This window comes from Dreissena polymorpha, chromosome 4 (assembly GCF_020536995.1).
Source record: "Dreissena polymorpha isolate Duluth1 chromosome 4, UMN_Dpol_1.0, whole genome shotgun sequence".
NCBI classification, from domain to species: Eukaryota; Metazoa; Mollusca; class Bivalvia; order Myida; family Dreissenidae; genus Dreissena; species Dreissena polymorpha.
Genome location: NC_068358.1, coordinates 80,019,490 through 80,091,578, shown reverse-complemented (window position 1 = coordinate 80,091,578; position 72,089 = coordinate 80,019,490). Strand labels below are relative to the sequence as shown.

Sequence of the window (72,089 nt, the reverse complement as noted above, 5' to 3'; positions counted from 1 at the left end):
TTCGGGTTTCGTTATAATTGCTTAAAAAGTGTGTAATTTTATATCGCGGAAAGGTGGCTACATATAATAATCACACATACGCAAATAAAAAAGCGTTTGATAATTATATTAAGCTCTGTGAGCACGACAAAGATTTGAAGTCAGGTTCAAAATCCAATTAGCCACAGGAATGCCGAAAACGTAAAAATTACGTTAATTAATAAATTTTCAACGTGAGCATTCATGTTTAATTTCTTTCGTATTCCACATAATCTTGTATAAACCACCATAACGATCTAATACAAATTATCAAAGTTTAACCCGATAAAATTGAAATTATAAATTAAGACGAGCGACTATTGACGTTTGTGCACTCGAAAAAAAGGAGCTAGATGCATTAAATTGTGTAGCAGCATGTTTGCGAATGTTAGCCTTGCATATCTTTATGTGCAGTGTTTAATTATAGTACAAATGTTCTTAAGCAAAATTTTAAAGGGTTAATTTGTTCAATTACGTATTATTTTGTATTTATTATTGGAACTTACCTGGACACATTGGGAATTTCGTAAAGTATTTATTTTGCAAGGTTTTACAAAAGGACATGCAAAACATATACAACTTCACTTTTAAAATATAAGCACTAACATGAACCATTATTAACCGTCACTCTGATTAAAACATAAGAATACGAAGGATTGAGCAATATGACTTGGGAATCGATCTTACTTCCTTTTTTAACCATGTTCAATAAAACAATCTTTTGGATCTATAAAACTAGAGTGGAGCTGTTAACATATCGTTCACCACATTCCTGCTTCTGTAGTATACAGTTATAAAAAAACGTATGCACTTCACATTATAATAGGTTATTGTTGAAAAACACATTGTTTATTCCTCATTGATTTATCCACACCACATAGCCTCCGATAGTGTTGGAAAACAATTAACTATAATTGTAAACCACATTACAGATTTCTGGCGTTCAATTGTCGTATTCAAACTTAAAGCTAGGTAACTTTATTATATTCTGAACACATATTTTCAAAATTTTGCCGAATGCTAAAAAATTGAAAAACTACAAACAGTTTACTAATACCACATCATCAAGATGTTAACAAAATAAAAATCGTTCTCAGAAATACATATTTATTACAACAAATGTGTTGGAGAGATAATAATATTATAATAAGGCTTGCATAAGACTACTGATTTATTTCCTAGTACTTTTTTTCAAAAAAGACAAGTTGTGTCTAGGAATTGTTGCATATAAATAAAATTATCATACTTTTATTAAGTATTCTTAAAATAATATTGCAACTTTATAAGCATTGTAAAACAAAAGAAGATTTATATCGTCTATACTGAAAGGTATTTTTTCGTAATCAATGGGTCTATGTATTGTCTTAAGAGATATACTTGAATTCTAGTTGGTCTATTGAAAATCCTTTTATCTCATAATTGTTTCATATACGTGTTTAATAAACTTTTTATACAACTAACAAGCGAACAAGCAACTGTTATGCAATAACACTTAAGCCATACACGCGATTATGTTAAAAACAATTGTCATATTTAACAATTGTCGATGCTAATAAATATTTTTAGTTTAAGGTAATTGAAAACAGCATGTGAAAGATAACCCGGAATATTAAAAAAAATCTTAATTTCTTTGAGTCGAATTCTAAATTAATAATTATGTAAGTACATTACTCGTAAATATATATACAATTGTCGTCTGAGAGAGTAAGCAAAAATTAAAAAATCTGAGTTTGAAGTACATGTATCAGTAGTATTCACGCGCGATTTGTCCAAACAGAATGTTTTTAGAAATGTAGTAAATAAAAGACTTTCACGCAGAAACTACCGACTTACATGTATGCTATCTCTGATCGAGTGACTTACCATGGGTACTATTAACACAACACGTAAAATATCTTATGAAGGGACCTGTAGTTTTAATGAAAATGCATATGTTAATGCATTTTTCATTAAACCGAAATTCAGTAATATACTGCGTTATTAACCCTGATCAGATGTTTTACAATTATGTAACTAGTTGCAGATTTAGGTGACTGACTATTTCTGCAAATAATTATGTGTTTAGTTATATAAATATAAATTTCCATTTACATATGCATAGAGATATAATGTGTTCTTAAATAAGCAACGATAGCTAAGTAAGCCTAGACAGCGTCGCGTTTTAGTAATACAGTAATATAACATTTTCCAATGGCCTATATAGTTGTAGTTAACGTCTTATATATTATGCTAATGGGAATATGTGTAGACTTATATTTCTCATCCTAAATATCTAAAGATAAAACAAATATCGCATATGGGCCTGTTGATGGTATGAAATGCGTTTCTTTAAAATGCTTATATTACTTTTTTAAACGACCTTAAACAAAATTCCGCACAAGTTAAGTTATTAAGTTACACAAATGTTTGCCATTATGCCACCTATTGCAAAATGTGGTTCCGGTAAGTAAATCGATGAAATCTAAGATAATACTAAAACCTATAGTTACGGCTATTTTGCTTTCAGTAAAGTGCAGCCGAAAGTGAATGTGTAATTTAAACTCAGTATACCTGATATTTCTTGCGTATTTAAACTGTGCATATAACCCAATCTCTTCAAAATGTTCATTTGGGATGACGTCAGAAAGTACTTTATCCCGATCGAGTTATAATTATTTGAGTCGTGTTCTGAGAAAACTGAGAAAACTGGGCATAATGCATGTGCGTAAAGTGTCGTCCCAGATTAGCCTGTGCAGTCCGCAAAGGCTAATCAATGACGACACTTTCCGCCTAAATTGGATTTTTGCTAAGAAGAGACTTCATTTAAACGAAAAATGTCATAAAGGCGGAATGTATCGTCCCTGATTAGCCTGTGCAGTCTGGGACGACACTTTACGAATAATATTCGCTAGCGTTTATCAAAACGTTTACGATGACTAAATATTAATGAGCTCGTGGATTTTTTCAATAAAATCAAGAACGAGTGGCCTGAATGGAACACTCTTGTATCTGCTTGTAAATGATGAACGGAGTCTATTCAAAGTTAACCTTCTAATTGGTGTGTTTGAGTTGCAATTAGATGATGCAACGTTGTATTGTTTATTTCAAAATAAATTCTATTATGTTAGATGTCGCTCTCAAAACAAAAAAAAAGTTGCTTTAGTATTATCAATGATTTAAATTGTTAGTATTGGTTGACAGAATATACATAACATCAAGTTTCCATATTCCGTTTTATTGCGGTTACATGTACTAATTGATACAAGTAAGATTTAAGATCCATTGACGTCAATTAGTGTTTTACCTTGTCAAATTACGCGTATATTTGCACACTCAACTATATTTTTAGACTGGAAATGATTACCCTGTCTTATACATCTATAAACAATAATAGTAAATGCATCAGTAAAGTCAAGTTACAAGTATCAGCAAAGTTAATAATTACTCCATACTAAGCCGCTTTGCAAAATTAGTTCTTTAAAATAGCCGTTATCGATAAATAATTTTACTTTACGTCCCAATGAATACAAATGAACTTTTTCAAAAAATAACATTTTAGTATGTCATGGTAAGAACTTTGCCACATGATATTATAGTAGCCGCATTCTGGCAAAGCTTGTCGTTATGTCCCAACCGGCTTTTATGGAATCTTACGTTTGAACGTCTTTTCTAAACGAACATAAAAGTGTTGCCCCTGATTGGCCTGTACAAACTGCACAGGAAATCGGGGATGGCAGACTATGAACGCAAATATAATATTTTTATATGTTGCCAGTTTTGTATATATGACGATGAACTGAAATTGTTCAAGTTATACGAATAAACTTAATGCTCTGTTCTGCTTCATATGTCCAGTTGTCACAGAACGAGGGTCATATATTTAATGAATCATGTTGTGTGTACATAAAGACCAATTAATTAGTTTCTTTCTCATGTTATGAGATAGACATGCATAACTAGGTACTATAAGCACCTGTGCACATATAAAAGCAAGTAATCACGTTTAACACTGCTTATATGTACTTCAGTACATACGTAAAATGGACAATTAGCTTCTATCAGGGATTATTGGCTCCTATTTAACTTTTACATACACAGTGTGTAAGGTTTGTGTGTGGTATTGCACAGGATATACGAATATGTTTATAAGTGTATTTTAAAAATTGACTCTTCTTTACATTTCTTTTAATAACTATTGTATTTGACAGATAACAACGTGGTTGATTCCCACATTTCTATTCGCATCTTTTTAGATTTCGTAACAACTTTATGCGCAAAATCGAAATATTGAAGTTTTACAATGTTGTGTTTGCAGTGAATTTAGTATATTAGGCAATAAATGCAAAAAAAATATTATGCATTATAAAACAACTGTTCGTCGCGTCGAATCTTGCAATGACCTCAAAAAACCCAGACAGTGTGAACTGTCTGGCAATCCAATTCGACATGACAATAATGATGTTATTCTGGCAACATAGATAACGTTTTGGTGTTATCTGCTATACTTCTGGCCATAACACATTCATCGTTTGTGACATTATGCGCATTTCGGTTACTTAGTTCAACAAAATGCGTTCTTTTGGGAGTAGTCTCTTGTTCATCCTTATATATACGTCGAAAGTGTCCATATATACTAAGAAATTCGCTAACCATATTACATAAACTTACATCATTTGGTTAAACCACCTTTAGTACAACATCAGTTTCATCTTAGAATGTTTTCTGCAATCGTGTCATATACAAAGTATGTGTTGTTTGTTGCGCAGTGTGCTTATTCAATTGATTGTATCAGGATGGCACACAGAACAATCGACTAACTAATCAACGGCGTATCTTATTCACAATATAGCGATTATAACCACGAAATAATTATCGATGAATCCCAAAAGGAGACTGGCGATGTGGTTACTATTATCTTCATGAATATAGAAGCCATTGGACGTTTATTACCAATAACTTCTCATTAAATTTCCTCCACATTAAAGCATAAACCACGTGGTCAAGAGCATTACAAAATCTAGTCATTATCCTTAATTAATTTATATTTTAACAATACAACATGCTCAAAAGCATTATTAAACATCGCTATTGTGTTCTTATTACAAAACGAAATAACAGAAAGGAAACCATTTAAGTGATGATATATTTTATGAGTGCGAAAATGAATATGAGATTCGTTGTAGAAGATATTATTATTTGTTCCTTAAATAAACAGATGAAAATACCCGAAATGCATTTTGTATAATACATTATGATGCAGCAATTTCAATTCCTTGTGAATCTCATCTAAAATTTGTTTTGCAGAAATACAGTTTGAAAGACAATGACATCATGTTACTGTGGATTCTAAAATTTTCGAGCTTCTCGTGCTGCTGCCGATTCGCTATCATATGATCATCGCAAAATGTATCAGCAAACTACACATTTATTCTAATTAAAGTGCATAGCTCATGAAAATCTTGTGAAAATTGCTTATCATACAGCAACTTGTTTTTAAATCGACTTTTTATTTGCAAGCTAAAATAAATGACTTCGCAAAGAAATACGAATAATTGGATTTTTTGAATATTTAAATACGCATTTAGAAGAGCATTCAACGTGTAGTGACATAGTGGCATAGTTATGGATTAAAGAATAAACAAACTTGATCTATAATCGGTGTTTGAGTTATCCGTCTCAAAAGATGTTTGTTTTTTTACATAGAATAATAAAAATATGTCCGCCTTCATAGTATTATTCGATCCCATTTATTTAGACAAGGCAAGACAAGACAAATATGTATTCAGACTTGCACATTGTACATCGCCTATACACTAGATATTTCACATTTAATTATGTCACAAAGATAAACATAGTAATAATATAAACATAAGCAGCATTGTATAAGGTTACGAAAATACCATGTAGAATACTTTATATATATGGAGGATAACTATTTGAAGTTGAGTAACAACATTAGAAATATTATTTCTTAAAATCAGAGCTTTTTTAAAAACAAATTTGGCTAATTTAATAAGTTCAAATGTATTGGTTGTATTCAGCAATTGGTGGAATTTATAAATAGGAGGCCTATTATAATAACATGTCTTTAGGTAGTTTCTTCTAATATCAATGTATAAAGGACATTGACAAACAAAATGAAACTCATCTTCGACCTCTAATTCGTTGCAACAAAGGCAATAACGTTCGTTTCGTGGTATATTTTGACCAGCATAATATCTTCCAGTTTGAATTCTAAGTGGCAGAATTGAAGTTCGAATCTGTGTGGCGTAGTGTCTTAGTGATTTAGTTAATAATCAAAATATTTTTCGTAAACAAACATAGACTTAAACACACGGTGCATTTCTAAAATAGAGCTTTTTTCAACAGATCGAAACCACTTTTGTTTATAGGTTTCTATAACACATTTTAAAAATGTGGTATACATTTTTTAACATCGACAGAGCTTGGATAATTAAACACGTATTACAAACCGTATGTGTCTAACTTTTTTTAATTAGATACCAATTTAGAACGACCGTTTTGGCAAGCGTTTAATGCTTGTATATAAATTGATTTTAAAAGTATGCTATCAGTTTGAATAAGTTTAAACCAATATTTAACCATCTTAACATATCAATGAATAAATAAGTTTATTTAAATGTAAAACGTCTTACGACAAATTAAACATATATTTTTATGTTATTGAACATTTTATCCCCTGAACGTTATCATTAATGATTCTTCTATGTTCAATGCCAGTTTGCCCATCGCAATCCTCGTTTTCGATCCGTTAAAGCAACTGTTACAGAATTCGATATTGGGAATGTGAAAAGGCCATTTAGCTGAGTAGCAGTGATTATTGTCGAACCATTCGTTGTTTGTTTCTTATTACGCTACATTATCTTCGATTATCTTGTAAATCAATTGTATATGTTTTACGACACGACATGTTTCGAACGTTGAAAATGCTGTTATTATATCGATTTTAATATAGCATTGAGTTTAGTTATAAAAAGGCTTGCGGATATGAACGCACATTCTCTCCTCATTATGATTCTAGATTTAAATATATTACACATGTGAAACTATCGTCGATAGTGCTAGCTAGCCATGATTGCGTTATGAATGGCCAAATCGCTTAATTATATAACACACCGTGGAAACTCTTCGCAAGCTCAACTACTTCTTATATTTTAAACCAATTCATACTGGCTGCTCGTAACTTCTATTCAATGACCACGTACAAGGTGTCGGAGTTGATATAAACCAAAAAGGTTTAGTCATGTAGCGTGTTATCAACTTAAAGAATAAGAACGTACACTTCATAACGATATATATGCATGGAAACAGTTAAACAAAGTTGATAAAACTGTGAATGCTGTATAATTAATGTTGATTGTTTTGCATTAAAACTGCAGATTGATCTTAATTTATACGGTTTATAAATATGATCGCGTTATACGTTAAAGAGTTGAAATACTGCAAACGCTTTACCTGTTGGAGCATCGGATTAGAAGATGATATCTTGTTATCAACGAACAAGAATAACAATGCTGTCAATTAATTGCGGATTTGGAACTGTAACACCTGCATATCCTTGTCAAATAAATTGGATTTGTGGTTGTGTTATATCGGATAACATATGTTGTCATGCCTACGCCTTGCTTGATAGGAAGAAGCAGTAATATAATGAACTATTCTCGAGAAGCAAGTAGGGCGCTTATACAATTGATAATTATCAACGCCTTTAATATTTTTGGAAACCTCGCCAACATGTCGAAATGAATGGACTGATTGCTGTCGAGAATGTTTAAATTTAAATGACATCAGACGTATTGCTATGCTTAATTATCATGCTTTTAAAAGGCATAATAGGTATGTTAGGAAAACAAGTTACCACTGACAAGTATTTTTGTGTTCACAAATATTTTTTTTTGTATGCAAACGTATATATGGAATTAAGTTGTATTTGTTTCTTGAATAACTAATGTCAAATTGCTCAAAAAGGTCTCGGAAAAAAATTGTGGATGCATTTGGATATATCTTTTAATCATACTTTTATGAATATGTTGCAGCATTTGCTCTTAACGGCGTTATGTCATCCACAATATAAAAAAAGTCTTAAATATAATTAATTTGATGCATAAATATAATTAATTATTAATAAAATATCGCCATATCTCATTTCGCATCCGCTGGAATCATTAATCTATATTTCGGGTTTCTTTATAGGTTTTTTCATGTTTCGTTATAATTGCTTAAAACGCGTGTATTAAATACTAATTTCATTTCGCGGAAAGGTGGCTACATATAATAATCACACATACGCAAATAAAAAAGCGTTTCATAATATTAAGCTTTGTGATGACGACAAAGATTTGAAGGCAGGTTCGAAATTCCAATTAGCCACAGGAATGCCAAACGTAAAAATTACGGTAATTAATATATTTTCAACGTGCGCATTCATGTTTAATTTCTTTCGTTTTCCACATAATCGTGTATAAACCACCATAACGATCTTATACAAGTTATCAAAGTTTAACCCGATAAAATTGAAATTATAAATTAAGACGAGCATGCGACTATTGACGTTTGTGCACTCGTTGTTCCTGTTGATAAATATAGCATGACAAACAGCTTGATAATAAATATGAATATCTAAGCCAAAAATAAGCTAGATGCATTAAATTGTGTGGCAGCATGTTTGCGAATGTTAGCCTTGCATCTATTTATGTGGAGTGTTTAAATTATAGTAAAATGTGTTCTAAAGCAAAATTGTAAAGGGTTAATTTGTTCAATTACGTATTATGTTCTATTTATTATTACTTCTTACCTGGACACATTCGGAATTTCGTAAAAGTATTCATTTTGCAAGGTTTTACAAAAGGACATGCAAAACATATACAACTTCCCTTTTTAAATATAAGCACTAATATGAACCATTATTAACCGTCACTCTGATTAAAAATATGAATACGAAGGATTGAGGACTATGACTTGGAAATCGATCTTACTTCTTTTCTTTAACCATGTTAAATAAAACAATCTTTTGAAACTATAAAACTAGAGTGTAGCTGTTAACAAATCGTTTGCCACATTCCTGCTTCTGTAGTATGCATTATACAGTTATAAAGAAAAGTATGCAATACACATTATAGCAGGTTATTGTTGAAATACACGTTGTTTATTCCTCATTGATTTATCCACACCACATAGCCTCTGATAGTGTTGGAAAACAATTAACTATTGTAAACCACATTACAGATTTCTTGCGTTCAATTATCGTATTCAAACTTAAGGCTAGGTAACTTTATTGTATTCTGAACACATATTTTCAAAATTTTGCCGAATGCTGAAACAAATGAAAAAGTACAAACAGTTTACTACATCATCAAGATGTTAACAAAATAAAAAGCGTTCTAAGAAAAAACATATTTATTACAACAAATGTGTTGGAGAGATAATAATATTATAATAATGCTTGCATGCGACTACTGATTTGTTTTCTAGTACTATTTTTCAAGTAAGACAAGTTGTGTCTAGGAATTGTTGCATATAAATAAAATTATCATACTTTTATTAAGTATTCTTAAAATAATATTGCAACTTTATTAGTATTGTAAAACAAAAAGAAGATTTAAAACATATATATATCGTCTATACTGAACGGTATTTTTTCGTAATCAATGGGTCTATGTATTGTCTTAAGAGATATACTTGAATTCTAGTTGGTCTATTGAAAATCCTTTCATCTCATAATTGTTTCATATACGCTTTTAATAATCTTTTTATACAACTTACAAGCGAACAAGCAACTGCTATGCAATAACACTTAAGCCATACACGCGATTATGTTAAAAACAATTGTCATGTTTAACAATTGTCGATGCTAATAAATATTTTTAGTTTAAGGTAAGTGAAAACAGCATGTGAAAGATAACCCGGACCATTAATTTTTTTTTTAATTTCTTTGAGTCGAATTCTAAATAAATAAGTATGTAAGTACATTACTTGTATATATATATATATATATATATATATATATATATATATATATATATATATATATATATATATATATATATATATATATATATATATATACAATTTTCCTCTGAGAGAGCAGAAATTAAAGAATCTGAGTTTGAAGTACATGTATCAGAATTCACGCGCGATTGTCCAAACAGGATGCTTTTTAGGAATGTAGTAAATAAAAGACTTCCACACAGAAACTACCGACTTACATGTATGCTATCTCTGATCGAGTGACTTACCATGGGTACTATTAACACAACACGTAAAATATCTTATGAAGGGACTTGTAGTTTTAATAAAAATGCATATGTTAATGCATTTTTCATTAAACCGAAATTCAGTAGTATACTGCGTTATTAACCCTGATCAGATGTTTTACAATTATGTAACTAGTTGCAGTTTTAGGTGCCTGACTATTTCTGCAAATAATTATGCGTTTAGTAATATTAATATTCATAAACACGCAAATGCGAGCAAAACATAAGTTACCCGACGTACGTTTTTTACGTTATTATCTATATGGAGCTTGTTTGCCATTCTATATGAGTAAATTTCCATTTAAATATTCATAGAGATATAAGGTATTCTTAAATAAGTAACGATAGCTATGTAAGCCTAGACAGCGTCGCGTTTTAGTTAAACAATAATATAACATTGTCCAATGGCCTATATAGTTGTAGTAATAGTCTTATATATTATGCTGATGGGAATATGTGTAGGCTTATATTTCTCATCCTAAATGTCTAAAGATAAAACAAATATCGCATATGGGCCTGTTGAGTTCCTTTAATACGTTTCTTTAAAATGCTTATATGTCTCTTTTAAACGACCTCAAACAAAATTCCGCACACGTTAAGTTATTAAGTTACACAAATATTTGCCATTATGCCACCTATTGCAAAATGTGGTTCCGGTAAGTAAATCGATGGAATCTAAGATAATACTAACACCTATAGTTACGGCTATTTTGCTTTCAGTAAAGTGCAGCCGAAAGTGAATGTATAATTTAAACCTTAGTATACCTAATGTTTCTTGCGTATTTAAACTGTTCATATACCCCAATCACTTCAAAATGTTAATTTGGGATGACGTTAGAAAGTACTTTATCCCGATCGGGTTATAATTATTTTAGTCGTGTTCTGAGAAAACTGTGCATAATGCATGTGTGTAAAGTGTCGTCCCAGATTAGCCTGTGCAGTCCGCACAGGCTAATCAAGGACGACACTTTGCGCCTAAATTGTATTTTTGCTAAGAAGAGACTTCATTTAAACGAAAAATGTGGACTGCACAGGCTAATATGGGACGACACTTTACGCACAATATTCGCTAGCGTTTATCAAAACATATACGATGACTAAATATAAATGAGCTCTTGATTTTTTTTCAATAAAATCAAGAACGAGTGGCCTGAATGGAACACTCTTGTATCTGCTTGTAAATGATGAACGGAGTCTATTCAAAGTTAACCCTTTCATTGGTGTGTTTGAGTAGCAATTATGGGATGCAACGTTGTATTGTTTATTTTAAAATTAGTTCTATTATGTTAGATGTCGGTCTCAAAAAAAAGCTTGCTTGAGTATTATCAATGATTTAATTCTGTTAGTATATGTTGACAGAATTTACATCAAGTTTTCATATTCCGTTTATTGCGGTAAAATATACTAATTGATACAAGTAAGATTTAAGATCCATGGACGTTATTTAGTGTTTTATCTTGTCAAAATACACAGATATTTGCACACTCAACTATATTTTTTAGACTGGTAGTTTTTACCCTGCCTTATACATCTATCTAAATTTATAGTGAGTGCATCACCATTCAAGTTCCAAGTACATGTATCAGCAAAGAAAATAATTGCTCGATACTAAGCCGCATTGCAAATATTTGTTCTTTAAAATAGCCGTTCTCGATCAATGATTTTACTATACATCCCAATAAATACGAATGAACTTTTTCAAAAATGAAACATTTTAGTATGTCATTGTAAGAACTATGTCAAATGATATTATATCAGCCGAATTCTGAGAAAACTTGTCGTAATGTCCCAACCGACTTTTATGGAATCTTACTTTTGAAGGTCTTTTCTAAACGAACTTAAATATGTTGCCCCTGATTGGCCTGTACAGACTGCACAGAAAATGGCTGACTATGAACGCACACATAATATTGTTATATGTTGACAGCTGTGTATATATGACGATGAACTGGAATTGTTCAAGTTATTTGAATAAACTTCCTGTTCTGTTCTGAACCATAATTAGCCCAGTTGTCAAAGAACGATGGTCATATTATTAATGAATCATGTTGTCTGTACATGTTGACCAATTTATCAGTTTTATTCTCATGTTATTAGGTAGACATGCATAACTAGGTACTATGCGTACCTGTGCACATATAAAAGCTAGTAAACACGTTTAACCCTGCTTATATGTACTTCTGTACATAAGTAAATGGACAATAAGCTTTTATCAGGGAAAATTGACTCCTGTTTAACATTTACATACACAGTGTGTAAGGTTTGTTTGTGTAATTCCAAAGAATATACGAATATGTTTATTAGTGGATTTTAAAAATTGACTTTTTTTTACATTACTTTTAATAACTGTTTGACAGATAAAAATGTGGTTACTTCCTAAATTTCTATTCGCGTTTTTTTAGATTTCGTAAGTGTCTATGTTGGTACATCAACGCCTTGGTACATCAACGCCTTTCCGACGAATTGTCTGTTTGTCGACAAAATTGTGGCGATATGCCTTATCAGATTGGTTCATTAGCCAGGTTAATATACGTCAGCCAAGTTGTAAATTGGATTATCGCGAATAATTTGGGTCGATTCTATCCAAACTATGTCTAATCTTGTTTACAGGTAGCTATTTCCTGGTCCAGTAGTTGAATATATTATACATTGTGAGACTAATTACACTTTTTCTATCATATATATATATATATATATATATATATATATATATATATATATATATATATATATATATATATATATATATATGATAGAAAAAGTGTAACTAGTCTCACAATGTATAATATATTCAACTACTGGATATATATCTATAGCAACTTTATCCGCAAAATTGAAATATTGCTCATTTTTTCTGAAAAAAAAGAAGTATAACAATGTTGTGTTTGCAGTGAATTTAGTATATTAGGCAATAAGTAAATAAAAAATCATATACACTATAAAACAGCTGTTCACCGCGTCGAATCTTGCAATGACCTACAAAACAGACAGCGTATACTGTCTGGCAATCCAATTTGACATGACAATAATGATGTTATTCTGGCAACATAGATAACGTTTTGGTGATATCTGCTTTACTTCTGGCCATAACACATTCATCGTTTGTGAAGTTATGTGCATTTCGGTTACTTAGTTCAACAAAATGCGTTCTTTTGGGAGGTATCTCTTGTTTATCCTTATATATATACGTCGAAAGTGTCCATATATACTAAGAAATTTGCTTAACATATTACAGAAACATACATCAGTTGGTTAAACCACCTTTAGTACAACATCAGTTTCATCTTGGAACGTATTCTGCAATCGTGTCATAAACATAGTTTGTTTTGTTTGTTGCGCAGTGTGCTTCTAAAATTGATTGTATTAGAACGGCACACATCAATCGCCTAACTATACAACGGTTTACCTTATTCACAATATAGCGATTATCACGACGAAATAATTATCGATGAATCCCAAAAGGAGACTCGCGATGCGGTTACTGTTGTCTGCATGAATATAGAAGCAATTGGACGTTTATTACCAATAACTTTTCCTTAAATTTCCTCCACATTAAAGCATAAACCACGTGGTCAAGAGCATTACAAAATCTAGTCATTATCCTTAATTAATTCATTTTTTAACAATACAACATGCTCAAAAGCATTATTAAACATCGCTTTTGTGTTCTTATTACAAAACGAAATAACAGCAAGGATACGATTTAAGTGATGATATATTTTATGAGTGCGAAAATGAATATGTTATACGTTGTAGAAGATATTATTATTTTTCCATGATTTAACCGATGAAAATACCCGAAATGCAATTTGGTTAATACATTATGATGCAGCAATTTTAATTCCTTGTGAATCTCATCTAAAATTTGTTTTGTAGAAATACAGTTTGAAAGACAATGACATCATGTTTCTATTATTTTCGAGCTTCTCGTGCTTCTGCCGATTCGCTATTATATGGCCATCTCCAAATATAACAATATATTATTCCAGCAAAGTACACATTTATTTTAATTAAAGTGCAGAGATCATGAAAATCGTGTAAACTAAAACTGTTTATCATACAACAAATTGTTTCAAAATCGACTATGTTAATGCAAGCTATAAAACATGACTTCGCAAAGCAAAACGAAAAATTGGATTTTTTTTAAATATTTTACAACGCATTTAGCAGAGCAATAAACTTGTTTTGTCATTGTGACATAGTTATGGATTAAAGCATACGCAAGCATAATCTTTAATCGGTTTGTGAGTCATCCGTCTGAAATGATGTCTGTTTAACATAGCATTTTACAAATAGTTTCGCCTTCATATTATTATTCGATCCCAATAATCAACATGCGGATCCAATCACTGCAAATAAAGAGCTGAATCAAAATACCGACGGGTAGATGTGTACATTTCAATAACAGTTTAATTACAGGGCGTTCTGCCAGGTCTATCTGTTGAATAATCAAAATTGCGGTAATTGAAATTGATTGATTTGTTACCGCGAGAATTTAAGTTATTTCAAAATATTAAGTGTATTCCTATTTCAACAATAACCAGACCAATTGATACCCAAGTTTCCATCAATTATTGTTTCACATGATAGTTATATTTACAAAATCACGATGCCCAACACAGTTTCGCAGCAAACGTGTTGTGATCATTTAATAAGTATATTTTGAATTTAAACGCATATCCAAATGTGCGAAGTTAAGTGATAATGCTAATCTAGAGATAATAGGAATACTGCAAAAACCATTTCGATAAAAGGCAAACCACCACATAATCCATAAAAAAAGCATCTAGTCACATTAAGGTCTCATTGGCCATCGTGCTCTGATGTATAATATGACCTAATTTTCTGCCCTGAAGGTTCACAGGGGCAGGTCGATACATCTGTAGTCGCGAAGACGCTGGGCGACCTGAAAATAAATCTCAAACACACACACGCGAAGGTAAGTTACTTCAAGTGTGATACGTCTTACGGCACATTTAACATTTATGTTTATGTTATTGAACATTTTATCCCCTGAACATTATGATGCCTCAATGAGCAATACCAGTTGGCCATCGTCATCCTCGTTCTCGATCCGTTAAAGCAACTGTTACAGAATTCGATATTGGGAATGTGAAAAGGCCATTTTGCTGAGTAGCAGTGATTATTGTCGAAGCATTCGTTGTGTTTCATATTACGCTACATTATCTTCGATTATCTTGTAAATCAATTGTATATGCTCTACGACACGACATGTTTCGAACGTTGAAAATGCTGTTATTATATCGATTATAATATGGCATTGAGTTTAGTATAAAAGGCTTGCGGATATGAACGCACATTCTCTCCTCATAATGATTCTAGGTTTAAATATATTACACATGTGAAACTATCGTCGATAGTGCTAGCTAGCCATGATTGCGTTATGAATGGCCGATTCGCTTAATTATATAACACACCGTGGAAACTCTTCGCAAGCTCAACTGCTTCTTATATTTTAAACCAATGCACACTGGCTGCTCGTAACGTCTATTCAATGACCACGTGCAAGGTGTTGGAGTTGATATAATCCAAAAAGGTTTAGTCATGCAGCTTGTGATCAACTTGAAGATTGAGAACGTACACTTCATAACGCTATATATGCATGGAAACAGTTCAACAAAGTTAATATAACTGTGAATGTTGTATATTTAATTTTGATTGTTTTGAATTGAAACTGCAGATTGATCTATAATTATACAATTGATAAATATGCTCGTGTTATACTTTATAGAGTTGAAATACTGCAAACCACTTTGCTGTAAGAGAAACAGATCAGAAGATGATATCTGATGATATCTTGTTATCAACGAACACGAATAACAAAGCTGTTAATTAATTGCGGATTTAGAACTGTAACACCTGCATATCCTTGTCGAATAAATTGGATTCGTGGTTGTGTTATAACGGATAATATATGTTGTCATGCCTACGCCTTGCTTGATAGGAAGAATCAGTAATCTAATGAACTATTCTCGAGAAGCAGAGATCACGCTTATACAATGGACAATAATCAACGCCTTTAATATTTTTGAAGTCTCGCCAACATGTCGAAATGGATGGACTGGTTGATGTCGAGAATGTTTGAATTTAAGTGACATCAGACGTATTGCTATGCATAACTATAATGCTTTTAAAAGACACAATATGTATATTAGCAAAAGAAGTAACCAATAACAAGTCTTTTTGTTTTCACAAAAATAAATTTGTGTGTGTGCACATGTATATATGGAAACGAGTAGTATTTATTTCTTGAATATGTAATGTCAACTTGCTTGAAAAGGTCTCGGTAAAAAATAGTTGATGCATTTGACTATATCTTTAACTCCTTCTTTTATGAAAATGCTGCAGCATCTGCTCTAAAAGGAATTATGCCATCATCAATATAAAACGTATTAAATATAATTAATTTGATGCAGATATATAGAATCTGGCACGAGTTGTCATATCATGCCATATTTTATTAAACGAGTTCATGAATTGTGTAAGTCAGCGAGCCTTTGGCGAGCTTACTAACGAATTTCCTGTACAAGTTTAATAAAATACGGTATGATATGACAACGTGTGTCAGATATTTTTTTATCAAATGCTTTTAAAGTTGTTCCTGTTGATAAATATAGCATGACAACCAGCTTAATAATAATTATGTGTTATTTAAGCTAAAAATAAGCTAGATGCATTAAATTGTGTGACAGCATGTTTGCGAATGTTAGCCTTGCATCTATTTATGTGGAGTGTTTAAATTAATGTAATAATGTTCTGAAGCAAAATTGTAAATGGTTAATTTGTTCAAGTACGTATTATTTTCTGTTTATTATTGGAACTTACCTAGACACATTGGGAATTTCGTAAAAGTATTCATTTTGCAAGGTTTTACAAAAGGACATGCAACATATACAACTTCACTTTTAAAATATAAGCACTAATATGAACCATTATTAACCGTCACTCTAATTGAAACATATAAATACGAAGGATTGAGGAAAATGACTTGTGAATCGATCTTACTTGCTTTTTTAACCGTGATCAACAAAACAATCTTTTGAAACTATAAAAATAGAGTGTAGCTGTTAACAAATCGTTCGCCACATTCCTGCTTCTGTAGTATGCATTATACAGTTATAAAGAAACGTTTGCAATACACATTATAACAGGTTATTGTTGAAATACACGTTGTTTATTCCTCATTGATTTATTCACACCACATAGCCTCCGATAGTGTTGGAAAACAATTAACTATTGTAAACCACATTACAGATTTATTGCGTTCAGTTGTCGTATTCAAACTTAAGGCTAGGTAATTTTTTTATTATATTCTGAACACATATTTTCAAAATGTTGCAGAATGCTAAAAAAATTGAAGAAGTACAAACTGTTTACTGATACTGCATCATCAAGATGTTAACAAAATAAAAATAACACGTTCTCAGAAATACATATTTATTACAACAAATGTGTTGGAGAGATAATGATATTATAATAAGGCTTGCATGGGACTACCGATTTGTTTTCTAGTACCATTTTTCAAGTAAGACAAGTTGTGTCTAGGAATTGTTGCATATAAATAAAATTATCATACTTTTATTAAGATTTCTTTAAATAATATTGCAACTTTATTAGCATTGTAAAATAAAAAGAAGATTTAAAATATATATATATTATCTATACTGAACGGTATTTTTCGTAATCAATGGGTCCATGTATTGTCTTAAGAGATATACTTAAATTCTAGTTTGTCTATTGAAAATCCTTTCATCTCATAATTATTTCATATACGTTTTTAATAAACTTTTTATACAACTTAAAAGCGAACAAGCAATTGTTATGCAATGACACTTAAGCCATACATGCGATTATGTTAAAAACAATTGTCATATTTTACAATTGTCGATGCTAATAAAAATTTTAAATTTAAGGTAATTGAAAACAGCATGTGAAAGAAAACCCGGAACATTAAAAAAATTCTGCAAAGACTTTGAGTCGAATTCTAAATGAATAATTATGAAATTACATTACTCGTAAATATATATATACAATTGTCCTCTGAGAGAGTTAGCAAAAATTAAAGAATCTGAGTTTGAAGTACATGTATCAGTAGTATTCACGCGCGATTGTACAAACATGATGTTATTAGGAATGTAGTAAATAAGACTTCCACACAGAAACTACCGACTTACATGTATGCTATCTCTGATCGAGTGACTTACCATGGGTACTATTAACACAACACGTAAAATATCTTATGAAGGGACCTGTAGTTTGAATGAAATGCATATGTTGATGCATTTTTCATTATACCAAAACTCAGTAGTATACGGCGTTATTAACCCTGATCAGATGTTTTACAATTATGTAACTAGTTGCAGTTTTAGGTGTCTGACTATTTCTGCAAATAATTATGCGTTTAGTAATATTAATATTTATAAACACGCAAATGCGAGCAAACATAAGTTACCCGACGTACGTTGTTTACGTTAATATCTAAATGGAGCCTGTTTGCCATTCTATATGAGTAAATTTCCATTTAAATATTCATAGAGATATAAGGTGTTCTAAAATAAAATACAATAATATAACATTGTCCAATGGCCTATATAGTTGTTGTTATAGTCTTATATATTATGCTGATGGGAATATGTGTAGGCTTATATTTCTCATCCTAAATGTCTAAAGATAAAACAAATATCGCAAATGGGCCTGCTGAGTTCACATAATACATTTCTTTAAAATGCTTATATGTCTCTTTTAAACGACCTGAAACAAAATTCCGCACAAGTTAAGTTATTAAGTTACACATTATGCCACCTATTGCAAAATGTGGTTCCGATAAGTAAATCGATGGAATCTGAGATAATACTAACACCTATACTTACGGCTATTTTGCCTTTAGTAAGGTGCAGCCGAAATTGAATGTATAATTTAAAACATTAGTATACCTGATGTTTTTCTTGCGTATTAAAACTGTTCATATACCACAATCTCTTCAAAATGTTAATTTGGGATGACGTTAGAAAGTACTTTATCCCGATCGGGTTATAATTATTTTAGTCGTGTTCTGAGAAAACTGGGCATAATGCATGTGTCTAAAGTGTCGTCCCAGATTAGCCTGTGCAGTCCGCACAGGCTAATCAAGGACGACACTTTCCGCCTAAATTGTATTTTTGCTAAGAAGAGACTTCATTTAAACGAAAAATGTGGACTGCACAGGCTAATATGGGACGACACTTTACGCATAATATTCGCTAGCGTTTATCAAAACGTTTACAATGACTAAATATTAATGAGCTCGTGAATTTTTTCAATAAAATCAAGAACGAGTGGCCTGAATGGAACACTCTTGTATCTGCTTGTAAATGATGAACGGAGTCTATTCAAAGTTAACCTTCTAATTGGTGTGTTTGAGTTGCAATTATGGGATGCAACGTTGTATTGTTTATTTTAAAATTAGTTCTATTATGTTAGATGTCGCTCTCAAAAGAAAAAAAAAGCTTGCTTCAGTATTATCGTTGATTTAATTCTGTTAGTATATGTTGACAGAATTTACATCAAGTTTTCATATTCCGTTTATTGCGGTAGCATATACTAATTGGTACAAGTAAGATTTAAGATCCATGGACGTTAATTAGTGTTTTATCTTGTCAAAATACACAGATATTTGCACACTCAACCAAATTTTATAGACTGGTAGTTTTTACCCTGCCTTATACATCTATCTAAGTTCAAAGTTAGTGCATCAACTCATTCAAGTTCCAAGAACATTTATCAGCAAAAAAAAATAATTGCTCGATACTAAGCCGCATTGCAAAATTAGTTCTTTAAAATAGCCGTTCTCGATCAATAATTTTACTTTACATCCCAATAAATACGAATGAACTTTTTCAAAAAAGAAACATTTTAGTATGTCATTGTAAGAACTATGTCAAATGATATTATATCAGCCGAATTCTGGGAAAACTTGTCGTAATGTCCCAACCGGCTTTTATGAAATCTTACGTTTGGAGGTCTTTTCTAAACGAACATAAAATGTGTTGCCCCTGATTGGCCTGTACAGACTGCACAGGAAATCGGGGATGGCAGACTATGAACGCACACATAATATTGTTATATGTTGCAAGTTTTGTTTATATGACGATTAACTGGAATTGTTCAAGTTATATAAATAAACTTTCTGTTCTGTTCTGTTCCATAATAAGCCCAGTTGTCACAGAACGAGGGAAATATAATTAATTAATCATGTTGTCTGTACGTGTAGACCAATTAATAAGTTTCTTTCTCAAGTGATTAGGTAGACATACATAACTAGGTACTATGCGCACCTGTGCACATATAAAAGCTAGTAAACACGTTTAACACTGCTTATATGTACTTCTGTACATAAGTAAAATGGACAATAAGCTTCTATCAGGGATAATTGACTCCTATTTAACGTTTACATACACAGTGTGTAAGGTTTGTTTGTGTTATTGCACAGGATATAAGAATATGTTTATAAGTGTATTTAAAAAATTGACTCTTCTTAACATTAATTTTAATAACTATTGTATTTGACAGATAAAAATGTGGTTCCTTCCCAAATTAAAATTCTCGTCTTTTAAGATTTCGTAAGTGTCTATGTTGGTACATCAACGCCTTGGTACATCAACGCCTTTCCAACAAAATGTCTGTTTGTCGACAAAATTGTGGCGATACACGTTATCAGATTGGTTCATTAGTCAGGTTAATATACGTCAGCTAAGTTGTAACTTGGATTATCGCAAATAATTCGGGTCGATTCTATCCAAACTGTGTCTAATCTTGTTTACAGGTAGCTATTCCCTGGTTCAGTTGTTGCATATATTTTACAATGTAAGGCTAATTACATTTGTTGTATCATATTATATATATAAAAACTTTATGCAAAATTGAAATATTCATAATTGTTTCTGATAAAAAGAAGTATAACAATGTTGTGTTTGCTGTGAATTTAGTATATTAGGCAATATATCCAAAAAAGATCATATACATTATAAAAATGTTTTTCACTGCGCCGAATCTTGCAATGACGTTAAAAAACCCAGACAGTGTGAACTGTCTGGCATTTAAATTCGACATGACAATAATGATGTTATTCTGGCAACATAGATAACGTTTTGATGATATCTGCTATACTTCTGGCCATAACACATTCATCGTTTGTGAAGTTATGCGCCTTTCGGTTACTTAGTTCTACAAAATGCGTTCTTTTGGGAGTTGTCTCATGTTTATCCTTATATATACGTCGAAAGTGTCCATAAATACTATGATATTTGCTAAACATATTACAGAAATATACATCAGTTGGTTAAACCACCTTTAGTACAACATCAAGTTCATCTTAGAACGTTTTCTGCAATCGCGTCATAAACATAGCTTTTTTTGATTGTAGCGTAGTGTGCTTATTCAATTGATTATATCAGGACGGCACACAGAACAATCGACTAACTATACAACGGTTTACCTTATTCACGATATAGCGATTATCACTACGAAATAATTATCGATGAATCCCAAAAGGAGACTCGCGATGTGGTTACTATTGTCTGCATGAATACAGAAGCCATTGGACGTCTATTACCTATAACTTCTCATAAAATTTTCTCCACATTTAAGCATAAGCCACATGGTCAAGAGCATTACAAAATCTATTCATTACCCTTAATCAATTTATATTTTAACAATACAACATGCTCAAAAGCAATATTTTGAATCGCTTTTGTGTTCTTATTACAAAATGAAATAACAGAAAGGAAACGATTTATACGATGATATGTTTTATGAGGGCGAAAATGAATATGAAATTCGTTGTAGAAGATATTATTATTTGTTCCTTTAATAAACAGATGAAAATACCCGAAATGCATTTTGTATAATACATTATGATGCAGCAATTTCAATTCCTTATGAATCTCATCTAAAAATTTTTTGTAGAAATACAGTTTGAAAGACAATGGCATCATGTTACTGTGGATTCTAAAATTTTCGAGCTTCTCGTGCTGCTGCCGATTCGCTATCGTATGATCATCGCAAAATGTACCAATATATTATTTCAGCAAACTACACATTTTTTTCTAATTAAAGTGCATAGCTCATGAAAATCTTGTGAAAATTGCTTATCGTACAGCAAATTGTTTTTTAAATCGACTTTTTATTTGCAAGCTAAAATAAATGACTTCGCAAAGAAATACGAATAATTGGATTGTTTTAATATTTTAATACGCATTTAGAATAGCATTCAACGTGTATTGACATAGTGGCATAGTTATGGATAAAAGAATAAACAAACTTGATCTATAATCGGTGTTTGAGTTATCCGTCTCAAAAGATGTCTTTTTAACATAGAATAATAAAAATATGTCCGCCTTCATAGTATTATTCGATCCCATTTATTTAGACAAGACAAGACAAGACAAATATATATTCAGACCTGGGCATTGTACATCGCCTATACACTAGATATTTCACATTCAATTATGTCACAGAGATAAACATAGTAATGATATAAACATAAGCAGCATTGTATAGGTTACGAAAATACCATGTAGAATATATATATGGAGGATAACTATTTGAAGTTGAGTAACACCATTAGAAATATTATTTCTTAAAATCAGAGCTTTTTTTAAAAACAAATTTGGCTAATTTAATAAGTTCAAATGTATTGGTTGTATTCAGCAATTGGTGGAATTTATAAATAGGAGGCCTATAATAATAACATTTCTTTAGGTAGTTTCTTCTAATATCAATGTATAAAGGACATTGACAAACAAAATGAAACTCATCTTCGACCTCTAATTCGTTACAACAAAGGCAATAACGTTCGTTTCGTGGTATATTTTGACCAGAATAATATCTTCCAGTTTGAATTCTAAGTGGCAGAATTGAAGTTCGAATCTTTGTGGCGTAGTGTCTTAGTGATTTAGTTAATAAATCTAAATATTTTTCGTAAACAAACATAGACTTAAACACACGGTGCATATCTAAAATAAAGCTTTTTTCAACAGATCGAAACCACTTTTGTTTATAGGTTTCAATAACAACATTTTAAAAATGTGGTATACATTTTTTAACATCGACAGAGCTTGGATAATTAAACACGTATTACAAACCGTATGTGTCTAACTTTTTTTAATTAGATACCAATTTAGAACGACAGTTTTTTCAAGCGTTTAATGCTTGTATATAAATTTATTTTAAAAGTATGATATCAGTTTGAATAAGTTTAAACCAGTATTTAACCATCTTAACATATCAATGAATAAATAAGTTTATTTAAATGTTAAACGTCTTACGACAAATTTAACATATATTTTTATGTTATTGAACATTTTATCCTCTGAACATTATCATTAATAAGTCTTCTATGTTCAATGCCAGTTTGCCCATCGCAATCCTCGTTTTCGATCCGTTAAAGCAATTGTTACAGAATTCGATATTGGGAATGTGAAAAGGCCATTTAGCTGAGTAGCAGTGATTAAGTGGTTTGAGCTCGGTTGAATGTTTATCGATATGAAATGAATGAATGATTAAATATCATCACGAACTATCTTGTATCTTTTGTGATGATGAAAAATATATTTGTGTGTAACCCATTACTCGATTGTTAAGTATGTTTTAACTTCTAACATTTGTTCAACAATTTCAAATGTTAAAAGTGGTAATGTGGTTTATCATGTGTCCTACTGACATACGTTTCGATATTGTGTATGCATTTGTAATTATTGGACAAACATGTACTTTTGCATGAATTGTATAGTTATAACTGAAATGATGTTCGTGTGCATGCTCGCTCATTAGTTTTTTTTTACAATCGCAGCAAATGATTGTCGAAAGTCGTGACTATATCGTAATAATTCCTTAACTCTTTCTGTAATGGCCCTTTTCCACAACGAAAACAAGCCAACGATTCACTACGATTTATCACATTTATTTAATCGGGAAGACTCATGACAGTCTACGATTTAGTAACGACACTGGTACGATTGAGTTACGACGAATCGTGGGGTTCGGTTGAAGTCTTGCGAATAGCGTCGCGACTTCACTACGATGTGAACGAATCTACTGCGACTGTACTACGAACGATGCAGATCGGTCATGACTAAGCTTGGACCTCACCGAACGCACCCATGAATTAGGCGCCAATATCTATTGATATTGATCATCCTATACAATGTGACCTACATTCTTCTGTGTTCCACATCTTGATCTTCAAAATCCATAGGAGGCGGAATTGCTCCTTTCGGAGGACTTTCTGTGCTTTCTTCTTCGATTGTATTTTTACTTATCTTCCCCATGCCCTTGCCTTTTCTTGCCACTTTGATTATAAACAAATTAACTGTTATTCATACAAAGCCCAAACAAATAAATGACTGAAAAAAAACGAGTTCTAATTATATACCACACCCATTCTCCGAAAATCGTAACTGTTTCGTAACTAAATCGCGAGAATCTTAGCGGGCTCGTAACTCACTCGGGGTGAACCCGTGAGAGTCTAACAGAGTCGTAGCTGATTCGTAGATAGATCACGTCATCACCGATTTTTCGATTGAGTCACGAATTAACTACGATACCATTACGACGCACAAGAGCGCATAACGACGCTGTTACGAAACAACTGCGATTCAATTCAGTCTTGGAGGTCCTGGTCAAATTTTAAACACGTTTGAAATCTGGCCACGATTTTTTGGGAGCGCACGATTTGCAGTTATCACTTACGACCGGCCGACGACTAGCTACGAATGAGTTAGGACCTTCGCCGATTGAGCTACGAATTTCCCCGACCTCAAAATATTGGAAATCGGGACAAATCGCGGGGAATCGGGTCGTAGTGGAATACCCTTATTAAGAAACAGTTAGCAACATATCTTTTTGGTTCAGAAAGAGTAGGCTCATGTTATTGGATACTATGTTGACAGTTGAACAGTTCAGTGCGGTAACTGTGGTATAGGGCTGGATTTTTTAATTTCACTTCCGGTTTATCTATAACATACGAATAATTGTTACAGAAATAATATAGTCTGCCATATTGTTAGGAATTTGTGAAGTAGAGAGATGCATATCAAAATTGAAAGCATGTATGCATACTGATGATTTATAAATAATTGAACAAATTATCCGAATAAGTGTTGCTTTATGATGCGACACTATGCGAACTTAAATTGTTGGACGTGATCAACGTGTTAGTTTACACCATTCTTATACACAATACAACGTTCGATGAAGGTTATAATACATATGCCAGTGTTTTTTTCAAAAAGTTCTTTTTCAGATGCGTATTTTAATTCTTGCTACCAGTCAATAGTGTGTATAAATTGATATGTACGATTTAGAGATCACACAGTCTAAAATAAGTATTTATTTAGTTCATATTATGTTCGTTTATGATGGTCGTGTAACAATATTATATGATCAGAATGAACTTTTTTACATAGTAGAACTTGTATATAAAACTATATAATGAGGGATATTCTGCTATCTGCGACATTCAGTCACTTCTTGTAAATGCCACATGTCTGGAAAAAAACAACTGAATGATTGATGGTGAGAGACCAGGCGATAACAGAAGACTAAATAATTCATACTTAGGGCCATGTTTTATTCCTATGGCTAATAACAATTCAAAGAAATCCGGTCAATTTAATTTACAAGGGTGCGCGCTTTATCTGATTATAGGAGGCTTGAGGTCAGATTGTTTTTCTGAGATTTCTGTATGAATAAATAATCCATGGTCTCAAAAGAATAGATCTAACGAAACTTATGTTTATTATTGATAGAGGATTAATAAAACCAGCCAACCCTTTATCGATCACAGGCTTGCAATCATAGTTTATGCTTTTAGTTTTATCGGTTTTTCTTCAGAATTGAAAATTCGATTTGTATTAGAAGATAACATTTTCATGTATGGACATTTTTTACTCACATTTTATTACTCAAAACAAGCAATTTAATAATATCATCGACATATTCTGTAGTTTAATTTCATCCAATGATAAAACGTTTCTCAACTAAACAATACTTATTTTGTTTAGACCACCACATATTTTTATTTTAAATTTCTTATCGAATGTAGACACTGTATACATCATAATATTACTACAATGTGTCTAAAATTAATCTTATAACCATATGTTATGTTCAAATAGAACATACGATAATAATCAATGTTTTTAATGCAATGTATGATAATAACATGTTACAAATGTAAAATTTCTCCCGTTTATAAATGTTTGAAATATATAAAAATTAAAAAAGTAATATATTTTCCTCTACCAAAGCCTTTGCATAAAATTCGTTATTTAAATTGCCTCAGGGGATTTTGATTTGTGATACCACATGTGAATTGTAAAATATTTTGCAATAAAAAAATCCACAACATTTAAATAGGATGCTTTTTAGTTAAAATATATTGCCGTTCCCCTTTATATTAAATGTCATAATACCTTAGCAACGATAATAAACCCGTATGTAAGCAATTATAAGCAAAAATACATTTCTACAATATAAAATGGAGCCCAATATTGTATTTAGATGCATGTTTTATTAATACACATATTCTACATACGTGAAACAACTTTCCTCGAAATATCGGTGTAAGAAATATGTATTAAAATGATTGATTTAATTTAAATGTATTATACCTTATTTTTTAACACAAACAATAAAATGAAGAACCTTGTGGGAAAATGGGTTTTAAGACATGACCCAATAGTGTAGCTTTAGACCTCAGGTAACATTCGCATATTGTAGTTGAAGCTTTGGGCCTCAGGAACAAACCGAATGGTGTAGCTCCAGAAACGGGCCTAAATATATATCTGAACATTGTAGCTTTAGATATGAACCCCATGACATATCCGAATAATGTTGCTCCATATTTGGGATTCAGTACATATGTAAACAGAGAAGCTCTTTTTGTGCCTCGTGAGATATCCGAACAGTGTAGCTCCAGATATCGGGCTAATGATCTAATGATATATTAAAGCAGTGTAGCTCTAGATTAGGGCCTCAGGACATATCTGAACAGTTAAGCTCCAGATATGGGGCTAATGATTAATTAAAGAAGTGTACACGTACATACCTGAAAATGGAAGCTCTTGAAATGGATCTCATGACATATCCGAACAGTTTAGCTCCAGAAATGGGCCTTAGGATATATCCGAATATCTAGTCCCAGAGATAGACTCATAACATATGCAAACATTGTATCTCCAGATTTGGGCCTTGAGAGATATCCGAACAGTGTAGCTCTATATAATGGGCGTAAGGATTATCAGAACAGTGTAATGCTAGATATGGGCTTCAATATAAACTCCGAACCGTGTATGTTTATAATGGGTCTCTCGATATATCCGAATAGTGTAGCTTCATATATGGGCCTATTGACGTTTCTGAACAGTGTAGATCTATATATGGGCCTCAGGACATATCCGAACAGTTAAGCTCCAGATATAGGCCTAATGGCATATCCGAACAGTGTAGCTCAAGATATAGGCCTAATGACATATCCGAATAGTGTAGCTCAAGATATAGGCCTAATGACATATCCGAACATTGTAGCTCAAGATATAGGCCTAATGACATATCCGAACATTGTAGCTCAAGATATAGGCCTAATGACATATCCGAACAGTGTAGCTCAAGATAAAGGCCTAATGACATATCCGAACAGTGTAGCATAAGATATAGGCCTAATGACAAATCCGAATAGGGTAACACCAGATATTGGGCTAATGACATATCCGAACAGTGTGGCTCAAGCTATGGGCCAAAGGACATATCTGAACAGTGTAGCTCTAGATATGGGTCTCAGGATATATCTGAACATTGAAGCCCTATACGTGGGCATTATGAAATATCCGAACACTTTAGCACCAGGTCTGGGCCAAATGACGAAAGCGAACAGTGTAGCACCAGATATGATCCTCAGGACATATACGAACACTGTAGCTCCAGATATGGGCGCCCGGACATATTAAATTAGAGTAGTTCCTGATGTTGGCATCAGGACATATCTGAACGGAGTAGCTCCAGATATGGGCATTAAGTAGATGCCGAACTGTGTAGCTCTATTTATGGGCCTTCGGACAAAGAAGACAAGTATGGCTCCAGATATGGGCCTTATGATGTATCCGAACAGTGTAGCTCCATAAATGTGCATTACAAATATCCGAACGGTGTAGCTTTATATATGGGTATGATGATGTATCAGACAAGTGAAGCTTAATCTATTGCCCTCACGACATGTCTAAACGGTGAAGCTCCAGATATGGGCCTCAGAAAAATATCCGTACAGTGTATCTTCAGATTTGGGCATTAGGACATATCCGAAAGGTGTAGCTCCAGATAAGGGCGTCAATACATTTCCGAATAGTGTAGCTCAAGATATGGGCCTAAGGACAGACCCGAACACTGTAGCTCCTAATATGGGCCTCATGGCATTTCCGAACAGTGTAGCTCAAGATATGGGTCTTAAAATATTTACGAACAGTCTTGTTGCAAATATGGACCTCAGATTAAATCCAAACAGTTCAGCTTTAGATATGGTCCTGATGAAAAGGGAAGCTCCATATATGGTTTCTAAAACATTTCAGAACAGTTTAGCTCCAGTAATCGGCTTTGAACGATATACGAGCATTGCAGCACAAGAAATGAACCCCAGGTTATAATTGAACATTGTAATTCTAGATTTTAGCTTCAAAATAAATCCGAACCGTGTAGGTCTAGATTTGGGTCTCACGTTATATCCGAACAGTGTATCTCTAGATATGGGACATATCCGAACTAAGGAAATCCGGATATTGGCCCCAGGACATATCCAAACAGTGTACCTCAAGATATTGGCTTACGGATATATACAAACAGTAAAGCTCCAGATTAGGGCATCAGGACATATATTAACAGTGTAACTCATGATGTGGACCTTAGGATATATTCAAACAACGCAGCTCTAGACATGGGCCTTAGAATAAATCCGAACCGTGAATGTCGAGATATGAGTCTCAAGATCAGAATAGTGTATCTCCATAAATGGGCCTGCGACCATATTCGAACAGTGTAGCTCCATATATGTTTTTTTTTATTTATCGGAAAAGTGTGGCCCCAGTTATGGGCCTTGAGAGATATCCTTATAGTGTAGCTCTTTATGATATGCGTTCAAACATATCCGATCAATGTAGCTCCAGATGTGGGTCTCAAGATAAATCCGAATCGTGTAGGCCTTGATATGAGTATACAAATATATCCGAACAGTGTAGCTCCCGATATGAGCGTTCAAACATATTCAAACAATGTAGTTCCAGATGTGGGCCTCAGGCAAACAGTGTAGCTTCATATATGGACATCAAGACATATCAAACAATGTAACTCTAGATATGTATGGGCCTTATGAAATAACCGAACAGTGTAACTCCAGATATGGGCCCTAGTAGATATACGAACAGTGTAGCTCCTGATATTGGCCGAACAGTGTGGGTCTAGATACGGACCTCAAGATATACCCGAACGGAGTAGCTCCAAATACGCGCCACATACACAAATATGGATAACAGACATGAAAATGATACAAATAAAGCGTCTTTAATATTTTCATCGACACGCAATTGACTTTGTCGAGTGCAAATACAGTTTTTCGGTAACTTTGACATCTATTATTTAACAATGCCTCTTATTTCAACAGATCACAAAACCCACGTCAAACAATTGCTACACATGGTCCCTATTCATGAAATAATAATCTACTTCAAGGGATTTACACACGTGCATTTAACGGCAGTTATCGACACAATATTAAGCCATCTGTGGCTTTGTTTAAGCGAATTATAATGACTAACGCAGCAGGCGGCCGATTGGTAATGACTTCGCACATTTGTAGTTTAGCAAAACTATTTTGTATACAGTTACTGTTTTTATACACACATAAGCAAAGCGTTGCGTTGATTAAACTGTTTCAGTTATTTGAAAGCAAAGCAAATGCGTATACTAAAATCGAAATCGAAATATTTAAATTTTCGAAATAAAAAAATGCTAACGGTCACAATATAAAGTAATACTATTTAACTATATAGGTTAAAGCCCATATATCGATCAATGATTTATAGTGTATATGTATGATTGAACATATGTAAGAACTTACGGTACATTTTTAGTATGATGCGTTATCATGGTTAATGTCGGTTTCTGAAAAGAGTGTGTTATGGCAAAATTATATTGTTATTTATCTCGGAGCAAACCCTAAGCGATCTACTATTTTTACACTAAAAGGGTCGCCTTAAAAATAATGATTTCGTATGTATTCTTTCTATAAAGAGCTGCTCAAACGATCGTTGCAGATAACAAGTACGTTTAGATAGGTCCTGCCATAAATGTACACAGTGTTATAGAGTTTTCGACACGAGCAGTTGTTTAGGCTAAAGCGACATCCTCAAATGTTTACATTGCCCGCGCTAGGATGCGGCGTAATTGTTCACAAGTGTAACACATTTTATAAATAATACATAACAGCCTGAGCCATTAACTTGTTAAATCAGAATAAACTGTTGAGCGCCGGCCGAATGCATGAATGCTCGACTAAGCTGTTCCACAAAATAAGTTCTGTTTATTGCCGACAAACACACGCGATGTGCGGAGCTAACAATACTAGTACTGTACATCAGGAAACCAATATAATGTATATTGTCGGATATTTGCCTTCAGTCGAGAGCAGAAGTGACTTCCTAGCCATCGCAGACGCATTGTTCTCTCTGATACGATTTTTTCCACGGACTTGGATATTGTAAACTGGCAGCGAGATGCGAACTCGTTGTACAGATGCTGAAATAGAAACGTCAGACAATGCCGTCTAATAGGAATTAGAAAATTTGTTACTCTTGATTAAGGCGAGAGTGGGACGGCATAGTGGTTTGCGCGTCGCTGGATTTACTTTGTGTATCAGTCAATCCTACGATATATTCGACTAGCATTCAAAGATGCGACATAAAATAAATAATTTATTTTAGTGAGAAGTAATTTAAATTTAATCGAATGTTGAAATAAACTCACACTGATTATTAATGTTTAGAACATATGTTTTAATACACAAGCAATTAAATTTTCTATTGAATATGTGAGCTTAAAAAAGTACCACGAAAATATAAAAAATAAGAAAAATCTTTTTTTGTAAAATTGAAAAATGATTTGTGGTATAAGACTCTTGATTTAGTCTACACATAACATTGAACAATAATCTGTGATCAAAAGGTCAGTATTTTTATCGGAATACAATAACATTTTAATGCGGTTTAACGCGGTATTAAAATCGGGTTTTAAATTTGAACCATTATCGAGTGATACGGCAAGGTTAAAATAATTACTTTTATCGACAACTTTAATTAGTTATGGTCTTGTTCTGCAGTCGGAATTATTTATTTCATTCAGCAATTGCTTGCAATTTATATTAATTTAGCCTTACCTATCCTTGAAAACCGACTTCGGTATCCGAAACGTGGTAACATGCAATATATTTATTTCATTGCAACGCAATACAGACAATTGTGTGAGCGGAGGTAATTTGGATCCCGCGCAGGAATTTAAATTATTTCAAGACTTTTTTTTAAAGGTCAGCGAAGTGTTTATCTGGTTGTGTGGTTAGCCTTTCAATGTTTAATTATGCATTGAGATTTAAAAAAACAAAGAATTCTTTAGATAAGGAGTCTTGGATTAAGCTTGGATTTTCATTCCTCTTTAGTTCCCATTGGACGCTGTTCAGAGTGTTTTGTGGCCCTTGGATAACATTCGAACATAGAACAGTACACGTGTGGGATCCGGGTATGTGAACCATGCCACGCTCTCCCCTCGCCGACGTCCTGTTGCGCGTGGCTGTATTGTCCCTGCACGTGACAACAACCGTCGTTTCAGGTACAACAGTTTTATTGAGTTAAGTGTATTGTTTTAAATAATACGTTTATAATTAAACGTGCTTATTTTAAGACATAAACTTATTGCAGAAAATACATGTTTAGAAATTAAACAACTGGTATTAATGAACGTATACAGTTTTTATCGAGAACAGTTAAAATTGTATTTGATGTTTTTCACGCATAATATTATTTCCGAAATCTGATATATTATGCGTACATCAATCTTACTTTGTTTAAAAAAACAATAAAGTTATACATGTTTATTTATGCCAAATTAATCTTAATAACATATTCGAATGCGATTTAGTAAATATCGAGAATGCATTTAAAGTTTATGACCCATATTTAAATATGTACGGTATGGATTATTATTATGAATTAAATAGGTTGAAAAATTAAAATTAATTAAACGCAACACACTCAGGTGAGAATTAACACTAAGGTTATTATGCTTATAACTTAATAAGTATCTCTAGTTTTGGATGGCTGTTTTAAAAAAACGAACATGTTTTTATTCGATAAATTGTATTTCGGTTATTTAATCCAATTGAGTAATGTTTCGACGTCTTAGTTTAAAAGCTATACCCTCTTATCTTCCTTTAAATTCATAATTAAATAATTTAATAATCAATGTCGTTGTTAACAATTGTGTTTAAACGATTTAACGCAACAGCGGCCTTGCAATTGTAATAAACACTATACACTCGACTTAAACGTTTAATAAATTGTCATGCTAGGGTTTGAATTAACAATTGTGTTTCACATAAAGTTGTTATATAATAAAGGAAACATTCAACCTTTGACCGATAACCACCTAGAGTTCAAGTTATTTCACCGGCAGTTTTCAATGACGGCAAATGGCATTTTGCGATTTCAAACGCCACACCCGCAGTTTGAGCGTTATGTCTGAATGTGGGCTGAAATAAATAGTCAGGCTTACCCGGTATTGCGTAAGGAATCTTACAATTGTTATTTAACTGCACTGACACACTTTATAGTCACTTGCTGTGTGTATCAATAAAGCATGTATTAACCAGCTGATAAGGATAACGCAGAAGTCTTTTTTCATGACAAAATGAAAGAACTTGTTAATTAAGTTGCGATAAAAAGTGTCTGTTTGAAATTCATGACATTTTATAGCATAAGGCAAACAGCGAGTTGATGACTATAAACAGTTCCGCAGTTTTCTTTGTCCAAACACCTGTGTTCAAGGATTCGACATAGCCATTGAATTAATTCGCCACCGAATTACTTACTCTCATTTATCTTGAAAAATCTTATTTTCAAACTGAATTCAACTATATTTATAAACAATATACATTATATTTTATATGTAATTACAATGTTAACGTGTTTCTTTCATAATATCTTTCATTTTGCAACTCAATAGTCTTGTTAAAATTAATAGAACCGAAAACAGCACATTAAATATCTTCTGAGCGATGCATTAGAGAAAGCTCTGTTATTATAATTACCTTGGTACCCATAACTACTCGACTTCTGCATCAAAGATTGCGTGCATCTTATAGCGCCAAAGTTATGTCATTCATTAACAGCCAATATATTGATGCCCGTAATGGATTCCTTTGTTAAGTAGATGTCGTTCAGTTTCAATCTCTAATTGACATATTCAGTTTATAAGTGCAGTATTTTTTATAACCCGTAAAGGAAGGTCGATAACTGAAAATGTTCGACGATTACATTGTGACTTATCGGAAACCACGATTTGCACATAACTTCTGTTGTGACCCACATTAAATGTATCGTTATTGGAACCGCCTAGGAGTCCCATTATCAAAACAGGTTTGTCATGAAAAATATTACCATATTTGTATCGCTTATTAAATCTGTTTATGACGAAACCCGGGTCCTTTATCACACAAAGCCATTAAGCTATTTCACAGGCACGTTAATATCATAAATACACTCTATTACGCCAACTGGATTGTCGAAAGCAGTCTGCTAATTTTTCCGATTCGTAAAGACAACTGCTAAAACGTAATATCGAGTAAATGCGTGAACAAGAAATCCCTTAAACGGCAACCGTTGTAAAAACCATTTCCGCTAGAAACTCCTGAGCATATGAAAACGCGGTAAAGTTCGTCGATCGCTCTTTAAGAAGACTTCATAAAAAAAACAAGAAAAAAAAAACAACAACAGCAACAACACAACAAAGATTTTTTTTCATAATTTTAACATAAAAACTCGTTGCAAAATCCTAACTCATATACATTTCTATATATGGTTATACGTAAGTATATGTCAATATTATTTTTACGCAACCACTCCTTATGTCATTACAAATAATTACTTAGAGTTTACCTTAATCGATTATACAGGGAATGGTGAAACCAAATTGATTATGTGCAAGGATTTTCACTATTAAAATTCTTCCTGCTATCCGTGTCTTTTCTGCCGTGAGCACGTTTTACCCTACTTGTTTTTGTTTTTGTACAAATAAGCTTTATACAGTATTGTCAAGCTGTTCACGTTTAAATGAGATGTACTTGCTAACACCCATAGGGTTATTTTTACGCAATCACTCCTTTTGTCATTACAATTAAATGTTGTAGCGTCTACTTTAATTTATGTCATTATGTTACTGGCTTTGAGGCCAGCACACCGGTAAACACTTCGCACTCTAGCAAATAATTATAATCCAAAACAGAAGACAACCACAGCCGAATCTTAAATGATTCAAAATTAAACTCACAGATTAACCGTCCCTGGTGTAATATCTAAATGAGTCCAAATTGCTTTTTGTCCAAATAACTTGGTTATATGGAACCAATTGAAATTTTAAACGAAAATGCCGCGTTCTGAAAGGTCATTTATTTGCACTTTTCTTTTGCTGATGTAATTCTTATCGAACTATTTATCATGCAGCTAGTCGACTTGTTAAATTCTTGACTCGTTCTGACTTACTTTGTTATGAAACTCTTCAGCTTAAAAACACCATATTATTACTTATGTCCAATTTAACGAACATAAATAATGAGCACTACCATACTGCAACCATCCGCTTTTTCATTTATCTCGTATGATGTTGTGTTGTTCATCAAAGCTCATTTTATGTTTTAACATCTCATTTTGCTTTCTAACCACCATTTTTCTAGTTTGTTATGCTTTTTTCTCAGTCCTGTCCAATTCATTTATTAACGCTATGTCGCTGCCAACTTATCATGTTCTACAGCCTGGTTGGTTTAAACCCCTTGTATTGTTAACATTACTACCCAATGGGTAATGATGTTACTTAATACAGAATGGCTGTTGGAATTTTTAATTCAAGTGTAAGGATATGTCGTCATAAGTATACTATCAATTATAATTTTAATTATGTATTGATTAAATTTTTGTTGAGTCTACAAAGATTATCGGAGTTAACAATTTACAAATACCTAAATTCGTTATTAGCATGTGCGATTATTGTTGTATGCGTAAACATAACAGTTTACTGATATTATTTGTTTTATTTTACTTCTGTCCGGTGATGTCGAACCTAATCCAGGCCCTCATAACGATGCCTTGGGTCTACTTCACCTAAACATAAGCTCGTTGCGCAACAAACTTGAATTTATCAAAGATTATTTACTAAATTTTGACAAGATGTGTTTTACGGAAACCCATTTAACCGAGGTTATCACCGACGAGCAGATTTTAATTGATGATTTTTATTACGCATTATTTCGTAAGGATTTCTCGAGTCATTCAAGCGGACTAATTGTTTATGTAAAACAATCATTATTATCGAGGCGTATTCTCGACCTCGAAAATCCCCGTTTACACACAGTTTGGCTAGAAGTTAAATTGCATAATTTCAATACTCTGCTTTGTTGCTTTTACCGGCCGCCTAATTCTGATGTTACTTTTTGAATGATTGTGAAATCATGATTGATAAAGCGCTTGATTTAAACAAAAACGTCATCATGCTTGGGGACATAAATTAAGACCAATTTAAACACAATGCTCGCCTCTCTCAATCAGTATTCCAGTATATAATATGCAAAATGTTATCTCTCAAGCGACAAGGGTCACCGCAAATACTGCTACACTAATTTATCCGATATTAATCTCGGATACCATTTCATGCTTGAACAGTGAAGTAATAGTTATCCCGCAAACTGTCAGTGACCATCATGCTACTGCCATTCATGTTACAATTCCTTAAATAAACAGCAAACCGATTCAACGAAACATTTGGTTGTATAAATATGCCGATTTCGATCGACTAAACAATCTTATTACATGTACAAACCGGGAATTTATCCATGATTCTAATGTAAATGAAGCAACTGTTATGTTTACGAACAAACTTATCGAACTGATGAAACTTTGCATTCCAAATAAACTTGTCACAGTGCGCCCTCATGACAAACCATGGTATGATTCTTCTATTAGAACAATGGCTCGTAAACGAGATAGACAAAAACACATATCCATAGACAATCCTACTTCTGCTAACTGGAATAAATACAAACAACTTCGAAATAAGGTTAATACCATGATAAAACATGCGGAAAAACAGTTTTATTCTAACCTAGATACATCTCTTGGTGAATTAAATACTTCAAATCCAAAAAATATTGGAAAACACTAAAGCAACTAATAAAAACAAATTCTCACCCGAATTCGGCAATCTTATTGTACATTTGTCAGATATTGACAAGTCAAACTGTTTAAACAGATACTTAGCCTCCATTGCGTCGTTGAATGACTCAACCGGTGTTCTTCCACAATTCTCAGATATCTCTAACGCAAAATTATATAACCTGTCCCTATCAGAATCGGAAATTATAGATGTTATTAAATGCTTAATAACCAATATAACCGTCGGTGGTGACCTTATAAGTCATATTGTCATTAAGAAAACGTGTAATTCCATTGATTAGCCTTTGTGTGTCCTCTTTAACAAATCACTTAACGAAAGTACATATCCCCGCCCAATGGAAAGAAGCGATTGTAATGTCTCTATTTAAAAAGAGGGAACCGAATAATCCTTCCAACTACCGTCCTATCTCATTGTTAAGTTGCGTAGGCAAGCTGATGGAGAGGATAGTTTATAAACATGTATATACCACCTTCTTGCTAACAAACTTATATACTCCAACCAGTCGGGCTTCTTAAAAGGTCACTTCCACAGTCGCTCAATTAATCGACGTTTTTGATCAAATATCGAAAGGTATTGATGAAAGAAACTCACATGCATGGTTTTCTGTGATATTTTTTAAGCGTTCGACCGCGTCTGGCACACAGGACTACTCTACAAACTTAAACAAAATGGATTTGATGGTAATTTACTTAATTGAATAAAAAGTTATCTATGGAGTCGCACTCAAAAAGTCGTGGTTGGTGCATCAATATCTCAAACGTTAGAGCTTAATGCCGGTGTTCCACAGGGATCTGTTCTAAGCCCATTACTTTTTAAACGACATAGTCAAGCACCTTCAATGTACTGCCCGCCTTTTTGCCGATGACACTTCCCTCTCATGTACTACCTCAAATATAAATAACATTGAAATTGTTCTGAACCATGACCTACAAGTTATAAGTAACTGGGCAAAACAATAGCCTGTAGATTTTAATCCACATTAAACCGTGGCTATGTTATTTTCATCACACCATGCTGTTCTCCAACCACATGTTTTATTAAATAATGTACCGGTCAATTTTGTAGAAAACCACAAACGCCTCGCTCTTACACTCAGCTCAAACGGTAAATGGCACGAGCATATCACTAATATAGTAAAATCGTCATTAAAAATACTTGGAATTATGCGACAAATTAAATACATGGTCTCAAGAAAAACATTAAATCAAATTTATATTTCCCACCAACGACCACTACTTGAGTATGCATGTGTCGTTTGGGACGGATGTGCGCTTTACGAAAAAGAAATGTTAAATAAAATACAAAATGAAGCGGCAAGAATAGTCACAGGTCTCACAAAATCTGTTTCTTTGTCTAACTTGTATTCAGAAATCAACTGGCATAGTTTAGCCGAGCGTAGGAAGTATCTAAAACTTATACATATGTACAAAATTCACAATGGCTTATGTCCAGACTACTTACAAAATTTACTATCAGCAACTGTCTTTCAACAATCTGCTAGGAACCTGAGGAACGCAAATGATTATGTAATCGTTACTAGAAGTACGGAACTTTACTCACGTTCATTTAGCCCGTCGGCTATCGGCCTATGGAACAACTTACCTCGCGACATAAGACTGTTAGATTCAAAATTAAATTGAAACAATTATTTCTCCCAAATGTCGAAACTCCTTTATATTTTCATGTTGGTGATAGAAAATCGTCCATTTTACATGCTCGACTAAGGAATAACTGTAGTGATTTGAAATTGCACTTGTTCATCAATCACTTAGAACCTTCACCTTTATGCGTATGTGGAGAAGTTGAATCAGTGTATCATTTCTTGTTTATTTGTCCACGCTTTTCTGAACAACTTACTACTCTTTTTGAAACCCTACACGCAATTGAACAAATAAATTGCAATGCATTTTGGTAATGACATGGTAGATAATGACACCAACTGCTTCATATTTAAAAATGTTCAGATATTTATTAAGACGACAAAGCGTTTTTCATAATGTTGTTGTAGCACGTTTATTCTCCTAGACAGGACTTCACTATCTCAAGGTTGTACTGTATGTTTTATTTTCAATGCTTTACAAACCATGATTTTCATTCGTATTTTACTTGCGCACTTGTATTTTGATTTCTTAAGACAAATGGTAGCTTGACCATGTAATATATAGCTTTACAAAATCACGCTATCGTCACGAATATATGCAATGTAAATAACAAAACAGGGAAAGACCACCAATAATGTTGTTAGAACTTAAGGTCCTACCCTTTTTTCAAAACAGTTGTATTTCTATGTATGTTCTGTAGTTGTGTAACTTTTTTGGAAATAAAATATGTTTAAATTAAGTATATGTCAAGACTTTTGTTGACCGTGCAAATCCATTAAAATATAACCAAAATTATAAACAAAAAAATAAAGCATTTAGAAAGAAAATTCATATAATATTTCCCAACCGTCAGACTTCACATAAAACATAAGTAATCCATTTTAATAGAAACGGATACATAGCGAAAACCCGGATGTACATTAAGACTCATTGAAAGTAAAACGTGAAAATCACGCACCGCATATTGAACAAGTATAAAATCAACAGCAATTATAAACGTATTTTTCTTGGCTTAAAGATACAAAGCAGAAAAACTTATAACATTGATTTTCGAGGCAATAACATTTGCTTGTTAACAGATTTACGTACTTTTGAAAAAAATCATTAAATATGTTAACTTACAAATATAAAATGCTTTTTAATATTCGTAACTTATTCAAACAGATAGAAAAATATATATTGACTCGCCCGGTATTCAAACACGGTCCCTCCGCAAATGCTAGTACTATACTACTGCGCAACACTGCGCAACACGTCCGTTATAATTTCAAACGCCATGTTAGTACTACACGTACTATCACAATTATCGTGGAAATGCGTAACAAACGCTTAATTATTTTAAAGATTTCCAATAATGCTTTGCACAAAATGAACCCATATTTTATTTGTTTGCCTCAGCCTGGAGTGTTATGTTGCTTTTTTAACTTAACGTTTATACTCTTTTTTGGAAGAAGAAGTTTCAAATATATTGAATTTCATCATTTTAACAAACTGTAAACAATTCATTTAAAATAGCCCTGTTTAAATAAATGTCTAAATTGTACGACTGTAGCAATTAGTTAAATGCAGCTGTGCATATTATTATTAGTCACGGGACACATCGTCATGACAACCGACAATTTTACCAGCGTCTCCACGACCATCGCAATGGTGACGTGTGCAGGTTACATTGAACAAGCTCTGAAGTTATAACTTTACTGCGGCATCTGTCTACCGATATTATCAGAGTGATAAATGGTCACACACAAATGAGCCGCGTTCTGAGAAAACAGGACTTGATGCATGTGCGTAAAGTGTCATCCCAGATAAGCCTGTGCCGTTCGCACATGCGTATCAGGGACGACACTTTCCGCTTTAACTGGATTTTCATGTAGAAGAGAGTTCCTTAAAACGAAAAATACCATAAAAGCGGAAAGTGTCGTCCCTGATTAGCCTGTGCGGACTGCACAGGCTAATCTGGGATGACACTTTACGCACATGCATTAAGCCCCGTTTTCTCAGAACGAGGCTAAAATCAATATCCGATTCCGCATTGTCGTTTGTTTCGACTTTTAAAGGAATGCGATATTCCATTGATAACTGTACACCTTTTTGAACATATTATAGCAATATTTTAATATGCCCCTGGTATCAATTTGTTTTGCAACTTACGACTGAAGCAAAAAAATGCTCAAATGTACGTTTATTTTGCGTCTGATGAAGAGATAGAAATTCAATTTATTATTTATATATTCAATTGGTTAGTAATTTATTCCATCATACTTACAAACATGCATTATCAAAATATTCTTGAAAACAATCAGTTGAATGAGATGATATCAAAACAATTAACTAATGAAATAATAAAATTGTGCGTCAACTTGACCTTCCATATTTTTGTAAACGTTTCAATTAAACTTAATAATAATATGTACGTTATTCGAACACTAAGGTTACATTGTTAAATAAGACATTTTTCATTCCGAACAAAAGGCAGTTTTAGTTATGTCTAAAACATTAGTTCAAATGATTGACAAGCGAATTAATACGATTATTATAATATGAAATTATATCGAATACGGATCCCAAAATTACGACAGGGTTTAATTAAATACAGGTCTCAAGTTCAATTGTTTAAACAGACAATGATAATATTGCAAATCATGACACACTTTATAATCTTTGATATTATAATCTGCATTGTTTAAGCAACTGCTTTGTTTATAATCGACACGTGAATGTAAAGCTATCCTTGTGTAAGCTGGTTAAAACTTTGAATGTAGCAAATCACACAATGAATTACTTCATAAATGCAATGCTCTTATTACGATTTGGAGCTAACCGCTGGAGTCAAGTGTCATTACTGGCATCAGTAATGCTTATCTATCGTTACCGCGGTAATTTGCGGTTTACCCAGTTTCTGTGATAAATAAGATAACGAGCCTTCGATGACAACTACATAGACAAAAATAAACAATAACATTCATATATGTTTACACGCTGTGCATCAATAGGGCTGCTATCTGAAGAACTATGATATACGTTTAAAGTATACGTTTTGCAATAAACCATACACATAATTGGTATTTTTGCAAGTAGAGACGGGATTTTTCCTAGGCGAGACTCATTGTCCAGATATATTGGAAATATGTCAAGAGATCAAATGTCAGACGTCCACTTCATGCTAAAGCTATTTTAGGCGAAGCTCTGTTTTTCCTTTCGACATAATTTGCAATTTGAAATCATGTGTCGCTTTTTTTTAAACTGTAATTGTTGATTAATTATGTGATTTCAACCAAAGATTTGAAGATATTATAAGCATTCAGCTGTCAAATAATTTATTTCTTCTAAATCTAGAAGCAAAGTGCCGGTATGTCTTGTGCTGTGTTTGGTATCACTTGAAGTCATAGACAAGAACATAAGTACGGTAGAGTAAAATATATTTAAAGGAAATAATATAATTCTCAATAAACATAAAATAATATTTTCACTTTACAGTGTTTGCCAATAATCTATACATGATCTTATCACTATATGCGATATTATTTTGAGTTGTGGATAATTTTCATAAAGATGTTACATCACATGTATTTTATAAATATATAACAATCAATTATAATGCATGTATATGTTTAAATTTTATATAAATTGATATGTGCTGTTTTTTCAAATGATTATCGTTTGTAAAATAAACCACTGTGTCAAAAGTGTCAAACCGCCATTTTGAAAGTAATGTCCTTCTTTAGCCGTTGATTCTGATTGGCTGTTTCAATTTCAATATTTGCATTTTAAAATACTCTTAAAACAACCTGAAATTGCAGGGGATAGACTTTCTTGTAAAAATGTCATCAGACGCTGTTGCATGGACAATACGCATAACAAAGAAAATACAATATAAAGAAAGAAATTAAAAGCGTATCGAGTTATTCAGAATTACAATTTGTACTTGCTTTTTTCGCACTTTTTAATCAGCAAAACGATGGTTACTTTGTCAAAACTTTTACCGCAACCAATTTTAAGTGATTACACGCGATCGCTATAACCACGACTCAAAAAGTACCCACGATTTAACAAAAACATACCATACTGTGTTTTGCAAATGATCTATTGTAATCCCTATTTAATGCACGTGAAACAGCTAATCAATATGTGCTTACCATGGTGTCATTTTAACGATTACTTACACCACTTAACAGAAAGCAATATATTAATGTATTAATTGACATAACACGATGATATTTAATATATTTCACGAATGCTCTTAAATGCCTTTTTGACATATTTACTTTAACTGGATCCATGTGAAACTTGCAATGGCTAATTCCAGTTAGGCAGTAAATGAAGCAAAAAATGGATTTTGTGCCATATGCCGGTAGCGTAGCTCCAGAACAGCCTATGCACGTGCGCAGTCTAGTCAGAGCTACGCTGGCCGGTGAAAGCTCGCACAAGGTTGCGTGTTCGCTTAAGGAGACAGCGTAACTCATGACCAGAGTGGTCGCATGCGTCTATGGCATTAGGTCCATTATTTCATGACGCGTCTCAAATTATGATGCAGAATGGATGAACACAGTCTCGCGACAAAGGGTCAAGTTTTAGCAAGGACATTCAGTTATGCGAATATATTACAATATTTGTGAACATCTGCATAGTTGGTCTTAGCTTTGTTTTTGCATTTGCACCTGATGTTTTGTCCTAAAATATGTTAATTAATACCGAACGATTTGATTCTGCACCTAGGATTGATATTTCCGAAAGTGTCAATCGTCGCGACAATATGCAAAACGAATGACAACAGACATAAAACATTGCATTATGACTAATTATAGTAATATAATATTGGCATAAATATTTAATTATGCCAAATATTGTCTACATCATTGTGTTTCACTCTTGATAGTAGGCATAGCATGTGCACGTTAACAATGTAGAAAGGACTATTCAAAAATACTGTTTGTTCGCGATCATTAGTCAATGCCAATTTAATTTATTTTACAATACCGATGTTTCATAGATTTTACCAGGTTTTGATTATTATGATAAAAATTAATATATGCAACATTAGTAACCACGTCTGCATTATAAAGTTTTATACATGAAGATGGAAATAGAACAATATATCTCTATACCAGTGTGCAATTCGTTTATTACAAAGTGTGAATTGATCGATACAAATTTTAAAATGTTATGTAGACAGAGGCATAGTCGTTTATATCGCCATAGCGCCCTTTGAACAAAGCAACATGTTTAATGTTTGAACGTCAGCGTTCTATGTAGACCTTATTCAATTATTGTCTATGTTAGAAATGTAGATACAAACTAAAAAAGAAGTGTTCGTGGCCATTCAGGACAATGCTGTTTCATCAACGCAATGGGCTTTATGAATGGAATTGCCTCCGGATATTAGCTTTGAATCATATTACAAATACAAAACCAAATTATTTCATCGCTAGTCATTGTACAGGTTAATAAGTTGTAGATCATTTATGCCGTATTTTATAAAACATATATCCATTCGTGAGTGTGCTTCAGAAACCGTTAAAGCATTTAAATGAAGTATTAAGGTTCTCCTTCCGTGACCCTTTTCATAGGTTGATGTGAGATATCTGTAACAGGAAACTAATGAGTGGTACACGACATTTCAATTTAAACAGTCATATGTAGCTATGGTTATTGCTTTCAAACAGTTTTACGATTAAGGTTATTACGTTCAAAGAATCCTATTGATCTTTTAACTTGAGACGAAATGCAGTTCAGACCGTCATTAGCGTTTGTAAATGTTTGAACAATATTTCTCTGCGTACACTGATTGCTATCGACGGACTTGAATCCCTCCTGGAGCTACAGGATTCTATCAGACAGTAATACTTCATAACCTAAAGCAGTGTTGAGTCCTTCAAACGATCATTAAAGGTATTATGAACTCGGAAAATATTTTAACGATTCGAAACCAATGGCGTCCTCTTACATCACCATATGAATATACATAACCTTTCAAACAAACATCACACAATAATAGTCTGCGTGATTGTTATCTTTCAACTAATACACAATAAATCCACTCAGATTGAAAAACTCGCTCAGCTGTTTATGTCTGACTGGACAAAACAAAACAGTGTTTTCGGGTACATATATGAGCCGCGTTCTGAGAAAACTGGGCTTAATGCATGTGCGTAAAGTGTCGTCCCAGATTAGCCTGTGTAGTCCGCATATCTTTTTAAGTACTGTACTGTGATTTCGTATATGGAAGTTTTAAATATGTGAAATACCAGCTTCATCAGCGGAAACGGAAGCCTTACTCATGTTTCATTGTGATTTAATGAGGCCAATTTAATTTAATTAAATTTAGTTGATCAAAGAGCGAGCAGCTCAACACACACATCTTGTTTATTCAAGTTTCAAATATAGAAATGTCGTTATAATCAAACAAATTCACTTTTAAAATGTGAAATTAATGTGACGTTCTAATACTTGTATTTAACATCGAGCTTAACAAGTTATGTAATTCTCGGAGTTTTTTATTGTGTCTACTATCATCAACCATCCGAGTATTAAAAATGCGCATACTCTCTATCGCCGCCGTAGAGCCGTTAATATTTTAAAACAAAGACCCCAGAGTCTATCAGAGCAGATTAATTCGATAAATAGAAGATTGCATGATTGTAGCGTTGGTTCATTTAACGGGATGGACTATTTTAATATTGATTACGATTCTCGTCCTTATCGGATTCGTTTATTGAATTACAACGATATTGTTTATCTCATTTTATTTTTCTTTAAAATACACAGATATACACGTTGAACAAAGCAAAATAAAGGCTTTCAAGAAATGGTATGTCATTCAGTTCACGACCCTTGGGAGTATTCAAATGTATTCAGTTGTGCCTTGTTATGAATGTAGCTTTCGAAAATTGCAGGTTTTATGCATGCAATAAAACCAAGCACACTGCTTCATGTGTAAATAGTATGAACGTCTATAACTACCAACCAAATGTGTGCATAGACCTATAAATACTATCCAAATATGTGCATCTATGTACTATCGAAATATATGCATCTAATTATACTTTCCAAATATTTGCATCTGTGTATACTTTCCAAATATGTACAACTATAAATACTATCCATATATCTGCATCTATGAATACTATCCAAATATGTACATCTATAAATACTATCCAAATATGTGCATCTATAAATACTTTCCAAATATGTACATCTATAAATACTATCCAAATATGCGCATCTATAAATACTATCCAAATATGTTCATTTATAAATACTATCAAAAAATGTGCATATATACTTACTATCCAAATATGTACATCTATAAATACTATCCAAATATATGTGCATCTATAAATACTATACAAAGATGTGCATCTATTAATACTATCCAAACATGTACACCAAATATGTACAAATATATGCATCTATAAATACTATCCAAATATGTACATCTATAAAGACTATCCAAACTCATACAAGCAGTAGATTTAATATATTCTGCTATCTTTGCAGTCACTTATTCATGTTATATTCATAAAATGCATGAATACAAAAACACATAATATTTTAACGTATAATTGTGTAATTAACGAACTATCATAAAACTGTGTTAGGCGGAAGGGCTATTTCATGATTTTGTTTTAAAATATTGCTTTGAAATGCGGCTACTGTATGTTGGCATTCTAGGACTAGGATATGGTAGCCGTTTTCATAACTCGTTTAGTTCTAAAATCCTTAGCAGCCCAGACACAAGAAACACACATATATCAGACAAAATGTTTATCTTACTACCAATTGTGCCATAAATTAATTAAGTGCACTCCAGGAATCGGAATAAAATGACTATAAATCACCTTTCATATTCTGTGTTCACCATCGTAAACAGAAATTATACACTTTGTTTAAAGCGAGGAAGAAACATTTGAGCTAATTATCACTGTAAACAACTCGCGAAATGAGTGTTTATTAGAGACGTATGTTCTTTAATATATAACATGTTTTCGACCCACATAGTTCAATGACACAGGCGTGAAAGTAGGTTCTGGTCGGCAGAAGATAAAAGTTATGATTGTTTGTTGTTTTTTTTAGAAAAAAGGGTACATCCTATGTGGACTGCTTGGTTAAACAGTCATATTTGCAAAACTTATAATGACTCATTCAGTCTTTCAGGCACTGACTGATCTATGAGAACTCGTCTCCGAAAACTTAATAATGGATGAAACTTTCCAATTTTATTTTGTTGTTTTGTTTCGTTTTAAGGAAGTATCTGATGAATGAAAAATCAGTCGTGGCGGAAAGTGCTGCCGCAATAAGCCTTTGTTGACTGCATAGACTAATCTGTGACGATTCTTTACGCATATGCATAAGACCGGTTTTCCCGGAGACTTGCTAAATTGTATTACAAAGTCTTATTGCTGTACAGCTTTCTCGTATCCGCAGAATTGGATTTTTTTTTCTTAGATATTTGTTTCGAGTAGGGTGCTATTTGCTAGTTATAAAAAATTAACACCAACTAAAATAAAATACATCATGGTCGACATTTATTTCATCGCCATCGACTAGATAATATATTAAAACAGATGAACGAGATCCATGAAAATCTTGTCATATAAGAAAAAGCTTCAATAGTATTGTTTCAGAAAAAGGGTATTGAAAGTAATACACTACTAACACCGGTCTCGCACTTTTTCTTATAGCCATCAGTTCTCGAGACGAGATAATTCCGAAGCCTTACTTCATAAAAGATGAGCTGAACACAACTTTTCTGGTGGGTGATACGGCGAAACTGCTATGCGGAGTTATGGACCTTGGAACAAAATATGTAAGTTTGGAATGATGTTGATATTTGTCTAGCCTTTGTATTCGAAATAAAAAGTAGTTTATAAAAAATGTTGTCCTTTGTGCTATGCCTTACTTTTTAAGATATTTATTTATGGAGGGACTAGATGCAACTGTTTACGCTTTAAATGCATATATCTTTTGCTTCATTCGATATATAGAGTATGAACAATTCCATAAGACTATATGCCAGTTAACTTAATTTTGTTTTATCGTAGATCAAGGAAAAGTCAAATTTAGTAAGTGGTGACGTTTGTATTCTTCTAGGCACAACAATGATATCACAAATGTGACCCGATCTTACGCAACTGTACACACGCTTACCATTCGTTTATGTTGTATTGTAGTTCTGAAATGATTGTTTGCAAATGTCATTCACGCTTATCATGTGATTGTGTGGTGTTGTACCAGTTTATACTCTGATGTCGGACAAATCGAGATCGCCCTTTTCTGCCACGCAATGTGCCAAGCTGTTAGTTACATTGTGCATATAGATATATACTGATTTATTTAAACATTGGAGCCGTGCTCTGTGAACAGAGGGTTTAATGCGTGTGCGTAAAGTGTCTTCTCCGATTAGCCATTGAAGTCTGTACAGCCTAACCAGGGGCGACACTCTCCGCTTTTATGATATTTTTCGATTCAAGAAAGTCTCTTCTTAGCAAAAATCAAGTTTAGGCGTAAAGTTTCGTCCTTGATTAGCCTGTGCGGACTGCACAAGCTTATATGGGACGATATAGTGCGCACGTGCATTAAACCCCCTTTTCACAGAGCACGGTCATTACTAATATCATTCTTACATGGATATTATATATTTAATAAATGACTTAACTTGTGTTCATGGACTTGTTTCAACAATATACTTTATATTGAACATCCCCAGTGTTAGAGTATTAGGAAAAGAACTCGCAATGCAATGCTCTATGCAATTAGTGTGCATGCCAACTGAGAGAACTCGCAATGCAATGCTCTATGCAATTAGTGTGCATGCCAACTGAGAGAACTCGCAATCCAATGCTCTATGCAATTAGCTGCGGCAAAACTGAGAGTATTATAGCAGTAATTGTAGTTGAAAACAATTCCCCATTCATTTTACCAGATTTTTTAACGGTAAGACAGCGAACTATGGCACTATTATATTTGTTATGACACTGTTTAAAACTAATTATATTCAGTCGATACTTGCAATGTTTTAGCTCTGAAAGAACACTTCGATTTTATGCATGACTAAAATTAAATGTACATCCGTATTACACTCTAGGTTACGTGGAAGCGGGACAACACCGTGCTGACGGTCGGGATGGTGTCCTTCGTCCAGAATTCCGAGTACGAGATTCACCACATCGAGCCTTACTGGAATCTGCTGATCAAGAATGTGCAGCTGAGACACGCGGGATTGTACGAATGTCATATAAACACGCAGGATAAAATGAAAAGAATGGTGTATCTCAATGTTTTAGGTTTGTATGCTATTAAGTTTGTTTAAAGCGTCAGTAGATTGATTGATATCTTGTAAAATTCATTTAACTTAAGTTATCGAGACTGAAATGTGGTCGTAAAATAGGGAATACGCATTAACTTCTGAAGGCTGCTTTTCGACATTTAGATATTTCATTACATTAGATTAAACATAAAAAATCAAATTAAGAATTGATTAAACTACATTTATAAATTTTACGTTAGCCACACCAACACATTACGCGCACACAGGCGAATAACACATGGTATAAAATAGAATTGCCTATTGATGGTGAAACTAATATGACATCACATAGCCGGCTGTTGAACTCGGTTTACTGTGCGGATATCCCTATAACGAATTGTGTGTCCTGTGTTTTTTTTACATTTACATTTTACATAACACACATTTTTATTAATTTTAAATGAACAAGCCTTGAATAAATAACTATAACCAATTTTTCTATTTTACATTTATTCCATTTCAGATGATGTTGATCATCGAAAACCCAGTAAGTTAAAAGCTTTAGATGTTTTATAGTACAATGCTTTATTAGACTCATCCGGTGTTGGCATAGACTTTGAAATTACCGGATAATAACTTCGTACAAAAACGTTGTCCAGTCGTATTAATCAATAGTGTCATTCAAATAATAAGGATTCGTGCTATGTTCTTTAAAAAGATTTCAAATGCATCAGCATGTTCGAACCATCAGATTAGTTCGGTTTTTCAAATTCTAGAATGTCTCTGGGTACGTCTATTAAGGACATTAAACGCAAAATGATGATCTGTTGTAGTCAGTAATTAAAAGTAAATAATACATTGTAATAAGTCTTATTTGTGTTAGTAATTGAACATAATTTTGAGTTTATATTGCGTTCAAAAAGTAATTAATGTCTTTATAGCTGAACTTGGATGTCGTAAAAAATAATTATTCAATTGACTGATAAGTGTAACAGCAGCATGATCTGTATGTTTTCCGCTTATTTCAAGTATATAATTTGAAATGTCTTTTTCTATAGACTTATAAATCAGAGGGAAACTTAGATTAATCATGTTCTTAGTATTAGTTTATGTGCATGACCAAAAACGTCACGTAGATATGTAAATAATGACATAGTTTATGTTGCAATATGTTTATCAGAACAGGTAATACAAACCGTATTGTTTTATTTATTAATCTGAGCTATCAGTACCCAAACGTTCATAGGCTGTCTTTAAACAACAACACCAACTTCATGTATGTTCGCATGGAATGTCTGTCTATGTCAAAAGCAAACGGGAGAATAATAATGAATTCATTCCTGTGGATTTGAGACGTAATCAAAGCACCATACACGAATTTGCATTTGCATACATTATTATTCCTTTGTGCTGAATAATTTCTATCCATTCCAGTATGTATATAATTAATATTGTTCTTCAACGTAGAACAACAATAGCTGCTACCCAGTACTTCTCTGTGTGATAAAAATCTAAACTGACTGCAAGTATGTGACATTACATGCCAGCGGTATATGAACACTGGTTTACCATGCCAAGTTTACCTAAATTGTTTCTCATATACAAACCATGACATTCCTTCATTCTCTAGTACAAGTGTATTTCTAGCACGATAAAGCACAAAACACCATGTAAATCGCCGTGTGATTTTTAATGGTTGAATTGTCAAGCTTATAAATTCAATCGCGGAGTTAAATAGGTAACATTGAATTTGCCTTAGACAAATATCCATGCACACAACTATTAATGCACACGTCTGTTATCCGATTTTCCAGCAATCAACATAAGCGGCCTGTTTCATGTAGACATGGGACAGACAATCAAACTCCGCTGTAACGCGACGGATACCGCCGCACCCCCGGATCACGTGGATTGGTTCAAGGACGGCAACTCTTTGCATTCGAGTGAGGCCCGTGGAATAAGCATAACTAAGAAATTCTCAGTCACGTCCAGGACTATCAGTAGTGATTTAGAAATTAAGGAGGCTAAGATGTCAGATAAAGGAACATACACTTGTCGAACGTCCGACAGGCAGGTTGTGAGCGTCAATGTAAATATTCTGAAAGGTGAGTAGGCAAAGGTTACACCGCTTGAATGGATACCGAGCATGCGCAAAACCTTTTTGAAACATCAATTGCTAGCTTTTTGTCCATTGCTTATAAAGTCGCGCCTTTCAAGAATCCATTTACCTGTTCTGATAAATATATGTATTTATTTTACACGTTTATGATGAACGTGAAATATGTATAAATATTGTTAAACCATTCCTTGTTTTATTTTTCAGTAGAGACGCAGCCTAGAAATATAAGAGGTAAGTTTTACTTTGATAAATTGATTTAAGTCAGTTGTCAATTAATATATCCAATCAGTGCAAATTAACCTACGAAATGATGAATTATCTATCTCTTTGGAATACATTTCGTTCCAAAATGCACTGCTCAGTTTCAAAAAATTTGTTTGACGCCAGTCACGAATGAATCATCCTACCCAGTTTGTAAGTCTGTTCAAAACGCTATAAGGATCAAAGCTTGTGTAGCAAGATTAAAAATTGATGGTTAACATGGATTTATTATTAATTCATTGTGAGCTACGCTATGAGAATTCAATGCATCACTTAATCTTTCGTTTTAGATGAAAAGTTACAAATACCCGATTCTAGCGCTGCGACAGGAGGATTTAACAGTTGTTCCAGTATATACTTTTACCCACAACGTTTTAATCTTCAAATCCCCATTTCTTTGGCAGCGACTTGGATGTGTTTGTTTTTGAGTTTGAACCGATGACGAGGTAAAAAGTTGAACTGTTAGAAAACTAATTATTGACTGATTAAGATGCCGCTGGCTGACATCGACATTTCGTTTGTTGTGTGTATGTGAAACATGGTGCGAAATGTGAACCATTATGCACATCTGTTGTGTAAACATAGTATAAAGACAGAGGGTATTGTGAAGTGACAACTTTCGACGGTACTTCAAATACAGAATTGCACGGCATTATAACATAAACAATCCGAATATCGGAAAAATAGTGTGATAACATATCCTTTATTGCAAGGATTAACTACGATACATTATAACATACATTTGTGACAGATGTGATAACAGTGTTGTTATGACGTCATCAGTTACGTATGGTGTATATGGATGTTTTTTAAAAAGTATATTTCCGTAAGTATTGTATATTTCCAAACACAGCTCACGCCATTCCTCTTCATTGTGTTTGTCGATCTGTATCGCAAATTATGTTCATCAATGTTATTATTTTCGTAATGTCATATCAATAACATAATGTATGCCATAAGTTTAAAACGTAAGCTACAATAACTTATTCTATAAATGCATTAATTATCTTTAAAAATGTAGTTTTTTTTTAAAGTTCTACCTCAAAGTGTTTAGTTTTTACAGTCGCTGGTTTGATGAACGAGACATAAAATGAAACATCCTTAGCTATTTTATTATTTTGTTTACGCACATGGTTGAAAGATCAGTTGATTCAATTATAAGCACGTGAATTTAAATGTCATGATAACATATACGTTTTAACGATGTTTTTAAATGTACATAATTGTCTATTGTTAGTTTATGCATCGATGAATTTCAACATTTAAATATTCAATCAAATTAAAAAAAACTTATTTGAAATATATTCAAATAAACAATAGATGCTTATGTTTAGAAAAAAAAGAAACGAATAATGAGGTGTACATGCAAGTAACATTTGACTATATCCGAATCAACCACTTTATGTGTGCACGTGTGTGTGTTTATATGTTATCTAACAAAGCTATGTTGGTAATGCCTGTTCTTTAGAACATGTGCGTTGCCCCCTAAAAAGTTAACTACAATATCTGGACACTGGTACTATGTTAAAAAATCCAATGTAAATTACATAAGTTACAGCTCTTAAACATGTATATATTTTAAATAAATAAACTTAAGGTATATTTATATTTTACATATGCATGTGTCTTATAACATTTTATTGTTACTCTTCACTTTACTGTAATAAATAATGTGTAAATGATAAGGATGTTTGTAGTAAGTTGTGTCTAGACATATTCCAAGGATTTTGGCCAGGTTAATACAAAAATGACGTCCGTAAAAATATGGGCTTTGTTCTGGGACACACATGCTTAATGCATGTGCGTAAAGTGTCATCCTAGATTAGCCTGTGCAGTCCGCACAGGCTAATCAGGGACGACAATTTCCGCCTAAACGTGTTTTTCGGTAAGGCGGGACTTCCTTGAAACTAAAAATCGCATAAAAGCGGAAAGTGTCGTCCCTGATTAGCCTGTGCGGACTGCACAGGCTAATCTGGGACGAAACTTTACGTAAATGCATAAAGCCCAGTTTTCTCAGAACAAGACTCACATATACAAATTATTTAGTTTATTATACGAGAAATATGCGTATGTCATCAGTTGCTTATTTCATCAAAGTACTTATGGAAGTCATTCGGGTCTCAAATTTGAATATGTGTCGCGTTCTGAGAAAACGGGACTTAATGCATGAGCGTTAATTGTCATTTCAGATAAGCCTGTGCAGTCCGTACAGGCTTATCATGGACGATACTTTCCGCCTAAATTGGATTTTTGCTAAGAAGATACTTCATTTAAACTAAAAATTTGATACAAGCGGAAAGTGTCGTCCCGGATTAGCCTGTGCGCACTGCACAGGCTAATCTGGGACGTCACTTTACATATATGCATTATGCCCAGTTTTCTCAGAACACGACTAATATAAATTTTCAGCACCTTTAACTCACACTATTTGATTTCAAATTCTAATTGAATGTTGTGTAGATGGTGACACGTGACAGCGTCTTGTTAGTGCTATTATCTAATTTAACCGTTATTGGCTATACACGCAGTAACAAAGTCATATAATGGTGATGAATCATGGGTTGTTCGTCAGCGACTAATCGGTGATCTAATAGTTGCCAGGACGACTTTGTTGAAAACTGATGAGGGACACAAGTTATTAATCAATAATTGCACAAAGGACACGTGCTTCCAGCATTCAGATATCATCAGTGGAAATGAGTCATGTGTTAAATTAATTATTATGACACATTTGTTAAACGCACACCATTGAAAGTATTATTTAGATGCGCCTTGGAAGAAACGGGATTCGTTCAAGTGCGTAAATTATCGTCCCAGATTATATTATGAAGTCTTCGCAGGCTAATCCGGAACGATAATTTCCGCTTTAAAAAATCGTTGAAAGGTATCTTCTGAATGAAAATCAAGTCTAGGCGGGCCGTGTTGTTTCTCATCAGCCATTGCGCCCAAATGTTTGCTCCGGTTTCATCAAATGGCAATAGACAACGCTGACATTTTTTAATTAAAACATCTGTATAAATATCGCGACAAAGACATTACTTGACACGATACGTACGGTTATAGTATTGGTAAAATAATAATTTGATTATAGCGAATACTAAACATGAGTAGACATAATGTTTTATTGACAAGTTCATCACCAGTGTATGTTTATGTTTTACTTTTGAAAAGGGATTACGTATAACCCCATCACAATAGTAGGTAAGTTAACACACCGATTAATACTCAATATTGATATCAATCTATTGTTGATCAGATATCACCGTAAATTATTTTTGGTTTGCAATACTTATGTGTTGACGAGCATACATGTTTGTATTTAGTAATGTAAATATTGGTTACATATCAAATTACTTTGCGTTACTTTGAAATCAAAGCAATTGTAATACTATATTTAAAAAAACACATACACAACATAAACAGTATATGCTTCGTTATTCATCTAACGTCTTACGAAATTTTGATTATCTAAATGTCAGTCCAAAGTTAATTTCAAATTTTTGGAAAACGCGCTTTTATTATTCTATTTAGAAAAATCTGAGATTTACCACAAACCTATACGCCGATTAAATCAATTTTCAATCGGATATTATTGCCTGGTTTAACAAATCTATATATGCAATAAAGGTTAATGGAGTAAGTTATATTATCGCCATGAACTATAATAAAAGTACCTGTATCCATTAATTATACGTCAATAAACATATTTTGGTTTGCGAAATAAAAACTACATCGATAACATGATGTACTCCCTGGTCGATGCATTTTAACAATCTTCATTTTACATCGTCGGAGCGTATTCAGTATCGCAGCGTTTGGAACCATTCAACATCTGCCGCAAAGTTAGTGTGTTAGATATTGCGCTATCGTAATAACATCATTGATTTATAGCCAATATCGTAATGAGTGTAACTGTTTCTCTTCTGAATCATAGTCATACACCCTAATCGAGACATGCAGTGTATTGATGTATTTATTTTCATACGCAATTCAGTGATGAAGCTGATATTTAAAATTACCTCGACGAATTTTAAATAATTAACACACAACTTAGTTTTTAGTTGTGAGCGTTAACTAATTTAGAGAGGCGGTTTTGCAAATCAGTCTGCTTAAGCTACGCTAGGAACGATAACTGCAAGTTAACTAGGCTAGGAACGATTACCACTGCCTGTTTATACTTCACTGGTACACTGCAGCAGACAGCCGGTATGTAAACAATAGGTTTAAGAGCTTTAGCTTTAAAACAAGAGTTTGTCCTTTTAATACGTGGTAATACCGCAACTCGTCATGTCAATTTTTGTTTAATTGTTATAATTACATTTTGTTTGATTCTCAGTTGAATAAGAAATACTTAATTTAGGCATATACCCTATGAAACCCGGTTGGAATGCATTTTTACTTCGGTTTAAAATACTTACAATATATTCACTAGCGATTTTAACTATAATAACAAACGAAATAAAGGGAAAGTTGACAAAAAAACTTAAGTAACGAAAAAGGGAAATTTAAGCTGAATATTAGCCTATCGTGAAAATATTATAACTACATATGAAAAAGGTCTTTTATTCTTCTTTAGAAACTATTAACAATATAGTCATTGAAACAAGCGATTACCCTTTCCCTTCCCTGCCATTCATCCCAGGCAATTCTGACTAAAATGCAAATTACATCGAAAGTCGCTTAAACTATTACGTTATTTTGGTTATATGCAGCTGTCTGTCTACCGATTTGACATAATGATGAACGATAATACCACCAATTAATACCTGATACCGCATTCTCGTATTTACCGCCTATATATTAAATTGAAAACTGCATATGCTTTTTTTTGACAGATGGCCATTTCTTTATTTTTTCTTTTTTTAAATTTCAATTAACAGTATAGTTTGATGTTATATTTTAGTCTTATATGCAGTAATACATCATAGACAATGTAGACAATGAAATTAAGAAAAAAAAACTGCCACAATATTGAAATATAATATACAAGAACATAGATTTGCATGTATTTTTATGAAATACATTTAATAACAATTATACTGATCAATAGATAATAAAACAAAGATATATATTATTTTAACAAAGTAATACTGGATATATATATATATATATATATATATATATATATATATATATATATATATATATATATATATACTTGTTTAGGTCGTAATTCATACATTTTACTTAATTAAATAGCAGTTTCAGTATGAATGCATTTTATAAAAAAAATTAATATATGGTAACATTTATAATTTTAGTGCTTGACAAGGATGAGATTATGTGTATAGTGTTTGAATCGACTAGAAATACGAACATAACGGCGATTAACCACTTTTTTTGCGTTTACGATACTCTTAAAAATGTTTAAAAAGAAGTTCGATTTCTTGACGTTCAGTTTCATATTGTTGTGGAACCGTTGATTATCGGTATAAGAATTATTACACTGCTCAACGTCACTCTGTCACATTTAAGCACATAACATTCGTTCAAATCTTGACACACTCCATACTACTTTGATGTAATATAAATTATGTATGTATTCTGTGCTTAATCAAAACTGAAAATAACAGACAAAGAAATGTAGAGTTACTTTTTGTTAACGCTTCTTAAAACTTTTAAAAGTCGCATTAGGAACTGTTACATTCAATAACTTCACATTTTGTTGGTCTTAGCATGACATGCACACTGGAATATATTACCTACTGTTACCACTTTTGGCCGCGGTTTATATGTTCGTAGTGTTGCCTTTATACAAAATCTGTATGAGACTTATACGCCCACAACGTAAGTGAGTAAAAACCAAATCAACGGCGATAATTGCAGACAATAGACCAAAACAAACAACATACAATCACAACACCGGGGGTCACCTCTTTCAGGATCGTTGATATATTTTCACTTTTAAATACAAATCATCTTAACAATCGGATTAACAGTACATTTATTATATACTAATTATGCAACACGAGCTGGACGGACGGGGACCATCCAAGATTTCCGAGAGGAGACAAGGCAGATTTATAAGAATCCGAAACACATCTTGAAGGTACTTAATATGACTTTATGTCCAATATTACGTTTTAAGTAAGGTTTTGTAATCCTGTCTGCCAAATGCATTCTTGTTATAATCAGGTTCATGACATGTGACTTGTGTAAAACTATGTACTATGCAAGATGGTTAAACAATCAACATTGATAACATTGACAACGCTCTAAAAGAATTAACAATTAATTAGGTCGCCGTGGTGTTATGGATAAGGTGTCTGCCTAGCGACCGGGAGATCATGGATTCGATACCAACTGTTGGAGCGTTCTTTAGATTTCCCACAAAGACACGAAGTACTGATTCTACGACCAGAAAATAGACTCGAGATGGTTTTAATAAGCCTGCGGCTTTCGATGCTTAATGTCAAACTATTGTTGCATCGTGATATGGTTATGTGATCCAACAGAGCCAACGTTTACTATCATTGGTAGGAATAGAGTCAGTGTATATGCGTATGAGATATTATAACAGTGATGGAGACGTTAAACGAACCAAATGATTTGAAACACTTTTATATATTAAGTATATTTTCATCTAAATAAAATAGTACACGATATTATATATTTATTGAACTTATGAAGCGCATACATGTACACATGCGTTCCATTAATGATAACAATCACATAGTTAATGACCTGTATTTAAAATAAATAAAATTTATTAACCTGATATGCGATAAACACACTACAAGATAACAGTCAAATGGAGAGTATAATAATAGTTCTGTGACAAAATTGTGAACGTATTATGAATGCTTTATACTTGACTATTATTTTGCTCGAATACTAGGTTATCGCGTGTTATTCATCGTATACTATTGAATAATACATCTTGAGAAAATGGTGTTGATAGTGGTGTTGTTATTGAAATAATACCCTATCTTACAAATACATAAAATGCACCATAACTTACAAATAAAAGCAATTTGTTAGACCTCTATGGCAAAAATATTCCTCTCCAATTAAATATAATTTCAAAACTTCTTGTTCGTGACAATCTTGATAATAAAATACAAATTGGGACTGAAAATCAATGATAATGTAAAAAACGTTTGTAATGAAAAACAAACAAAAAGTGAACGCAAGTGATATGTGTGTAGATATACTCACACAAACGCAAATAAGCCTTGACATTTGTTCTAAATCTTTCTAGATCTGTGAAAACTAATCCTAATGTAACATTTGAATCTCGCGGTAATATGTTTTAAATTATTAACACCCGTTAGAAGTAGAAACTTTTCTAAATGCAAACCTCTCTCGTAACATGAAACGGGTTCGTTTGTAACCACACACTTGTATGTTTCATAAGTTGGCATACTACTTAAGTTATGCCGTTTGAAATTGTTTAATGAACATTTAATATGTTTCTTTATTTGTGTAGTTTGTAACCGAAGCAATGACAGCAACACGCGTTGGGAAAATAAATAATGAATGCAATCTTCTTGTTACAAAAAACATTAATTAATCAAATATAACTAACACACCCATATAACACACCCATGTGTATGATGGGTGCATATGCAACAACATAACTTACACTATAAGTGGAATTCTAATATGATGACGACTTTGTTAAACGACTGTGTATGGCTTATAATTTGTACAGAAAAGTTAATTAATAATTAATATATCATATTGGTGACATTTAATTACATCTAAGTGCCATTTCGTTATTAGAAATAGACTGTCACTACTTCAACAAAAAGCAAACTAAAAAATAGTAGAACTAAATGATGAAAACATCCGCGACCGAACTATTTGTCTTGCATGTTTACGAACCTTAACAAAATTGTAGTAACAGTTTGCAGAAAAAATTCACAACGACTTCGAAAACACACACCTCTAAGTTTTAACATGTCTTAACTTTATGCTAAATTTGGTAATGCTATTCCGAACGGTTATACACATGTTACCAACTAATACAGATTAATAAAAGTATATGATTTAAATGAAATAGGTATGCCTTAAAGTTTCAATGGTTTAATACAATAACCGATGATATACACTTCTTTTAATTGATTGAGGAAGTTAGTAAGAAGGAACACACATTTATCATGTATGTACCTACTGCCAAAAAAGTTGATTAACCTCAAGCATTAATCTTTTTTAATACTGAACAACACTACTAACTAAATCTTCTATCAGATGCCTGAGTGCTTGTTTGTGTCGAACTATTAAACATATTTATAATTCAGTATTTTTATATTCGTTCAAAAATGCAATCGGGCTTGTCACACCATATATTAAAAAATGACCTGGGGTTAATGCTTCTTTATTATTTACTTTCTCAAATCTTGCTTACAAGAAGAAATTTAGATGCTATTTGTATTTTCTTCATTTCATCGTGCCTGGGACGGTACTTATTATTTTGCTGTTAAGCACATTCGGCATTGCGCTATTAAAATTGTAATTGAATTACTGTAATTCTCCTTGCATTCCGTTTCAAGCAATTGTTTGAAATTCATTTTTATTGAAATAAGTTTGTTTGTTAGTGATTCTGGGTTGAACGTAAGATTCGGCGCTCCATTTATAAGGTTTTAGCCCCTAATATTTTGCATCAACCATCAACCATTATAAAGCATTTTCAGATTTAATCATGCTTATGTTTGTGTCGTGTTTTATGTATTGCCTTGTATTGTAAAACAAATGAGCCGCTATTTGTACATAATGATATAAATAAAATACATTAATCTTGTTCTGATCTTCGTCAGCCGTTCATAAAATTTAATATTATAAATGAGTATTGGTGAGGACGTTTTCCCAATGTGACCGCATCGATCTTCTGTACAGTCCACTGATTTAGAACAACTGTAACTTAAAGCTTAAAAGAAAGTGATGCTTGGTATTGAATATCAACTCTAAATGTATAAAGAAAAAATACTATTCAACAGTGTCAATATCCGATTTCGATTAAGAAAACAAACAACCGCAAGCTAACTGGCATTTCAACATTTTTATCATACTAATCTTTTAATTAGATATGAAAGGAATTTCGCACACCAATTATTGTCTGTAAATATTTAAACACAATTTGCTATCGATGGACTGAAAATTGTTGAAGTTGAAAGATCTAGATTACACCGAAGCTAATAATTCATAGACCAAATGAGTGTTGCTTCTTGCTAATTGTCATAAAAGGTATTACCAACGTAGATAACATCTTAATGGCTTAAAATAAATACGTGCTTAACCACCATATACTGATCAAACGGTACATTTGAATAAAAAAGCCAACCTGCTTGTCTGTGTACTTGTTTTTGTAAAACAACATAGATCTTGTCAAACAGGAAATCTCGACCAACTGTATCACTGAGTGTAAAGTACAATGCTTTGCTGCTATGTATAAGCATATAAAAGAAACTTGGGCCATTGAAACACTTCAACACGCCCACCCTGAAGATTGATACATGCCAAAATATAAATGCGTCGGTGCATTTATGTGCCTTTTGGGCCTTTGTCTTATTGGGGGTTTCCTCTACACCGCCATCACAACATGCTTTACGAAAGTAATAACCCACCATAATTAGATGCCCCGCTTTAATTTATCAAATGATATCAAATGATATAATTGCCAAACATTGGCCACTTAACTGTATCGTCGCTTAATTGCTCTAGTGCTCCAACTCCATTTTTTTCAAAAATGAGTTTTTTTCAAAAATGAGTTTTTTACAAAAATGAGTTTTTTTCGCTGTGTTTGTGAGAACGAGATCGTTAATATGACGTTATCGGGTGAATGTTGTACTGCACCATCTCCGGGACTTAAAGCAAAATAGAATTTACGCTCAGATTAGCCTATCAATTGCCAAATTTTACACCACGTGACTGAGTTTCATTTCAGAACTATAATGATCCATCTCCTTGACGTTCAATGAATAAATGCCCAGATCCGTAACCGATTAAATTCTCTATGTCCCGATAGAGCAGTGCAGCATTAACAATTTTTTTTACCAGAATGCTCTATTTTCATACATAAAATTGCAAATAACATAAACATATAATTTACTAAAGTTTATATTTATTGATATTCATATTCTCCGTGTGCTGATAAACACTCCGGTGTATTTTTTTCCACATACGTGTATACATAAGTGAGAAAATAAAGGTTAAACCTTTACATTCGTTTTTCTCCAAACAATGAAAATGGTAGTTAGAGCACTATAGCAATCAAGCGACGGTATTTAAAAAATTTGCCTGTTGTAAATAGTAAAACATATATGTGTTCTGTAAACTATTGACTGGCGATTTGTTCGTTTCAATACCTAAATGACAATATTGCTATAAGGTATAAGAAGTTTTCTCTCTTGCTGGTGCAGCTAAAGTTCACTGTGTGTGTTATTAAACATGTGTATGGTACCTGTGTACTGTAGCAACATTCTTAATGAGATAGAACAGTGTATCCTTATAAACAAATAGGCAAACCCGCACATACCTCAAACTATTCTAATCAAATGAGTTCGAAACATCATTTAATCAACCAAAGGTAATATTAATAACGATCCAACAAACATCAGTAATACAGAGATTTAATACGTTATTAGTTTAAGTGTTAACGATCAGTAATTATTTGCTTACAACATTTGAAGTGCAATTTATACAGTTGCCTATTTGTTTAAACCGTATTAGTCTAAGTCGCTGACACGATAAAATCCGAAAGGCCTTCTTTATCAAATAAGAGGTGAATGCAAGTTTCCTCCTGCATAATAAAGCGAACATGTAAATAGGAGTTTTGGGTCTTGGATCAAAATATGGGAGATTTTAATACTCTTAAACAATGTATATCTGTTGTTTTAATTCTTTAATTATGGACTACCCCATATTTAGTAAATGACCTTGACATTGGTATGAAGGTTGAAGAACTTAAACTGTCAATTCTGATGTATGCAGATGATATAGTGCTGATGAGCGACTCGGAAGAAAAACTTCAAACTATGCTTGACACACTGCATAATTGGTGTAAGCGCTGGAGAGTGTTAATTAACAGCAACAAATCCAAATGCATGCATTTTCGTCAAGGTAGAACACAAAGAACTACGTTTACATTCAAAATTGGAGACACTATTCTTGAAACAGTCGACAAATACAGATACCTTGGTATACTGTTCCACGAGAAAAATGACTATGCCCATAATTGTGACGCTTTAGGTTAAGCAGCTGGGCGCGCAATAGGTGGAATTATTAATAAAATGCATCTAAAGGATTTGGGGTTCAACACGTTGATAAACCATACAGCTCTTGTGTCATACTGATTATTGATTACTGCTCTTCAGTTTGGGGATATAAACAGTATCAACCAATTGACAACGTCCAACACAGAGCCATGCGGTATTTTCTCGGCGTTCACCGTTTCACGCCAGTGATAGTGTACGATAGTTTATGTTTTGGTGACTTATAGGCCCATCTGGTCGGGTGCAAAGAATACTTGTATATATATTAATATGATGTTTTGTTATATTGCACATGTCACGATAATAAACAACTAACTTACTTAGTAAATGGCAAATATGCTGGTGAGTGCTCAACACAGCACGTCAAATGTGATCTAATGGGATCATGTTCACCTGCACATGCTTAGCACTGTGTCTTTTTATGCGCTATATGAAATAGGTTGTGACGTTACAATGCAAATTTTATAATGCTTAACATTTATTTTGTGATGGTGTTACAGTATGCTAAGATGTCTTAATAATGATCATGAAAACCATTTTTATCTGCCACATGTCGAGCTTTGCTTCTATGTCTGGATCTTGCAATCCTTGTATATATCGAAATATACTATTTTAGGTAACTATATTCAGTTCATTTAAGCATAAAATAAATAATAAAAGACAATATTGGGTTGATAAAGCATGCTTTTTACATGTATATACGTATTTATTCAACAACTTTCTCTTGATCCTATTGTACAGAATACTTACTCGCAGATTTGAATATCTCTACTCTGATAGTACATAGGAAGACCAATGATATAATTAATATATATCATATATTATGAATGAATTTGGGACCATAACCAAATTATATAAAATGGCATTTCACTCGGCTGGAATGCGTTTGATATTGCAGTATGTTAATATTACAAACATTACTACGGTTCATCACGAACAGTCAACATTACTACGGATCATCACGAACAGTCAACATTACTACGGTACATCACGAACAGTCAACATTACTACGGTATATCAAGAACATTCAACATTACTACGGTACATCACGAACAGTCAACATTACTACGGTACATCACGAACAGTCAACATTACTACGGTACATCACAAAAAGTCAACACTACTACGGTACATCACGAACAGTCAACATTACTACGGTACATCACGAACAGTCAACATTACTACGGTACATCACGAACAGTCAACATTACATTGGTACATCACGAACAGTCAGCATTACTACGGTACATCACGAATAGTCAACATTACTACGGTACATCACGAACAGTCAACATTACTACGGTACATCACGAACAGTCAACATTACTACGGTACATCACGAACAGTCAACATTACTACGGTACATCACGAACAGTCAACATTACTACGGTAAATCACGAACAGTCAACATTACTACGGTACATCACGAACAGTCAACATCACTACGGTACATCACGAACAGTCAACATCACTACGGTACATCACGAACAGTCAACATTACTACGGTACATCACGAACAGTCAACATTACTACGGTACATCACGAACAGTCAACATTACTACGGTACATCACGAACAGTCAACATTATGGAGTTATTTGCCATTATATGAGTTAGAATGGCATGCCTGTATGAGCAATTTGAATATAATATATATATCAGAATACCGTGAACAATTTATTCGCCAACAAGTACAAAATCCACCAAATCGAGCCCTATTGCAAACTATGCAAAGCAAATTACCACAACACAATTGACTAAATGCCAGTAACAAAATAAATAGCTCAAAGGGTAGCTTTAATTCAAAGTTCGTCCAAAATTCGTGAGTCTTGCTAGTTTATTTGGTAGGCACACACTTTTGCAATACATGATGTAGTCTCCGGAGTGCAAGGACGTCATTAACCCTTTGCATGCTGGGAAATTTGTCGTCTTCCAAAATGTTGTCTGCTGAATTCCTAAAATTAGCATTTTCTTTGATTTTTTCAAAGAATATTATCAGAATAGCAAACAGTTTGGATCCTGATGAGACGCCACGTTTTGTGGCGTCTCATCTGGATCAAATCTGTTTGCAAAGGCCTTCAAAATTCGGTTCCAGCAAGGACCTCATAAACTTCGAAATGCACTAATGCAGTTTGATTCAACTCTTTTTGAGTGAAATATGTTTAACAGAAATTAAAACGGTTTTATAAGAAACAAGAAATGAGCATTAATCTCTGCGTTAGTCCACAATTGATTTTTTTTTGCATTTCATCAAAGCGAAATATTATTTCATTATTACTCTAACTTTAACATAAGCCACTTCTTCACATTTGATAACTTATTGCAATCAAAACGTCTTATATGATATTCTTGCAGGGATATACTGTTAGTTGTGCAAATGCTTTATCTAACGCTATTACTTTGAATCTGAGGTAAGAACTAATTGGCTATACGAACATTTCAATACAACTCCCCACACAAATTATGTTGAAAATTAAGAAATCTAATCGTATGCAACTCGGTATGCAGTCAGGCAATCGTACAAAATTGTGAATAGTGGCGGTATATGTATTGCGTAGTTTACCAGAAAAGTAATCCCTATCGCATGATTATATGCGTCTTGTTCTGATAAAACTGGGCTTAATGCATGTGCGTAAAGTGTCGTCCCAGATTAGCATGTGCAGTCCGCATCAGGGACGACACTTTCCGCTTTTATAGTATTTGTAGTTTCAAGAAAGTCCCTCCTTACCGAAAAAACATGTTTATGTGGAAAGTGTCATCCCTGATTAGCCTGTGCGGACATTTTACGCACATGCATTAAGCCCAGTTTTTTTCAGAACAAAGCTCTTATTTATAAATGTCAATCAACAGTGCCCAAAGACTCTAAGGGATACAACTAAAATAAATTAAAAATCCTTTACCCGCATACATGTACTTTTTAATGGAATCACCGCCTTTTTTCATCTCACAAAAAAAGAACAAAAACACACTGTTTTGAGACAGAGAGTACTATGCATAAATATACCTTTATAGATAGTGTGACGCAAATTAAATTATGCTCATTTCAATATCAATATCATTATTATTGGTTTTAAATATAATATTCAACAAAGTAACCGAACCAGACCTATGTGCGTGACGAACGTTTAAAGTGACACGCAATATGTGTCGTTACATGACAGGGTATATGAACATAAGTAGCTCATGCTGGATCCAGCTATTGCTTCAGAAATCAGATACCAGATAAATGTACATAAAACTTGTTAAAAGACCGACACACATATTGTGCGACTCAAAATCAATATTCTGAAAAGTGAGTTGATTGTGCAAACTTCAAAGGCTAACCTGGCATAACACATAACGCCCATGCAATGCATTAAGTCAAGTGTTCCCAGAACGTGGCTCAATATCTGGAACGTGTGAACATGTACTCAGATTTTCAATTCAACTTGGATAATTTTAATTATTAAACTATTTTGTTAAATGTTTTCATTTGTACATTTAAACTATATACAGTTAATAAATATTTCTTTTTTACATATACAAGTGTCAAATACCATTGCATTGTGTCTGTTAATTTCAAAGAATTATTAGCTTGAACATAATGTTATTGATTGAACTAAGTATTTACAGACGTATTAAGAAATGACGTCGCTTGCTCGGAAAATACACGATGACTTGTATGGACACTTTATAATGGAGTCGCGCTCTGAGAAAAGGGTTTTTTATGCATTTGCGTAAAGTGTCGTCCCAGATTAGCCTTTGCAGTCCGCACAGGCAATCAGTGTCGGTACTTGCCGCCTAGACTGGATTTTTGCTGAGAAGATTTCTTTATTAAACAAAAACATATCATGAAACTGGAAAGTGTCGTCCCTGATTAGCCTGCCAACTGCACAGGCTAATCTGGTAGGACACTTTGCGCACATGCATTAAACCCCGTTTTCCAAGAGCGCGGCTCCTATATAAAGTATTAGTCGTTTTCAACAGTAATTAAGTCGTATCAACTGAATAAGACGTGAAAACGTAATTTCGCGACAAATCTTATACATGTTTTGTTTCCGTTCCCGCAATCGAACACGCGATCATCGGATTTAATATTTGTCCTCCTAGCCGTTTTAATCTTTAATACATGCACATGCGGATTTAAAATTGAGGATTAAATAAAGCATACAACATAATATTTTACCACAATTTTTAACGTATTGAGGTCAGCCCTTTTGTTTTCCAAAGTATTTTCTGCATAAGTGCTTAAACAATCAATTGATTCTATCAAAAACCGTATATTGAAAAAACCGGTTATCGAATACCAACATCTAATGCTTGATTGCAAACAAAGCGCTTCATTTATATCAAGACACCAAATTCTGTACAGCCATTTTCACTGTAGGTGAGGCCTTGTACATTTAAAATCTGATTCATACACTTAATGCCCTGAACGGTTCGGTTTGCTGCAATTGTTTGATGGAAACAAAAACACAGCACAGCAAACACACATTGTATACTGTCTGGTCGATGCGTTGAATAACTCGCTGTTATTTAACGAGTGAGCACAATTATTACCAAACTGCTTCTCAGTGCGTCTTTATAATGATTTCATTCATGAACAGCAAATATTGCGATGAACATCATATTGATTATTTTCATGCCGCTGACCACAAACCGTAATCGAGACAGTCGGTTTATGTGTGCACTGCTTTTATGTTCAATTAAAGGAAGAAGCCGGTGATTAAATGTCATCGACGTTGAATGATCTAACTGAAACAAAACATAGTAATGAACTTAGTGTCAACTTTTTATTGGCATGCTATTTGATATTAGTCTCAATGCCTGGTAGTTCATTAAACTACGGGTTACGAGGCATCAATCAAGTATCGTGAAATATACACTCCAATTTTCTGATGACAGTAACCTTGCTGTCTCAGCAAAACCAGTAAGCCATTTTACAGGCACGTACATATCATAAACGCAGTCCATTACGCCGTCTGCAGTATGGGTACAGATCTGGTCATCTTTCAACTAAATCGTAAAAACTACTGCATCTCGACCCCAGAAAACACTTAAACGCATGGCTTAAACATTTAAAAAAAATGAAATCCAGCGTTATAGGTGTCATTAAGTCCGATAAAACCGTGAAGCACACAGGCGCATACTATTTTGTGGGTAACATGTGTTTGTTTCCGTTTCAACGATGGCTGGAAATTAACGATATGTTTGCCAACATGGTGAACATTTACCAATCTTTAAAACATCATTTATATGCATCTTTTGACGATTTAAAAACTTCAAATTATAAAGCGTTGTAACGCGAAACGATTGAATAATTTGGAGAGTTCTGTTGTTGTCGTTATTTTATGGGATACTACGAGGATTGCGCATATAAAGCATACAAACATCACTCATTGTATTAGCACGGATGGCCTAGTGGTCTAAGCGATAGTCGTATACTCCAGAGGTCAGTGGTTCGAGCTCAGTTGAGGATTACTATTTTTTTCTTTAATTTTATCCTTGTTTTAGTGGAGCTTTTTTAATCAATTTAAAGCATTTAATGACAAACTTCAATACATGCCAAAATCTGTGAAAAAGCCCCTAAAAACCAAAGCTTCTCCCACAAGTGACCGAAACCACTATTTTGCTAAACGCCACTATGGTTTAGTGTATAGCAAGTTGATTTTCCGGTCTAATGAAAGCATGACATTCTTAAAAATAGTTTAACATAGCAGCATACGAACACAGTTCGACTCAAACAGAGTATAGTTATTAGTATAGTGTAGAAACAATGATAGTAGTACAGCGTTTGAAAATTTTAGCAGTATTGTTGGACTAGTGTGTATTTACAGATAGACAGACGAGTCGAATTTCGTTGTGAATGCAGTGTGCGTCGTTGCGGTCGTATAATAGACTTGCGCTTAACCCATTTATGCCTAGTGGACTCTCCCATCCTTATAAATTAGATCAATTTGTTTCCAAAATTAGGGATGTTTAGTATATTTATTTCTATATTTAGAATATTTTTTACAGAAATTCCTTTAAGCAAACAGCGCAGACCCATATAAGAAGCCGCATCATGCGGCGTCTCATCTGGGTCTACGCTGTTTGCTAAGGCCTTTTTTTTCTAGACGCTAGGCATAAATGGGTTAAATTCAAATAATTGAATTATCCCAACGTACATAAGTGCATGGCTGATATATATACAAATATATGTATATAGATGCTACCGATTGTGTTAGTTTCAAACAAAATAAAAATAAAAATGCATTTGAAAGCATGTACACATTTAATTGAATGAAAATCATCTTGACTGTAATATGCCATTAAGTGAAATCCTTTGCTCATATGTTTACAAACGAGTTAGAGTGAAGTAAAAATATCGCTTTCGAACAAAGAATGCGTATTACAACTCAATGTACGGCTTAGCATTTTAACACAAAAAATCCACAATCGTCTGCACTGAATATCAGAATGATAGATGGTAACCCCATATTAATACACAAAAACTCATTGTGACTTGTGATTGTAACCGCTTTTAATTGCATAATCGTTGACAACAGCATTATCTGATATTACTATTTAACGATATTTTATGGTTACCGTATAGATCCGTTTGATAAATAAATAATATTTCATTGGAATAATACGTAAAGGTATATTAACTACAACATAGACTGAGTAATAGGACGCACACACTTTATATATAATAATAATAATTAGAATAAAAACCCTGGACGAATTACTTGTAAAAAAACAACACAATGAACGATATTTCTGAAAGGTGTACACAGACACCTATTCTTGTACACGTGTATTCAGCTTGCCATTTATAATGTTACACATCATTTAAAAAGCATTATGAATTTGGGTGAATTTAACCGTTAATTGAAATATCCTCTCTTAACAGATTGTTTTGCATACTTATAATTTTATTTGAATACAAATCATACGACAATAAATCAATAAAATGAGTTATACGTCGCGAAATAAGAGGTAAAACTAATATTGTTAAACTGTGTTGGATTGCTTTACGTTCGGATCATAAGCATTTTGAATATCGATATAAATATTGCAACAATTAGTTTTTCGACCTTTGTCTTCCGGCAAATCATTCACAAAAGCAAGTATTGATAGTCAAAATTATTACACAATCTTAATCCTTTAACATAATAAACTTCGCCTTTGTGTAACTGCATAAGAGACACGCGAATGTATGGCCTTTTTGTGTTACCCACTTAACGGTATTGGGTGGCTGTCGGATTTGCAAAATTCAATCACTTTACATTCGTTTTGTTTTTATTAAGATTTGTTAACCTAAACCTACATTTGAAAGTAAGAGTCAAGGGTCACTTGTAATATTGAGACTTGGATTAATTGAGCTAGGTTACGAAATAAGGATACCAATTGTGGGGACTTAACGTCAACTGTGTCTTTGATAATGTTAAGAAATATTTTTGTTTTGACGTCAATGAAAGCCTGCACGACAGCTTGAGAGCAGCTTGTCGTCAATAACAGTGCTCAGAGTATCTAGTATGTCCAAATATAACAGTAATATAGCAACACATATCTGATGTATTAATAACGATATAGAAATCCCAGTAAGTGAACACGCGTATGTAAAATGCATTACAATGCATTTTACACAACCCTTAACGTAACACTGATTAAAACTGAGGTCATCACTATGAAACGGTCAAATCAAAGCGTCAGCTCCTCGATATATGCTTACTTATTTAATTCAAATTTATTAAAAAACTATTCAGATTTGTTACTTCAAACTAATTTATACTCATTATAACACACGGACCTGACGCGGACATCATGCATGAGACCTAACCGACCTTTAATCTTGCTGTCATATGCAACTGAAAGTACGTGTTTTAAAGAAACTTTATTACAATACTTAATATCCCATACAATAAACAACGAAACTATAGAACATGTATCAATAAAGAAACTTTTTTCTGTGTTCTTATCCGTTACTTTTAACAGAAAAATTTAACTGGGATTTTGATCACCACATTGAAACGGTCAATTCAAACTACGGAATACTGTTAGTTCCATCGTGGTTACACATAAAATCTAGAGGGCGACAATGCGATAGTGCGATAGCAGGATGGCGACAATGCGATAGTACGATGGCGACAACGCGATAGTACGATGGCGACAACGCGATAGTACGATGGCGACAATGCGATAGTACGATTGTGACAATGCGATAACGCGATAGTACGATGGCGACAATGCGATAGTACGATGGCGACAGTCCGACAATACGATGGCGACAGTGTGATAGTACGATGGCGACAATGCGACAATACGATAGTGTTATAAGGCAGCTTGGTTACCGTCCTCTTTAAAATTTATCGAGAGGTTAGGGACGGAAACCAGACACGATATTGCCAGGTGGCACTTCAAACGCTGCGACGCTAGGAAAACCCCAAATGTAGTTATTTTTAGATTTGATCGAGAATGTAAACCGCCTCCCAGTTTTGCTGAATGGGTCAAGTTCCGCACGGGTACTACTACTCCGTACCCCCAACTTATTTTTCGTATCCAATTTTTTTTCGCTCTGAATTTTTTTTCGTACTCAAACTTTTTTTTCGTATCCCATTTTTGTGTACCAAAATTTGTTTTAGGGCATAATTTTACGTACTCAAAATTGTTGTACCCACATACACAATTGTGGTGATGAAGAAACACTTAAATTGATGCTTTAATATCCATCCTCTTCAAAAGCATCGTCACACCAGTACTGTCAGTACTTTGATTTTCCATGGTTTCCAACTAATTGCTGGGATTTCCGAATATTGTTTGTACGTTGATTATGCTTAGTTTTCGAGTGTGAGTATTGTACACGAAGTTGTGCCGATTTTCGTATAATTTTCTTTTTTAGAAAACAATCCCATTTTTATATGGGAAAATCCCATGGGAATATTACAAAATCCAATGGGAATATTACCAAATCCCATGGGAAAAACAAAATAAATCCTTCGAGAAATAAAACAATCCAAAAAGGCTATTTTGAATAACAATAAATCAATTAAAGAAATTTAAACATATTATTCAAAATTTCAATAATTATTAACAAAGAAGCATTTTATGATGTGAGTATCTTTAAGGAAAAGGGTACTACAGATTGCGAGAGTATCGTATTGTTTGATTCAGATAACGGACCAGAACGATATGTTTTTACGACGACACGATATATATGGCATTTGTAATTCAATCGTGTCGGCGAGTATCGAAAACGAGAAATAATGACATTTGGTTTATCAATTTCAACCGGAATTAATACATATTTTTTTAAGAATATAGCAAAATAATGTTCAACATTCGTTTTATTTTTTTACGAAAGTACTAAATGCTAGGTTTGCTAACAGGTTGGTGGTGGATCCACATATTTTGAGCCACATATTTGCATTGAGTCATTGGGATACTATCCAGGCGGGTTATACCTTTAGCGATCCTCAGTAAAATTGTTACGGCTTTGGATTATGAATTATTAGCTTTGAAGAACATCTATCATCTTTAGAATGGTTCAGTTCGTCGATATCAATCTGTGTGTGACGCAAGTATTGACGTTTAAATATTTACAGACACTAATGGCGTCTTTCATATCTTATTGAAAAATCAGTTGGGTTTTATGCCACAATGCACACTCCTTTTGTTATTGTATCTTGATTGAAATCTGAGAATCGGAATGCCATATAGAATTCCTTAGTTGCATGTTACGAATGTGTATTTGTTGTTATTCTTGTCGCAGGGTTCTGGGGATAGGTTAAATGTATGCTTTATTTATTCCAGTAAAAATTCTGGTGACGCTAAGTACCTCTTTTTAGTATTTTGAATTGGTGTCGATGTATTGAATATACAACGGG

General features: G+C 33.2%; 1 protein-coding gene across 1 annotated transcript; it reads left to right on the top strand.

Annotated features, from left to right (window-relative positions):
• The first annotated feature begins 30,744 nt into the window (after nt 1-30,744).
• On the top strand, nt 30,745-52,715 carry LOC127877935 (zwei Ig domain protein zig-8-like). The gene is made up of 8 exons (XM_052424260.1): nt 30,745-31,535; nt 32,023-32,192; nt 47,086-47,210; nt 48,489-48,687; nt 49,174-49,197; nt 50,465-50,755; nt 50,974-51,000; nt 51,321-52,715. Exons 2-8 carry the CDS (start codon nt 32,114-32,116, stop codon nt 51,470-51,472), a joined length of 897 nt encoding a protein of 298 aa, XP_052280220.1. The 5' UTR covers nt 30,745-31,535; nt 32,023-32,113; the 3' UTR covers nt 51,473-52,715.
• Nucleotides 52,716-72,089: the final 19,374 nt, after the last annotated feature.

What these genes read in the sequence shown, in the direction of transcription:
- LOC127877935 (XM_052424260.1), top strand. Translation starts at nt 32,114, where the DNA reads ATGCCACGCTCTCCCCTCGCCGACGTCCTGTTGCGCGTGGCTGTATTG. An exon ending in TGTTGATCATCGAAAACCCA is followed by an intron (nt 49,198 to 50,464) that starts GTAAGTTAAAAG and finishes CCGATTTTCCAG; the next exon opens with CAATCAACATAAGCGGCCTG. An exon ending in GCAGCCTAGAAATATAAGAG is followed by an intron (nt 51,001 to 51,320) that starts GTAAGTTTTACT and finishes CTTTCGTTTTAG; the next exon opens with ATGAAAAGTTACAAATACCC.